The sequence below is a fragment of the Crocodylus siamensis genome, chromosome 2 (assembly GCF_052110815.1).
Source record: "Crocodylus siamensis isolate JL-2025a chromosome 2, ASM5211081v1, whole genome shotgun sequence".
Lineage (NCBI taxonomy): Eukaryota > Metazoa > Chordata > Crocodylia > Crocodylidae > Crocodylus > Crocodylus siamensis.
The window spans coordinates 145,475,137-145,546,729 of NC_143396.1; the positions used below are offsets into that span (position 1 = coordinate 145,475,137).

The following is a 71,593-nucleotide window of genomic DNA, read 5'->3' on the forward strand; positions in this document are numbered from 1 at the left end:
ATTTCCGAAAAAGATGGAAAAAAAATCCCCCAAAACAGATTTCCCAATATTTATTTTATTTTAAATCCAGAACATTATTATATATTTCAGCCTCCTAGCCATTCATCTCAGCCCAAACCTTTAATTAAATGGAACGATACAAACCTCCTGGCACTGGAACAATGTTTTATGTTTATAAACTAAATCTGTGACTAGAAAAGTGTTGAAGTTTGGAGGTTTTCTGGTAAGAGTCCACTTACTGACATCATATAGGGCAAAGCAGTGATTGGTTACCGGAGGGCAAAAATAGAGTTTATATTTCAGTAGAATTACAGTGAGCAAGCAGAAGAACTAGTAAATCTCTGTCCACTGACTTGCAACTAGCCTGCATACTTCAGGACTGCAAACAGGTAGGACCTCTGCTTAGTTTTTTTATATAGTGTCTAAAATGAAATTGATAAGCTTTTCCACCAGTATTTCTAACCTATTGGTCCTCTCCTTTTCAAGGGATTGAAACATGCTCTGTACTCTTTATAAGGCAGTGTGATTTCTGTAATAATACTAGATTGCTGTAATAATGCTTATTGACAAGATCACCAGGTCTGCCATACCTAGCTGTAACTCACCATCAGCTTCTGCACAGGACCCAAAAGAAAATGTGAAAAAATGTATTTCATAACTGAAATGCACTCAAACCTCACTGAATAATTAAGAAAACATGGGGGGGAGGGCTTACTGCTTTTTTCCCAGCCTGACTTTATTACAGCATAAAAAATATCCAAGTGTGAAAGAAATCAGGTTCTCCATAGATCAGCAGAAAAAAAGCAACATATCTTTTTACAAACTCAGTCAAGGAAACTGTCACAAACATGGAGCTTAGATGGATTTAGCAAATGTCATAAATAGGTGCAATGTTCAGGCACATCCCTAGATGGTATAAATCAGTGTAAGTCTCCTAAAGTTCTTAGAGCTACACTGATTGTCTTTAAGCATCTCATCTCTCACCTTCATGAAATCAGTGAATATGTAAGACTTAAGCTATGAGTATTTTACTTCTAGGAGCAAGCTCCCTCTTCCAAAGAGAAATCTATAATTCAGTGAAGAGAAATTATAGTCAGGGACCAAAAGCAGGCAGGTACAAATACAGTGACATTATCAACTACATTACAGTGGCTCTCACTTGTCCCAGGTCCATATCTTACTCCTGGTGTCTAGAACTCCTTGCCATTCACTAGGGAGTTAGGATTTGGGATGTTGGGTAATAGTTCTTTCCAAAACACCTTTCTACTGAAAGGCAGATTTCCCTCCCCCTGCCCTATCTCAGATGTATAGGCCTGAAAGAGAAAGCTGTATGGAACTACAGCTGTGTTTCCTGTTCTTGTTGCTGTAGTGTATAACAAGGAAGTGGAGCTGTCACCTGCCTCCTGGCCATAACTGGTGATTTGGGAAACTGAAGAAAGCAGTAGATGTTAGCCAAATCTCCTATGTGTTCCTCCAAGACCTCAAAGGTCAGTGTGTCCCATGGAGACTACAGAAAACTGTTCAGAGTCTGTCAAGGTCTTGAGATTTTAGGCAGGTTTGGAGAAAAGAACAAAAGACTATTTTTCAATCAGGAGGTCCTGCATTATGTAAATCAGTGAAATATCGAGCTATCTAAACATGAATGTTATCTCAGTCCTCTAGCAACCCACCCTCTGATTCATGATCTTCTGATTGCATTGACCAAGCAAAGTTTGGACCCAGATCTTGGGTGGAAGATCTCTAAGGATAATCCAACTTTTGCTGCCTTGGACATATTGATATTAACATGTCATTCTGTTTATCTAAATATTTCCTTCTGAAGTACCAATATTATATATTAGTGATTTACTGCTTTTTAGTATTTCTTAGTGTTACTGAGCTTTGTTGAAAGTTAACATGACTGTTGGGTGAATAATACAGAATGTGATTCATTCATATTTTTTGAATAAATGTGATAAACTTTTCCTGCTATTATTCATAAGGTGATAGAGGTCTTTTTCATTTACAAGGACAAATGTTTGTTTATTTGTGAAAATGGTTGCAGTTGCCAGAAGCTTTGTGAACTCTCATATGAAAGAGCATTTGTCTGAGAATTCATATTGGATATATATTTGTCACTATAATTGCTCACACTTCATCATTCACTTTCTCCTGCTTTCTAAAATGTTCCAGGTCATCCATCAGGGAAAGGGAAACAATCACATATGGCCTAAAAGAACAGTCAGACCTTGCAAACAGAGACTTAGTCCACAAAATTGATTTACTTTGCTTTTATATACTATTTTGTGAATACCTGCAAAGAACAAATACATTGCAGAACTCGGGATTGATTGATGAATGATTTGTCAATTGAGAGAAAGGAAAAATGTGCCAGACAATGTATCTCAATGGATTTGACTATCTTGAGATGACACATTCAATCCCAGAAATGGTCATATTCTTAGAGAAGCAGCTTTTATATTTGTCTGTGAAATGACATACAGATACAATTATTTGCTATAGATAGCCTGCCTGTTTCACTGGAATATCTCTGGATGAAAAGACTACCTGATTTTTATCTTAATAGCTTTGTTGCTGTTTCAGTATTTTGTAATCATGAAACAAATGTGCTGACAATACTCTGTTTGTTCCTTTCAGAAAATATAACAATGAAGACTGCACTTATTTTTATCTGCCTTTTGGGAATAGCTTGTGCTTTCTCAGTGAGTAACCCTAACAGTTCACTAACTTAGGGTGCATCCAGTCATTCACCCTTCCTGGTCTATGTCATGCAGCTTACTATAAGCCTCATTAATGTAGACCGGGAGTGGGGGGTACTGCCATTCATTGGTACTGAAAACTACATGGGGAACCATGTATAAGTAACTTGGGGTGCAGGAAGAGGCAGGAGGGACTGGGGAGTAGGGCTAGCAGGTCCGTGGGAAAGGCTTGGAAGGTCTGGGAGGGGGGTTGGCAGGATTAGAGAGGGGTTGGTGGGTCTGTAGGGGGGAGGGTCAGATGGCTAAAAATAGCCCTATCAGGGTAAAAAGTGTGGGGCAGGGTAAGAAGAGCACAGCCCCAGGGCTGAGGCAAGCAGCCGAGTTTTCCCAGGCCCAGGGCTGCGCTTCAAATATGTACTGATGTTTGATAGATTGAGTTAACCTGTTCCTGATCTAAATTAGTTCATCTGAAGAGGTAAACTAACTTAGATCAGGCCTGCCATTTTTTTGCCCAATTTAACTCCTCTTAATGCCTGCACAGATAGGCATTTAAATTAAACAAATGTATGTACCCTCACAAATCATTTGAAAAGTTAGAATGCTGCAATCAAATAGTCTTGGTGCCTTTTGTAAATGTGAGGCACATTCAGTAACTCAACCTATTTTCTTACAGATCAAGAGCTTCCGCAGAAGAGCAAAATCAGATGACTCTGAAGAAAATGCGGTATGAGACTGGACTTGCTGAACTATTTTTGTCTTTTGGGGGGGCATAAGAAACAATTGCAAGGTAGGCAAAGGTATGAACTTACAGGAGTATGTTAACAACTCTCTGCTACCTGCCTCTGTTCCTATTCTACAGTAAAATGAGAGGTAGTTTAGCCCTCAATGAAATTGTGATAGCTACCTCTTAATAAGAGCATATGCCTGGGCAGTTAGGGCATTTTGCATGTGGTCCAGGGTGGGGGGAGGGCACTTTAATTAGAGCAGCTCTGAAAGCCAATCTAATTAAAGTGCCACAGCATCTTGTGTACCAGTGCCCCTGCACTTCAGAATAGTGGCAGGGGTGCTTTAACTAAAGCTCGTCAAACAAGCTTTAGTTAAAGAGCCTGCATCACCTTTTTGAAGCACAGGAATGCTGATACAAAAGACATGGAGGCTGGCTGGAGTGTGCTAATTAGTATGCTCTAGCATACATGATTAATCAAGTCTGCTCCAATGTGCTGCAATTACGGTGCATCAAAGCAGCTTCCCAGCATGTCTACAGGCATGTGTGGTGTAGCCAGTACATTGTAATTTCGCACCTTTGTTGGATCTACAGTACTTTGTTCATCCTCTTGGATTTATCCTTACATGTTTTTTAAGCTTCAGTACTTGAAACCAAAATTGATATGGTTTCTTTACTTTTCTACTAGGTTTTCAAGAATAGGCATCGATATTATTTTTACAGATATGCCTATGTGTATCCACCACAGAGAAGAATGCAGGTAAATGCAGCTTTTAAAATCTTATTTTATTTTGATGTAAGCTCCTTAACATTGCCTGTTAGATTATGATACTGTACATACATTTAAGACACTTATTGGACAAAAGTCATTGTAAATGTTAAATGGTTCAAAGTCTGGTGCGGGTCATCCGCTGTGGCATAAGTAGGAATAATTCATTGTTTTTCTTAAAAACAATAGAGGTATGTTCACTTGCAGCAGGACTGAATTGGATCCAGCACATTCAGTGAACTGCACTTAGGGATGGTAATATATTATTAAGCTGGTTAAAGCTAGCATAGTATAAGGTTGTGCAAATCTCTCAAATTCTCTTCTGGGTTTGAGCAATTTTTCTCTATATTTTAATATGGAGCTCGGTGAGCTGCTCAAGTGTATTGTCAAAACAGATTTGAAATCCTGGCTTCAGTGACTTCATTTCCACTAAGCTTTAATTTCACATATTCTTCTGGCCGAAATGAAATTATGCCAAGGAGAGAAACCTCGAGTAGCTAAACTGGGCCCTGGTGGAACAGATTCTCAGCTGGTTTGAATATAATCACGGCTCCAGGGAGCAGTAATGGTGTGGAACATCTTATAATCTAGCCTGACAGGCAGTCTAACTACTGAGACTAATTCTGATGGATTTGCAGTGATGTAAATCAGGATTAATTTAACTGAAGTCAACATTTACACCAGTGTAAAGCTGGCGTGAGAGGAGAATCAGTTTCACTATATCATTTTTTTCCAGCTGCCTGAATTTGTGTCTGGCTGCTTGTGGCTTAAACTGGCAGTCAGACATGGTGCAGAAATCCCCAACTATACCTTTCTCCCTGGAAAAGTTTCCACTGTGATCTCTGAGCTGGGGCTCTTGCATGTGAGGAAACAGAATCAGCAAATTACCTTAGACCAGCTCCCTGTTCTCTGCTGTAAAAGGCACCAGAAAGGAGCTGTCAGACAGTCACAGATAGAGCCCAATGGAGCCAGATTTACCAACCTCCTCTCCTCCCAGTATCTGTGTTCCAAAGATGTTTGGTCTAACGTGATACATCTTGATTTTAAAGACACAAATTCATACAAATAAAACAGTTGGAAGGTTAAATCAATAGACAAATAACACCACAGATCTCCAGAGCTGCAGCCAACACAGCCATGTGTCACTTATCTTGCCAAAATGGCAGGTCATAGTATGGTTCAATTCTACAGGAAAACAGCACATATGATTACATAGGGCATCACACTAGGAAGGAAACTCCATTTTAAAAAGTCATTCTGCTCTATAAGAGTCATGCTTTTACTCATATGAAGAGAAATGGCAGTGTTTAGTATAAATACCGTTTTTTAAATGAAGTGACTCAAAACAGTTTTCACAGACTGTCTTGTTACTGGAATGCATTTGAATGCTGAGGCACCAGGTGTACTTTTGAAAGAGGGCTCGCTCAAAAGCTAAAAGTTTTCAGGCATCTGGGAGTGATGCTTCAGCCACACAGTGATTCGGTATGTCCTATGGGTACATGGATGTTTTTGTGCTGGCCCATCCTTGGCTTGATCTTAAAATGTCAGTGAAGAATCCTACACACACATAGTTTCTAAGTATGCCGATCAGGTCCGTCCTTGGGAAGGGTCTGAAAGTACAAAGGCCACAAACACCTTTGGATTTTGGGGATTTCATTCCACCCTTCCTTTCCACACCTCTAAGAATTAAAATGGTCATACTAAAGCTGTGTGTAGAAAACTGGTGATTTGGCAATATTTCAATGGTAGTAAAAATTTATAAGAAGGGTGCTTAAGATTGTGGTATAGGGAATGTACTTTTAAGGGGCCAGGAGTAGGATGACCCAGTCTCTCCCTTGATGCCCTGTGGGTGTGGTTTGTGGTGGTGGGTAGTTGTAGTTCTCCCTGCAAGCTGTGAACATGTGAGTTGCTGAATCCTGTTCCTAATAAAGATAAAGCTGTTTAGCACCCCACCGGTCTCTGCCAAATGGTGACTGGAGGATAGAAGCTCAAAGGCGTGGAGGTGTGAGTGAGTACCCATCCCTGGAACCCTATGGCATAGAGTAAACCTTATAAAAATGTTTGGTCAAAATGTTATGCACATCTGGGCCAAAGCTTAAAGCCAGAGAAACCACACCCATTTAACAGCATCTCTACCCAACACATTTGCTTACTGCCTCACAGAGGGATGAAACTGGAGTCTGGTACCCTGATGCTCATTAATCTCATTAATTAAACAACTGAGCATTGTACTGAAAATATCAAGTGCCACATAGGCAGTTGTTAGGAGCCCTAGCTTGAAGAAGGCAGCACTGACCAGGCAGAATAAGCTTCCCTATATCTGATTTTCTTTAGTTCTGTTTTTTTCCAGGAAGCTCTGGGCTTACTGGGAGAGTTTCAAAGTATAATATATATAATTCAGGATATATTTGTGAGGAGGAAGGATGTTTGTTGGAAGAGTTTCTGCAAAGAGAAGCATACTTACACAAGAGATGAAATTCTCTGAGCAGCAACGGAGTTGCTTGGTCCACCTGAAAGAAACAGCATAGTAGGCTAAATAGGCTTGAAAGGGTTAGTGTTTCAAAAGGATGAGGACTGAACTCTAGACTGGTTTGGCCTTGCCATCCACCCTCATAAGCTGTGTGTACATGAAATGAGGGACATGTGTGCACAACACTTTAAAGTGGGTTAAATGCTTTTGTACTGCTTTAATGGTGTTGGTGCTTGCACATGTCTGTGGCATATTGCGCAGTAATTCCAGCCACCGTGGCAAATTCGGTGGCATAATGAGCCTTAAATGACTTGGGGCACAGAAAACTAAAACTCCTCCAAGGACTTTTAGCTTGCTGCCCTACAGCTGTGGAGTGAAACACCAGGCTTTGTGCGGCTCATGGGCTCTGCAGGAAGCCTGTGGAAGGCAGGCTCTGCCCAAGAAAAAAAAAAGTGGCGAGTCTGATCTTTTTTTTTTTTCCATTTTTTTCCCTGGAGCCTGTCTGCCTGCCTGAGCTGTGCAAGGGCCCAGTGCTTCCCTCCTCAGCTGTGGTGCCCCCCGGGACCACCCGAGCTGGGTGCTTGTGGGTGGGTGCTACCTGGGGGTGGGCCACCGCTGCTGCAGAGGGAAGCACCAGCCCTGCCCCCCACAGCCCAGGGACTGCTCCACCTCCCAGCAGCTCGCTCTTTCCTCCCTGCTGCCAGAGAGGCAGGTAAGTGCATGGGTGTATGCACAACATGGGGGTTCACTCCGCGCTAAATTGTAGCGGTATTTTTAAAAATCCACCACTTCAATCTAGGGCCCCTGCTTCTTCTACGCTCCCAAAGTTTCATGAAGCCCACTAAGTATACGGCTGAGGCAAGATCTTAAAATCTATTGCCTGTGTGAAGTTTCAAGAAGTTCCTAGACACCTCTCTGATATGTACAATTGTGTCACTTCACAAAGTAATTGTGAGCAGTTGTGTTCTGGCTGGCTTCACCCTGAAAGCCACTTGCATGGCTTGCTGCACTTGCATAATATTGTATGAAATGTTCTGAGATGAAAGGCACTTTCCCTATCTCTACATTGAAAACTTCCCTCTCTCTTCCTTCCCTGGGAAGTTGGTGGAACTATCAGTGTGACTTTAAATATTGCATTCCATACACATCTCATATTTAGATTGATGTTACAAATTCTTACCCACATCACTCTCTATCAATAGTTCCCCTTAATTATTGGATCGACAGAATCTGTTGAACATTTTGGACATCCTTAAAGATGAATAACTGTTGCAGGGGTACGTGCATTATATGCAGCCTCACACAGCTTCCATTAACTTTGACGTAAACAGTACCCCACCAATGTTTGAGTGCTGAGCTGGGTCTCTCCTAGGTGCACACTTTGTGTGTCTACTGCATTATTTGGAAGCACATGAAATAAAATGCTCATATTTCTCCTTTTGTTTAGAGCAGTGACTCATCAGAAGAGGAAGGGGATGGTGATAGCTCAGATGAAGAGGAGGAAGAGGGGGTAAGTAACATGTGCAGACATTGTCAAAACAAACTGAGCAACATGCAAAACAAGCAGAAAATTGGGGACAATTTTTTTATAGCCTGTCATCTTTGAATGAGCATAGTTAGGATTACTTAACTGCCCATAGGTTTCTATTCTGGACTGAACTGTTTTAAAGACCTGTTTCATCTAAAAAAAGAAGTTATGTTTGATAGAGAGTCAGGGCTTTCTGGTTGCAGAGCCTTAGAAACTGAGATATTATAGAACCAGACCTACTGCAGGCTTACCAGGTTGGAATGCTAATCATGCTTTACACTTAAGTAATTCCTTCCTTGGAAGAAGCTCAGATCTTTACACAGACCATATGAGCATAGATCATATAGAATGATGAATCAGACACAACACTGTGAGGCAGGTAAGTCCTTGTTTGCTTTTTACAGATGGGTAAACCAAGGCACAAATGATGGAGAGGGTTGCTGCTATTTAGATCCCACAATAAGGTTGCATTAAAAAACAGGGTAGCATTACGGGGATGAACTCTCTCTTTCTCAGGGAGCCTGTGCACCAGCTGTGCAGTGCGTGTAAATTTGCAAAGCTCTGACAATAATGTCATGCTGGCTGATGATCTGGCCCTTTGTCTGGGTCTGTTCTTTGTGGAGGGGGTTATGTACAGCAGCCTGCAATCTTCTGCACTGTTCTTGGGTTTGATGATTCACCAGTGCTTATTTTATTTACAAAGAAGTAGTTTTCCTTGTTCCCTCACCACAGGACTCTGCAACATGATCCTTTAGGGAACAGAGTAATCCAAAACCCAAATGTGGTCATAGAATTAACTCAAAGCAAACCCATTAATACAATGAACAAACATCCTGACTACAGATGGTGCTTCCCTCACATAACTATGAATATATTTGCAGTCTGTGAAGTTAGGGATCTTCTCCATATTATTTTTTTACCTTCTAGATTGTGTTGGCTCCTCCAAAACTGATATAATCCCTTTGGTAAATATGTATTTGAATGTACAAGCTATTCTGGGAAATGCATATTTTTACCTGGACACCAATAATAGCTTCTTTGGTATCATTGTGGTCTGTTGGGTCAATATGTGCATAGACATTTCTGTATTTATGATGCTGAATTTTGGGCCTTGATTGACCGTTACAAATTACAAAGATGCCATTATATCCTATTGTTTACCTGGTTTTCACATACTCTTAAATAACTCAGTGGTGTTAGCTACTCCAGTACTTCAAGAAGGGAGTGTTTCAATGTTCCCGAATCCACAAACTGGAAATAATTATGCAATTTCCTTGAAAAGGCCCAGGATTAAATTCTTTATGGATGCCTAGTACCCAAAGGCAGCTTAAAGTCTATATGCCAGTCTGATAGGAGGTAATAATTGTCTGGGATCTTCATGCATGGAGAACGTGTGCTCTGTGGTGATCTCTGCAACTCAGCACAAGGCTGAGCTGGGGAAGCATAGCCAAGACAGGGCTCTGGTATTTCCATACAAGATATGGATCCATTGGGGTGAAACCCCACAAGTTGGAAGGTGAACAGTAGGTAATTTTACATGAAGCAAAAACTATTTCATGACTTTGCTTTGCCTATATAATGTAGGCCTTTAGTGTCTACTGGCAGCAATCCTGAATTCTTAAGTTTCATAGATTATAAGGTTGGAAAGGAACTTGGAAGATCATCAGGTCCATCCCCCTGCACCAAGCAGGAAAGATAACTGGGGGCCAGGTGACCCCAACAAGGTGACTGTCTAGTCTCCTCTTGAAGATTTCCAGGGTAGGTGACTGCACCACTTCTGAAGGGAGCTTATTCCAGTCTGGACAACCTGACTGTGAAGAAGTTTTTCCTAATGTTGAGCTTGAATTAATCTTCCAAGAGTTTGTGGCCATTACTCCTGGTTTTCTCATCAGGTGCCCTTTCATGGCAGATAAAATGGAGACTGAACTGACAGAGAATACATTTGTCCTTTCACTTTGAGAAAGAGAGAAGAAAAGGACTTTGACCCAGAATGCCCCCAAACATGCTTTGCTTGTGGATAAATGCAAATAGCTTAAAACATTTCAGCTAAAATTTAGCATGGTGACTGGTGCTTTTTGAGAACCTAAGAAGAGATGCTTCAAATTGCTTGTTTTTTCAGAACATGATGAGCATATGTCCCTTGAGAACAGGCCCAAGATGTCTCAAATTGGGGACTGAGAAATAGGGGCACCCACATCCAGTAGCTTCTGTGGAAAATAAAAATGGACATACTTAGAGACAGTCCTCATTTTGAAATGACACAGGGTTTATATAGGTTCAAATGCAGGTGTGGTTAGGTATTTGATGATGAACATTCGGCTTTGGGCTATTAGCTGGTGATATTATTTGCAAGAATAAAAATTATACTCACAAAAAGAAAGGCCATATTTCTTAAGTTAGATATGATATATATGTAGGGGTGGCTTATGTTGATCAGTAGACAAAATACAGGGAACCCCCACTTTGCGCTCTTAATTGGTTCTGGAAAAACTGAGCGCTAAGTGAAACAGCGTTAAGCAAAGCCCATTTTCCTATAGGGTTTAATGTAAATATAATTGGTTCCGCACTGTGCGGGCTGCGCCAGGGAACGCATTGGCTCCTCCCGGCCTCATTGTTCCATAGCCGCGATTGCCCGTGCCAGCCCACCGCCACTGGTCACCAGCCCCAGCCACTCCACCTGCGAGGCCTGAGTCGGGGACCTGCCCGACCAGGGATTAACAGCAAGAAGGCAGCAGGGCTCCAGCCAGCAGGGGGGAAGCTCAGGATGGTGTCTGAACCCCACACATGGGTGCATGACCAGAGTGGAAGGGGTCATGGGCTGCAGCTTGGAGATGGGAGGGCTCCACAAGCTTGGCCCTGCTGTGGCTTGGGGGAGGGGACCCTGCGCACGTGTCCTTGAGCACTGGCTTGCACTGGCTCAGGCCCCACGCTCTTGCTGGCACTGGCCTCGGGCCCTGCGCTCCTGCTGGCCCTGGCCTTGGGCCCCAGCCTTGGGCACCGGTCCAGGCCCCACATTCCCACGTCCCGCCCTCCCCTTCTTGCTGCCACCAGCACCACTCCTCCCCACCTGCCGGCTGCTGCAGCACCATGTGCCGGAGTGGACCCCAGGCTCCTGATACTTTGCCCTGGGCTCCATCAGCTGCCACTCACCGCTTCACTCAATGACAATGGCACCACCGCTGCTGCTGCAACTACTTCTCCCCACCCTCCATGTTGAATGCTATAACAAAACATGCTGAGTGCTAAGTGAAACCAGGTAGGTATTTTAAATGAGCGTTATAACAAAACCATGGTAAGCAAAACTGTGTTAAGTGGGGGTTGCCTGTACTATATTTGAAAAAAAATAGTAAAAAAGATGTTCTCTATTACTCATCAGCCAAGATTAGAGTCGGGTGTCTATCTTGTCCTTGGAAAGTTTTGCCACGCATAAAACCTGAAAGAGAGCCAGCATATCTGCATCTTGTACACTGCTGTAGGTGTTTTTGAAACAAGTCTGGCAGAAGAAAAACAGTTTCTTGAAACATAAGCCTAGGTTCTCCTAGGTGTTTTAAAAGCCTTTATCTTTCTTTTAAAATGTTTTTACTCATAGTCCTGAGGTTTAATTTAATGGAGTTGAGTTTTCATATAGTCATTTCTGAAGGTGAATTGAAATGGTTTAGTGAAACCCTGACTTGATTCATGATTGCATGCTTAAAAGTTCCCAAGTGAAGATATATATGTAGAAGGTTTTGCTTATAGACAATGGAAAGGAAGATAATTTATAATGAAAGGGATGAATTCAGCAATGACTGTGTAAACAGCTACATTATAGTAGTTATTTTACAGGGGTCATGGTAACCTCTGAGTCCCATTCAAACAGCCAGCTGCACCATGCAATTTGGTGGCTCTTTCAACAGAGAAGAAAATTACTTAGGCTTTCACTGGCATAAATTAACCCTAATTTTAAGTGTTTGAGTTTACCTAAAATATAAGGGTTGCTTCTCTTGATTCCTTTTTAAATAGTGAATAGCATGCTTGGATAAAAGGAGTCAAATGAAACTGTTTTTCCATCCCTAGCATCTTACTACTGTTTAAAGGCTGTCTCTACAATAAAAGGTGCGTAGGATAAGATGCATTCTTTCCAAATTTTAATACAAAAGTCACGTGCAAAAATAGCAAAGGAAAGTTAAGCAAAGTGAGCAAGAGGAACTACTGAAAAACCCAATACCAAAGTAATCATGTAGCTATCTACAGTTCAAGTTTCCCACACTCCCAATCATAGCTTTAGGAACATAAGGAGCTATTCCTCACCAGTCTCAGTGGTTACATTTTCATCCTGCCTTCTATTCATCTTCTAGAAATGTCACCCGAGCATCAAACCTAAAAAGACTGTCTTCTGTATCCACTCTCCAAGAAGGACATGGACTTCACTTTCACAGTAAAGATGAAATCAATCAAAATACCATTTATATATTTCTTCCTAGCCATCATAAATGCTGTATGGTAGTAAAAACTGCTGTCACCATATAGAATGCTACATAACAGTTTTATTGTTATGTATTCAAGATGTAAAAAAAATAAACCTCAAAGATGAATAGGTAGAAGTGAGGTCCTCTAAATATATGGTTTTTATTTTTTCATTACAATTTTTCATTCTATGTGCTCTGTTCCTTTTCTACAGTTTCTCTGTATTTCTTTACTCTTCATACTTCTTTGATCTACTTTGCATACTCTTCCTACACTAAAATATTTTCATTGGCTGTTTCTACAGTCTCCCCAAAGCAGAAGGAAAACCTAATCATGTCTGGTTTCCAACCCAACTTTCTAACCCTCAGTGCTGGATTGTATTTGAAGTTAGGTAAAATGAGCTCAGTCAACCTTACTTGAAAGTTTTGTTTGGGTTTTTCAAATTATATCCACTGTTAAATATGTAACCCAAACAGAAACATTTGGCTTTAGTCACTGAAATTTAATTACAATGGAAAGGTGAGCCTACTTTTGTTTTTTTATTGAAACATCATACAAAATTCTTGGCAAAATACAAAGCCAGAACAATTCCCACTGATCTGAGGAGTGTTGCATATTTCTGGGGTGTGTCTGAATCATGGATGACAGGGCAAATGGGCCATGAGGTGTCCCTGAGATAGAGTCCACACAGTAGAAGACAAGTTTGAAAGCCCTCGTTCTATACAATACAAAACTAAAAGTGGTCCTAATTGTTCAATGTTTATATATAGACACCATGTCTTTTCTGACATTACAACATGTTTCAATAGTTGTAATCACTTGTACCTGAGATGTAAAAACATATGCTTTGTTGGCCTGGAACTACTTGCAAGCACCTGGATCTGACAGTCTTACCTTACTACTTGCACTTTATCTGAATACAGATCCAAAATTGTAGTACTTTGTTTCACAATTTTAGAAAGGACAAGGAATAGCAGGAAAAGGAATTTTGTGTGAAAAAAGCTTATGAAATGTTTACATGTTGGGATTGTTTCTCTAAAACAAAACAGCCTTTGTGATTAATCTCATGTAATATCTCAGCAGGAGCAGTCAAACGAAGGGGAGAATGAGGGTGAAGAGACCACCACAGAGGCTCCCACTGGGAAGGCCCCTGTAGACAAGAAGGGATTTGGCAACAGAGAAACCAAAGCTCCTAAGAAGGTAAAGTTTGCAGACCTCCAGTATAATACAGTGGAGCCTATACAAGAGACTTCCTTGATGAGACGACCCCCTGCCTAAATAGACTGGCCTGAAGAATCATCAAATGCCTTAGCCTTGATTCCGTTTGCCCCCTTTGCTCTGGTGTCAGGCAGTGGACATCAGTGAAGTCACTCCTAATATGAGCTGGGGTAAGCCTTTTACAAGAAGGTTCCCACTGATACACCCCATTAAAAAAACATCTAGGGCATTTATTATTTGTTTCAATAGTTCCTATAGGCTTAGACCTGGTAGAAGAACCTATAGTGGTAGGCACTGTATATATGTATGCAGGAAGTCCCTTTCCCAAAGAGTTTTCAATGTAGGGACAGGTTTCACTGTGCCATAAATCTATCTGCTTCCAACAAGCAAGAGAGATCAACAGTGCTATAAAATTCATTTTTTCAATGTCCATTCTCTGTAGATGGTAAGCCAAGCTATACAGGGGCAAATCTCTGGGGCAATAGCCTGCATGACTGTATCACCCAGTATGTGGCCAGATCCTATACCTGATGCAATATAGCATGCCTCAGGCACATGGATTTTCTGTGCCCTGTGCTGAGCAGAGAAGATGAGGTCGGTGTAATGTGTTACTGTTTTTAAAATGTGTACCTTATTGCTGTTTCTAGCCTGTAAAAGTTTGTATATTGGAAAGATGGGTGGACACCTCCCCTCCCCCCACCATCAGCTGTTGGAACTGGGGAAGCATCCATAGTGTAATTTAGTGTAATTCCTGCCCTGTCCTGCCCTGCCCTGCATGTATAGGCCATGACTGAGAGGCATGCAAGTAGCAGATTTCTTCTCTGCTCCTATTTTTCCCTGTAGTCATGTAAGCGTAAAGCACATTAAGCCTGAAGTAAAGATCCTAGTATATGGCCCTATATTTATTTTTTTTGAAAGGCTGTGTTGCTGCTTTGTATACTTATCCTTTCATAATTCTGAATTCTTTGCTATGTGCAACCCAGGGCCAAGACTGCAAAGGTCCTGAGAAAGAAGAGAAGAGTGAAGTCCTTAAAAAGGGAGGAAAGGGCAAGGCTCCAGAAAAAGGTGGGACAAGCAAAGGCTCTGAAAATGAAGATAGTGATGAAAATGAGGAGGAGGAAAATGAAGAGGAGGAAAATGAAAATGAAGAAAAAGTGGATGAAAATGGAAATGGAATTAATGGCACTAGCACCAACACTACTGATGCAGAGACTGGGAATGGAGGTAATGGCCTAGATGAGAATGGGGAAGGCAATGGCAATGAGGGGGCTGAAGAGGGAAATGAGGAGGAAGAAGAGGAGGAAGAAAATGAAACTGAAGCAACGACTGTCATCACCACCACTGGAGATCAGGGGCTGTATGACACAACCACCACTGAGGATGAGGGGCTATACGACACTACCACCACTGTAGATCAGGAGGGTTATGGATATGAAGAAAGTCCTACTCCTGGCTATGAAAATGGCTATGAAAGCCAAACAGATTATAACTACGGAAGCGAGAATGGGTACCCCCGCGGAGACACCTACAGAACTTATGAGGATGAGTACAGCTATTACAAAGGGCATGGATATGATGTCTATGGCCATGATTACTATTATAGTCAATGAAGAGCAAGACCTTGATTGATCTGGTTAATACTAATACTCTGCATAGCAATTGTTTTCAAAGTTCAACTCAGGAAAGTATGACAAAATGTAACCTGGTGCCTGTATAAAAAAAACAACCCCCTGGTTCCTAATTTTTTAAAAAAAGCTCTCTATGGGGGTAGTCACACATTCACTTAGACAGTGGTTGCAAATCATTGGAGTGCTGTCACCTATTCAGGTTTGCATGTATTAAAGTTAGTATGTTAGATAATATTGCCTGAAAGGGAACAATTTAGCAATTCTACAGTGGTACTTAATATGCACTAAACTGCTTGAACATGCATTTGCTTAACATGTTAATTACACCTAGTAAATGTTATGCTGAATGGGTGACACCACCCTATTAAATACATGCTTTTGACCAGGATTCATACACTTGCTGTGGACATTTATATACCCTACCAGGGGCTGTAGCATTTTAATTTCAATACTGAGGAATACCGTGTATAAGATGGCATTATCATAAAATGAGTTTTGTTGTACACGTTATATTTGCAGTCTATCCATTGTTTATATTAAACTCAAAACTCATTTTAAAGCAATTATTTTGAACATGTTGTGCTTAAGAAATAACTTTTAAAACACCTGCCTCATTTTTGTTGCTAGTCTTCCACTCAATGGACCAGAGACTCAACTGATACAGTGCATGTATTGGGGTCAGTGGGGCACATGGTTGTTTTTTTACACTTGCAATTGGTTTGGTTTTGAAAGCTGGGCCTTGAATCTCTGAGGCTGTCCCATCATCTGTAAAGTTGAGAGAGATCCACAGGACAGTTCCTGGGGAGAGGTACCACCCACTTTGTTGTGAGTATGAATGACAGAATCTAACCCTAAGCAAATATATGGGAAAAGCAAATGCTCTTCTGAATGCCCATATAGAAGTTCAAAGTTGTATCATTTGGTAACAATGCACTTTCAATCGTAGAGAATTATGATAGGTCAGAGACACTCAATAGCAAGGGGAAACAGGAGGCCAAGCACTGGAAAGTCTTACCTCTCTGTGCATGGGCTGCTGCTGCCATGGTGACATGGTACAGGCTCTCTGGGTGCTGCCTTTCTGGTGCTCCATCTAAATCAGCACCTAGGGATCTTTGGATCTGTGCCACAACATAGAGACTAACTGCATTAGCATTTTCTAATGAGATTTGTATTGTTATGTGGTTCCCCAAAAGTATCAAGCCTACCACCTCAACACACGTGCAAGTGTAAGCAAGATGACAGAAGATGACTAGATGGAGTTATTCTAAATAAACATGCTTTTTGTTGAGAAAAGAGACTAACTAAAGGAATCCTACTAGTAATATATGCCTCTTCATCTCATATGTTCTGGGTATAGCAATGGGTTAATTGCAGTTATTGCACTAGCTTTACACTTCTAGAAAAGAAACCTGTGTTCAAATCCTAATATAGGTCTAACCGGAAAATGAGTTTCTATTTTCATTCTGCGCTTCAGTAACACTCTGGATGCATCACAAAACCATTATAATTATACCATGGGCATGGTCTGGCTCACTTCGTCTCACAAGCATTAGAACTATAAACATTCAAAGCTCTGCTGGCTCTTGCCTGTTAGTTGCCATCATTCAAGATGTTTCTGTAGTGGGAGAAACCAACATTTTCCGAAATGTTTACATTATAAAATAGCCTCAGGATCTTCTAATGATTGTTTACAATGTTCACATAGAGCAGGAGGCTTTTCCTCCAATAGTTGTTTCTGGCCCAAATGGAGATAGAAAACCGTGAATCCCAGTTTCTGGGAAAATTCTACCTTCAGGCCTGGCTTCAAATTCAGATGTTGGGTGAAGTTTTTAAAAGCGCTCAAATGGCGGTTTTAGAACCTAGGGGTCTAAGTCCTAGTGACCTTATACATGTCAAATCACTTTTGAAAGTGGCAGTAAGGATCCTAATTCACTTAGACACTTCAGCAAATTTGACCCAAGATCAAAAAATGAAGTAATTCTGAAGGCTTTGTCCTGTTGTCCAGCTCACATCCAAATATATAATGAAACCATTACACAGTTGAAATTGTCAGGCTGTATTCAGGAGATGTATCTAATTCTGTTACATCAGTGGTGCCTTACATCCTTTACAAAAACAAAACAACCCCCAAAAATGTAAATTACAACTGCTGCTTTAAAATAATTTCTAATAATATAGGAAATATTAGATTGCTCTCACAATGGATGTATGCTATTGTGGTAGATTCATTTTGGAAAGAGAGTCAAGTGGTGATATGTAATCTTAGAAAAATTTGGGTATGAGTCCAGATTTTATTTACAGTTTCTTCGTATCTGTTTTATGTGCTAATATTATCAGAAGTCACTTTCTAAAAATGATTTCCAGGACCTCTTGTTGTCAGTTTCCCAGTTCCACAGCTTGTAAGTAATATTAGAAGGAAACACAGCTTTTACACTATTTTGCTATTTCCACCTCCTGCAGCAGTTGGTTTTTTTTCTAAGTACTAAAAAGATTCAAGTTTGTTTTGAGTTTTGGTTATATGTTAAGTAGGGACAAATAGGGCCAGGTCTTATATTATCTACTTGAACTCCTAAAAGCAAGTTGGGTAGTTCCAGCATACCAGCAACAGCAGCCACACTCTTAACCTCATGGCACAGCCCCCCTGCATGGTGGGGGGGCAGCGCAGCTTGGCCAAGCCTCCAGGTATCTATGCAGCCTCTGGCACAGTACGCTGCTGCAGCCCAGCTCAGCGCAGTGTGGGGCCATGTGCTTTCAGGCAGCTCCGGGCTGTCGCTTGGGGTTATACGCTGCTCATGGGGACTGCCAGCTGGACCAGCCCGGGTCTTGTGTGCATGAGCCCTACACCATCCAGCCGGGCCACACAGGACCCGGGCCATATAGCCGATGGTCTCTGCGAGCAGTGCGCAGCCCTGGGTGACAACCTGGAGCTGCCTAAAAGCACATGGCCCCCATGTCACACTGCGCTGATATACATCTCTAGTGGTCTTTTGTTTTAATTGTGGAGGAACACGGATTTGGGGGTATTTTAAAGAGTGAATTTGGGATTTTTTTCAGAGATTTTGCAGGTTTTAAATGGGGAACACTGGAATTCCTGCTAGTGAGGCAAATAGCAGGACCCAGGCAGAGGAGCCCGCTCAGGGCTGGCACCTGGGACCGAACTGAAGGTGACTGACTTCCTGGCCACTTAGGGCCAGGAGGACATGCTTTGACAGTTCAAAGCAGGCCACTACATGGGAAAATCTTCCAGGTGATAGCTGCCCAGATGGCTAAGTAGGGGCACACATGGCAGTAGTGCCACACAAAGGCAGCTGTGCAGCCAGAGCCTACTGGTAGCTTGCCCAGAGGGGCAAATGCCTCTACTGGCTGTGCAGTCTCCATCCAGGTCTGGCAGGAGCACAGCCTTGGGGCCACATGCTGTTGCAGGTGGCAGCATATCACAGCCAGGCAGCAGCCCCCACTGCCAGACTGCTGCAGTGGGTAAAGGGTGCAGGAGACTCTCAGGGCTGCTTCAGCAGTCCAGCTGGCACAAGGGGTCATGTCCCCAGGTACCCATTGGCTGGGGCCCAGAAGCTTCTGTCTGTTTGTATCTTGCAGAGGGCCTTAAGGCCAACCTAGTTAACTAATAGCCCCCACTGTGTGGGGCCAAAGTTTGAAAGATACAACTGATAATGTATTTATTTATTCGGTGGGACAATTAAGGAAGAAAAGAGTAGGAGTTATGTGGGGGCCAAAGGTTCAAAATGTGAAAAGAAGTTCTCTGGAGGGGGACACCGAGCAGAGCCCCCCAGGCTGTACCCACTGGTCTTCAAAAGCATTCAAGGAGCCAGTGAACACCACCCACTGGTGCTCTGCCTGGAAATGTGAACAGACAAATGAGAGGAAAGTGGCCCTGCAGTCTCTGGGCACCTTCCTGGCCAGAGCCTCCTTCCTGGTCAAGTGCAGGGCCCACTTGGCCAGGGCCATAAGGAGGTTGACCAGGAGGTCCCAGGACCTGATGGAGCTGTGGATGGGGTGACCAAAAACAAAAAGGGGGGTGAAATTCATCCAGAACCTCTGGAGGTGGAGGTGCTGCAGCCTGGCACACTCAAGAGTCATGTGTCCCAGGGTCTCTCTTTGCCTGCAGAAGCAGCAGGACACCAGGGTGTCCATGAAGCTTGCCACATACATGCCCATGGCAACGGCTCCATGGAGGAGCCACCAGATGAGGTCCCCAGTGGCTCCCGGGATGAGGGTGAAGTACAGACTCAGCCACTGGGGTGCCCCAGCCATGGCTCTGCCAAGCAGGTCCTGTCACTTGGTGTCTGGGTGGGACGCAAGGGTGGCATGATGGATTGTGCGGCACATGAGCATGTAGAGGTGGCAGTGATGAACAGTGAAAAAGCAGACAGATTTCATGTCCTCCAGCTGGCTCAGGTGGTGGAGTGGGGAGCGCTATGAGGCCAGGTGGGGCACCAGTCCCACAACAAACTCCAATGGGCTGGAGGTCACAGGGGGGTGGGGTCTGCCACCATGCAGGACCTGGTCAACAAAGGCAAGGATGTTGGGAGGTAGGGCAGATTTCACCTCCTGCACCAGAGGGCAGGTCATACGTGTCATGCGTAGACTCATGGGCTGGGCCAGCACAATGGGGTCCACCCACTCCTGCCTACTGTAGTCCAGGAGCTCTCCGATACAGGTGACACCAGCCAGGATCAACCTCTGTCGCAACCAGGGTGCCTCTGTCATTACCCCTCTTCTGGAACCCCCAGCTGGAGGTGTCTTGAGGATGTCCCAGAAGGCCTGGTAGAACTCCACGGTCAGCCCTCCAGTGTCTTGTCTTGGGGGTGCACATCAGCACCCTAGGTGAGTGTTCTGGGGAACCTGGAGGTGGAGACCAGATTCTAGGCCTACAGGAGGTCCTGGTAGAAAATCTGACAGCCCTCACAGGTCCTGCAGGGAGAAGCCTCACAGGCAAAGGAGCTGCCAATCGTATTGGAGCCAATGGAAGTGGCAGAGGAAGGTGCACCGCAGGTGGCCCCATGCCACCTGGCTACTGACACCATATAGCAGTTGCTGCAGGTCCTGAAGGTGAAAAGCCAGGACCTGGCTGTGCAGGCAAACCAGGCCCTGTCCTCCCTCCTGCAAGGGGAAGCTCAGTACCTCTGCAGTGACCCAGTGTCATCCTGGCCAGAAAACTCCAGTGCCTATTTCTGGAGCCCCACCAGAACCTCAGGGGGCACAGGCAGGGTGTGCAAGAAGTTCTAGAGCATGGACGGGATGAGCTGGTTCAACACCAGCACTCTCCTATGTAGGGAGAGATGCCTTAGGAGCCCACACCCTGAGCTGCTCCACCACCCTTGCCTCCAGCTGGTGCTAATTCTCTGGTGGAGATGAATCTGTGGAGGACAGGTAGACCAAGTAGACCAGTGAGCCCACACTCCAGCGGATCTCATGGAGCTTGGGTGGGAGTGAGCCCATCTGCCACCTGTCACCCACCACCAAGCTAAAGCTCCTGACCCAGTTAACCCAGGCAGAGGAGGCCACCAAATACAATGCCTGGCAGGCTTCCACCTGCGCCAGGTCACCTGAGTCCTGGACTGCAAGAAGTACATTGTTAGCATATGCTGACAGGACCAGCAGCACCGCTGGCTCCCAAAGCATCAACCCCGCCACCCACCTCTGCAAGAGAATGAGGAAAGGCTCCAGGGCCAAGGTGTACAGCTGTCCTGACAGCAGGCAGCCTTGACACACCCCTCTCCTGAATGGGATGGGCTCCGTCACAGTCCAGTTGAGCTTGACCAAACACTCTGCAGAGGTGTTCAGTACCTGGAGAGTCTGCACAAAGCAGGGCCTGAAGCTAAAGGCCTGTAGTTGCCCATGAGGTACCTGTGATCCACTCTGTCTGAAGGTGTCTGAAACACCTTCTCCTGGTCCAAGGATAGACAGGCCCTCCTGGTGCACTAGCTCCAGGAGGTCCTGAACCCGGTACAGTTTATCAAAGATAGAACATCTGGGCATCGTGTACATTTGGTCAGGAAGGATCATGTCCATCAGCATGGTATGCAGGCACAGTGAGATGGCCTTTGCTACCACCTTGTAGTCCATGCAGAAGATGGACACAGGACACCAGTTCCTCAGGTCATGGGGATTCCCCTTCTTCAGCAGGAAAGGCAGCATGGCCAGCCGGCATGATGAGGGGGGGTTCCCCACTTCCCTTGGATTCAGCTCAGACTGTGGCAAAGTTCAGGCTGAGGATGTCCCAGAAGGCCTGGTAGAACTCCACGGTCAGCCCTCTGGTGTCTTGTTGCCAAGCATCAGGTGGAGGGCAGCTGAAAACTCAGCCAAAGTGAGAGAAGCTTCCAGGCAGTCCCGGTCACCCATGCTGACCTGGGGGAGTCCCTCCCACAGGGTGTGACAGGCTTCAGCAATTGGTCAGATCCAGGGAGAAGAGCTCTTCATAGAAGGCCTGCTCACGCTGGCACATCTCACCTGGATCCGTAAGGGGGGTGCCATCATCCGCCAGAAGGCAGGTGATGTACTTCTTTGCCCCCCACCTCCTCTCCAGTGCATAGAAGAAGCAGGAGCCACGGTCCATCTCCCAAAGGAGCTGGATGCATGAGTAGATAAATGCATCACAGATGCAGTGGTCATCCAGAGCATGAAGCTTCTTCTGCCTCTCCTGACACTCTCCACAGAGGGACAGATTGGTTGGGTTGGTGGCCAAGTGCCTCTCCAGCTCTAGCACTTCCCGCTTGAGCTGCTTCCAGATCTTCTTCCTCTGTTGGGTGTGCCCCCAATTGTAGCTGCAGCATAAAAGCCAGATGCACACCTTCCCCACATCCCACCATCTTCAAGCTGAAGGGAAAGCTGTTCGTTGCTCCCACCAGGTGAGCCAGAACTCCCAGAAGGCCTCCCTGAAGCCTACATCCTCCAGCAGATGGTATTGAAATGCCAGTAGGCTGACCCTGGATGCCCAGGCCCCAGTGTGGCCTGGACACAGACAAGGTGGTGATCACTAAAAGGGGTTGGCTGGATGCCAGAGAGGTGGGCCCAGGCAAAGTGTAGTAAGGAGATATAAACCCGGTCCAGCTGGGAGTGGCATGCCTGCTCCACCCCCACCCTCACATGGGTGAAGGCAGTGGGGTCAGTAGGGTGACAGGCATGCCAGACATCCACCACGTAGTCCATCAGGAACTCCCCAAGAATGCCCACAGCAACCTGGTTCTGCTTCCTTCCTGACCAGTCTCATGCATCTAGGATGACATTAAAAGCCTGCCAAGGACAAGGCACTCATGAGGGTTAAGGGTGCTAATGTAAGTGGCCTCCTGGCAGAAAAAATCTACCAACTCTAGGTCTCTTGCAGGTGCGTACACATTCAGAAGCTTCAAGACCATCCTCTGCACTTGGACCTAGAGGTGCAGCAGGTGGCCTGGCACCACATCAACGTCTTAGAGAATCTCCAGCTGCAGGCCTGGGGAGAACAGGGTGGCCGCCCCGTAAGAAGTGGCTGAGAATTGACTAAAAAAGACCCTGCCTCCCCACTCTGGCCGCAAGTTAGGCTCGTTGGCCAGCCGTCAGGGTCTCCTGCAAGAATGCCATGGGGTAGCCTCTCCCCTGAAAGAAGGAGAGCACCCGGCCTCTCTGGAGACCCTTCCTGCAGCCATGGACTTTGAGGGTCATGATCTTAAATGCCCTCATGGCTGAGGGGGTGGAGTAGATGGTCCAGCATGGGCCTCGTGCATCTCAATGCCCAGTGTGGACTTCACCAATTCATGCAGCACCATCCTATAAGTATAGAGGGCATCTATGAAACTGTGGGCCCGCCTATAGATCCAGGCACTGCAGCTTTTGGGCCCCTTGCCTTCCCCTGGCAGGGCCTGCACAGTGGCAAGGATGCTGTCAAAAATCTCCCCAATGGTCTAAGGTGAGCTGTACCTTGCTGGGGAACTAGCAGATGTAGTCATAGTCAAGAAATGCAAGTAGCTCACCCCTGAGGACCGAGAGGTCTGCAGGCTCTATGGAGCCTGCTGGTTCTTGGGTGTCCTTCTTCTGGGGTTCAGTGGGCTCTTTAGGTACCGTTTGAAACCCCCGGTCCGCTAAGACCCCAGAATCTGGCTTGGATTGGGAGAGCTCCGCAGCCCCTTGGGATGGGGATGGGGGATGAGGGTGGGGGCAGGGTTCCCTCACAAGATGGCAGGACAGAGCTGGAACCCCAGGGGGTTGCATGGGGTCCCCAACAAGATCGGACTGTTGGTCTGGGGACCCCCACCCAACCCTCTCTGCTGTGGGATCATTGGGTGGGTTAGTAGTGGAGTTTGACTGGGAGGGGGAAGAGGAGACCCGTCAGGCCCCAGGTTGATATTAGTGCCCATCTTTGGGTCCTGGGACTTCCCCCCCTCAGAACTCACCAGGGTGAGCCCCAGGACCCCCCCCCCCCCGGTCCATTTGTGGAGCCCTCCATTGGGTTGGTCTCAACCTCAGCCTTGGCACCCATGGTCTCAGGGGACAGGCCTTGGCCAGTGGACTGAGTGGCCTCCTCCATGGGCTCCTGTTCAAGGTTATTCAGCAGCCCTGAAACCTCCTCCATGGGGATCTCTCATTTGATATTTCCCAGGGGTGGGGTATCAAGCTCAACCAGGGGGGCCCCTGGAAGCTGGGCCGCTCCTTCCCCCTCCCCCCATGTGGTGTTTTTAGAAGTGGGGCAGGAGTCCTTCACATCAGTGGGCTCCAGTTGCGCCTGGGCCTTCCTTTTGGCTTTGCACCCAGAGGGGACCTGCACCCACTCAGCCATGGTGGTGGTCCTCAGGTGGACAGGCTCCAGTAGGAGAAGATGAGGGCTGGAGGGGTAGGGTAGCTACCATAGGGGAATGACAGCCCTGCTCCCTCTTTCTCCTTGGCTGCTGCTGCCCTCCCCAGAACCCTGCCAAACTTGGTTTGGGGGAAAGGTGTCCTGAACTCAGAGGGGGGCTGGATGATGTGGCTGGGATGCCAGAGGGGCCTGAGAGGGGAGAGGTATCAGTGGCAGGGGCACCCCTCTCACCAGTGGGACCTGCAGATGCCTTCTCCTGCTGGCTCATGGGGCACTTGTGATGCAAGTGCTCTGGGGCACAGCACCAGAAGCATCACAGGTCCCCTAGTGTATAGAAAGCCCACACCAGGGCCCCCTGAAAAGGAATCGCAAGGCACCCTTCAGGTGATGGAAAGAACACGCATGGCAGAAGCCAGGTTCTCGGCACCCTATTGAGAGGGCCACCACTGGGGAGATAACTCTCCCCAGGCTTTGGAGCTGGAGGAGCACAGCCCAATTAGGGATATAGGGAGGAAGGTCCACCCTGGTCCCCAGCTCTTCTAGGGGACTGAGGGGGATGTACTCACCCTCCACCACGAGTCCCCTCTCCACCACTTTTTGTGCAGCGGCCTCTGAGGCAAGGAAAAAGAACCTGACCATGAAAGCAGGGAGGCTGCCACAATCTTGGGGGCCCCCACTGCTGGAGCCAGGGCTTGCACCCAGGTCTCAAAGTGCAGGTTCTTTCTCGAGTAGTTGGCACTTCACTCTGTGCAGGGTTCCAGGCCCCCTAGCTTCGGGTTGCCCCACAGCTGCCTGTGCATAGCTGTGGTTCCCCCACCAGGGGACTGTGTTGGTGTGGCTGGGGCTGGGGCTAGGGCCAGGGCCAGGCTGAGTGGGTGTGCTGGCTGGTATAGTGCACCTGGTCCCCTCAGGTGCTGCTGGTCTAGGCTTGGAGGCAGGGCCCTTGCCCTTCCCACCCCCAGCTAAGGAGGAGGCTGAAGAGGAGCCCTTCCCATTGCCCTTGCCCTTGGTCCCTGATGACAAGAGAGGTGATTTGGGAACCACTCCGGGGCTGGCCAGGGGAAACCCCCTGGCCCTGTTGGCTCCCTGCTGGAGTCCCACCTGTTCCTGTAGTGGAGGTTGCAGGCTTCTCTACCCCCAGGAGGAGGTTGGTCCGACTCTATCTCCGGGGTTGGGACTTGAGGGGTATGCATCCCCTTGGGGGCTTCGCTGGGATCTACCCCCCCATAGTGGGGGCTGGAGGAAGTTTTGTGGGGGCATCTGCTCCCTCATAAATTTCCTGCCCTGTCATTGTTTCACATGAGGGTGGGGAAGACAATAAAGAAAGCCAAAGTATCCAGTGGGGCTGGTGAATCTAATAGGGGCAGGGAAGAAGGGGGCTGAAGTTCACTGAGCTACGGCCCCAAAAGAAAAAAAAAACTGGGAGGGCTATACTTGGGCAATGTCAGGGAGGACACACACACACTGGGGAAACCTGAACTGGCTTACTCAGCCACACAACAAACACCAGGGCAGGGGGAGTGGACCACAGGACTTACCACACAAGGTCAAAAACACAAAGGGAAGGCTGCTGAGGCAGCTATAGGAGATAGTTGGAGCAGTGGAGGGGCTTTGTTTGTTGAACATCAGTCCAGAAGGCCCTTAGGCCTCCAGCCGGGCTCTCAACACTAGAGCAATAGGCAGGAAAAACAAAGCAGGATCCGATGCAGTGAGGCAGCTATGGAAAAGGGCAGGAGCATGCAGTCAATTAGGGTATAGTCCAGTGCAGGTGTGGTGTCAGCTGGTGCAAGGTGGTACAGCAGGGAATCTCCCTCTCTCCTGAGTGTGGGAAGCAGCAGAACAACAGCACCAGCAGCAGCAGTAGTGGTAGTAGCTGTCCAGTTCAGCCACTCAGGGTGTACTTCAGGTGAAAGTGGAGGTGAAGGTAAAGGTGGGGGCTGGCCTGCCAAGACAGCCAAGGCAGGCAAGGGACATTTATGTTCCAGCAGTGATGGTGGGGGAGGGGCCTACAGGCAGTGCAGGATCCCTCCCCAGACTGTCCCCAACTGCAGCTTGGTGGCAGGTTGGGCAGCAGGCCAGAACAGGGGTACAGAAGCTAGAGTACAGTGCTGGGGTGCGATGCAGTGCAGCAGAATGGGTTCCTCCTCAAGGGGGACAGCGGCATGCAGCAGAGGAGCCCCTCCCGTGGGGGTGCAGCAACAGCAGCAGCAGCCCAAGGCAGGAAGGGGTGCAGCCAACTTACCCACAAAAGCTCTGAGACTAGGCCAGCAGCTAGCAGTAGCCAGAGGCAGGAAAGGGCCTGGCCATCTTCTCCCCAGAAGTTTCTGAGACCAAGCCTGCAGCAACAGCAACAGCTTGGGACAGGAAGAGGAGTGGCCAACTTCCTTCCAGAGGCTCCTCCCTCAGAAGCTCCTGTGAGCAAGTAGCCCTGAGCTGCTTACCAGGGCAGTTTTTTATACTGCTAGGGCTAGCACAGGTGCTAGCCTTGGGTTCTAGCTCCCCCTGGCTGCAGATCTGGCAGGAGGCAGGCAGGGTTATTTTGCCCCAAGTGGCACAATTTGCTCCACACCAAAGTGCATGTCTGGGCACATGCACTGAGGCAAAAAGCCCCAGCTCAAATTTGCACCACTTCTATTTGAGCTGCTGCAAATGCATGTGCTTGCATGTGTGGGTGCGCCCAAAGAGTTTATAATCTAGTTAAGACAAAATGCAAGTGACTGTAACAGCCAATCAGGAGAGAAGGTTAGGGAAGGAATACTAAGAACATAACTTTAGGAAGATCAGGTGTGAGCACAGCTAAATGTCTTTTCAATTAGTTCATACATAAAATAAATGGAGTGTGTCAGACATCCCTACTGACTATTATCAATTGGAAGTTTCCCTTAGGCATCATGGTGGGGTGGAAGGGTTTGAAGGAGGGCAGAGTTTATGCTTTGCATCCAGTATGGAGAGGCTATTTCACAATTAAGAGGAAACTCAAAATTCATATTTGCTTTCCAAGTCTGAAAAAGTTTAAGACACTAGATAATATCCCCCTGCTGACTTGTTTAGCCTGGCAGCATCTGTGGCAGTCAACCTCTCTCTTACATTAAGCTAGCCAACTGATACATTAGGTAGTGATGTCTTTATAAAGGTTTCTGAGGAAAACCATAACATCTCTAGGCATGATGGAGTGTAAAAGTATAAAGATGCAGATTTCTGTCTTTGGGTATCTTGGTGTGATAAGGGAGTGACAGTTTTTCTAGGCAAGATATGCCCATTTGATTGCTAGTTAGACTTGGTGATGAGGGTTGTAGTTATTAGACAAGGTTCCTTAGGTAAATAGTTTGAAAAATTCTCTTTTGAAAGCTTTCGGGTACAAACACCCTTCTTTAGGCAGAGGAACACTGATCAATTTTCCAACTATTTTTTTGGTCTAATAAAAGATATCAGATTTACCTAAAGAATCTTGTCTGACTGTCCTTAAACCAACATGGCTACAACCACCTCTGAAACATGGTAGTTATTAGTCAACATTTGTACAGGGTAGAGAGCCAAGGTATGAAAAAAAAGAGCCTTTATCAATAACAGCTTCAGCCAGTGGCAAGCCTCCTACATTTCCGGTTATTGTCAATGTCAACTCTATTAAAGACTTGCTGATACCTCAGGAAAGCAATTTTAAAACATCCTGTTTAGAAGCTACTTTGCTCAAGTGTTATATACAGCATTTCCTATTTGGTTGGTTGTTCCCATCACTTCTATTACTAGGGATATTTGTAGATAAACATTATCCTTATTTCTTAAGGGTTCCACTGTTTGCTGTTTGTTCCTTGCCCCTTAGGCATAAATATGTTCACAGTGGCCGATTACTGCATCAGAAATAGTGGGCTGTTCATAGAAGTGTGCCCAAGCTACCATCCCTTGTAGTGTTGAACTTCTGAGAATGGAAAGCATTTTCAAGTGAAACTGCAAAACAACATGTTGAATTTTGCACAGCTTTTTAATCTTTATATATAGTCTTTCATCTCAGAATCTCAATGGGTTGAGAGTTTGATTAATTCAACTTTCAAATAGCGCTGTAAGAAAAGTTAAATATTAGACCCTCTTTACAGATTAGGAAAGGGAAGCCCCAAATGTAAAGTGGTATTATCCAAACCAAACACTGCACATCTGTATCAAAGTTGTGAGCAGAATGGAGACCAGGCTCAGTCAACTGTCTTGACTACTTGACATCACTCCTTTGTCTTTGACTTCATGTAACTGCCATGGTAAACATGCTAAAGTTGTTGCATCCCCCTTGTTAACAACCTAAGTGGAAGCATAAGTCCTAAAATTGATGCTAATTATTGAACAATTTAAGCTGGAGAACGGCTATTTATATATTGGACTTTTTGTTTATTTAACTAGATGGAACATTTGATAACTGCCTTCCACCACAAAAACATTTTTAGATTAAAATTACTCCCCCTAGTTAGCAGTGGGCACTTTCAGCTCTGACAAATTGTTTGCTATTGCTCAGGTAGTAAGAGCTGATTGGCTATTTAGCATTATAACAAACTTTAAATTTCAGGAAAGTGCACAAAGCCTACAAAATCTGCTGATGAGATCTTGCATTCTGAAGATAAAAGGTAATTCCCTTGTCCCACCTCCTTGTTGCCTTTTAACATTTAATATTTTTCCCTAGAGGAATAACTCTTCTCTGTCTCATTCTGTAAACGCACAAATCTATTGATTAGCAGACTTAAGGTGATAAGTAGAAACTGAATTTAAACTAACCTGTATATAGTTTTCTGCTTAATGCATGCCAAACAGAACATAATCTATATAAAACCTTGGAGCAAGAGTTAGAGTGTGAATTCCTTCAGGTGTTTTATATAAATGAAGTAACATAATCAAAATTAAGGGTGAGCCCTTCAGAAGCCTTTACGATCCAGCAATGACCAAGCAAGACAAAGGGACTATCTTAACAATTATTAATAAATATAAATGATTTGTCTTTCTGTTTACACTTTCATATACACTTAATGTTTGGCTGTTATTATTATTGATCTAACAACACTCAGCATAGTATCAATGAAATCTTTTTAAAGTAGATTAATTTAGAGATTTGGAATAATAATGAAGCACATGTGAAATTAATTGTTTCAGTTATGATAATAGTTCTCTCCCTACAAAAATATCACTGTGCTGATTTGTTACGATCATCCCTCAGTACCTCTCTGATAAAAATGAACTTTTGCAAGGAATGTAACAATACCCCAGATAACAGACACAGAACTTACTTTGCTGTATAATATTAAACTGACATATATACTTATTTCACATAAAAATATACCCACATTATATTTTATACTTAAATAATAATTTTTGTTATTATAGGCTCCACTATGAGAGATGGGACTTCCATGGGCTCTGCACCAAGGGTCAGAGCACACAAAGAATGACTAGGTAAATTGTCTGCTATTGAATGGCTCCAAAATTGAACAGCTTTGGGTCACTACTGACCTGGATTAGACCCAGAGAGGAAAGACTTCATGTCCCCATTGCTAGTTCTAAGGCATCCAGTCCTTTCCCAGTAAATGGCCTACTTCTGTGGAAGTAATTATAAATCACCTACAGAAGCTACTTATAGTGCTGATGATTCACTGCGCATTTTGGAAGAATTAAATTGGATGAAGCCAGTTAGGAGAAAAATCAGTGAGTTGACTTCCCTCAGCCCATCCCAGCCCCCAAAACTTACATGGGCAATATTTTGAGGTTTTAATAAGGAACATTTCTACCGTTATGGAATATAGCTATTTATATTTAAGACAAAAACGTGTCTCAATAATGTATTGTACTTTGTCCCTAGGAAGATGAAACGTGTTCTTTTATGCTTGTGTCTCTTCAGCGTGGCCTGCACTAAACCAGTAAGTATTCCTGTTGTTGGCTTTTCGTTGTATATTTATCACTGCAGGAGCTGTAATGCATCATAGCATGGTACGAAGGGATCTGCACCACAGGAAAGTTCTATATTTCTGCATCCTGCTACTAAATTAAATATATATATTTATAGGACCTGAAGGGTTATATCTGTGCTGGGAGCTGCCTTCTAAATTCCATCTCTCCACTTTATAGAGCAAATACCCTACACTTGAATGAGGAAACTTGTCATGTCTTAGGATAGTTCGATACCTTTTTTATAAAAAAAATATCTTACAGCAGGTCTGTGTTCATGCTCAATGTTATAACTTTTTAAAGGCTGCGGAATTTTAATGAATGAGCAAATGAAATATAAATTTATATAAATAATAATTTGTAATTTAGACATCTTCTATCTAGTCACATTAATGTCACTGCTGTAGCCATTAGGCATTGCTATAAAGCCCACTCAGGTCAATAGGAATGTCTTTATGGACTTTCATGGGGTTTGGATCAGGTCCAGATTGCACTTAATATAGGCACTGAGTAGTCTTAGCCAAAATTAACCTGCTGCGGAAGTATGTCTAAATGTAATAGATAGGTATAGCTTCTAAATTTTATTGTGGTTAAATTTATGTTATGACTAGAGAGATGTAGTTAGCTGTGTTAGTCTGAAGTAGAAGGCAAGGTAGATTTGCACTTCCCTACCTTCTAAATTATATTATGGACATAAATGTTTCCTCATCTATCATGCTTATGTATTAGCAGTTTTTTGCTATGAGCTGTCCCTAGAAGTATATCTGGATACAATAGCAACAACCAACATCTGAATTATGTGGGTGGATTCAAATTCTCCCCTTAGTTATATACTTGCAGCTCCCAGTGGGAATGTGCAGAAGAACTTACCCCTTACACTGGAATTTGGATGATAATGTGTATGATTCTAAACAGAATCATTTGGAAATATTGGGACAAGTGTTCTTGGAAATTTCCAATATTCCCAAAATGGACCTATTATGTGTATTTCATTTGAAAGGGCTGGAAGCAGAGTTCCCACAGAGTCCCAAGGACATAGTGAAGGAAAATGATTAGGCACACCATTTTAGCACCTACCTTCTTACAGTAATGTCACAAGATCTGAATGGCTTTCCCATTGTCCTAGGTAATCTATTTTCTACATCTTGTTAAACATCAGCACCTGGGGATTGATATTCAAAGGAATTATTTGGTTGCTAGAGAGGAATAAAGGGCAAGGAATAAGACTTGCAGAACATGGATCATTTTTAGTGCACATGACTGTCTAGAACATGTATGGCCCCATCCCTGACTCCTCCTAAAAGAGCAAATAGGCACCCCAAGACCAGGAGGTTTCTGACAAGATCCCAGCTAAGCTCGGATGCAAAACATGAAGAAGTCATTGGAGTCTTTCCATTGGGTATTGGATCATGTTGTTAATGTAGTTCTGCTCCTGAATTTGTAAGGCCTCTAGAATAGACAACTCTAGAAATGGCTTCATATTGCCTCATGTTTTAGAGTAGTCAAATATTTGGTTTCTGGCATACTTGCATTGTTTGCATGTACTGGGTTTTTTTAATGGTTATATGCAGTATATAACAAGACAAGCAGAGTCTGTGCTTTTAAATAGAGGGGACAGGTTGTTAGAAAAGGCCTTGTGAGTATTGGGGGTGCTGCTGTGCTGGAAGGATAGCAGGGAGCCTGGGGGCTGGGAGGATGTGGCTTGCAGGATACTTCTAACACAGGTTAGAATCCCAGACATAAATAAAGCTCACCTTCCAAAACTACATCTTGTCACTAAGGTGCAATACAATGAGCAAGTGATATCAAACTTGCAGGTGTATAGTCCCCCTACCAAGATGGTAATCAAGGCTGTTGCTGCTGCTGCAGCCACACTCTGCTGATCCATGGTTTGGGAAAGGGTGAGGAAGCACAGTTATAGTGGGGAAGGGATGATCTGGTTCAGTGTACTGTTGCCTGTACAAGGCTAAATTAGTTCAAATTAAGAGAAACTGCTGCTTCCACACAGTGTTACAGTAAATTATCGAAGTATGCATGTTCTGTTCTACTGCATACATTTTATATATATAGCACGTACTATAATATACAGTGGCCTGTGGGCACAGTCTGCAGACCATACATTACATTATGTTTTATGTACCAGCTCCTACTCTTGTACTGCCAAAAATAGAGCTTGCTTGTACAAGTTGTGTTATCTGCACAACTGGTACAGCCTTATGTCCCATTCTGTTCACCACTGGCTGGCTCAGGTGCTGAATTAATTCATTTTAAACAAATTGTCCACTGAACCCTGAAATGACTTTCAAATCTGTACTAAGGAGACTTTCCTGTAGCTATAACCACCCATTATAAATCAAGATCTCTTTGTCCTGCTTATGCCCCATGACATGCTCAGGGCACAAGACTGGTATGGGTAAACTGTGAAATAACCTGAACTGGATCTGGATGTGTGTTTGTAGAACTGGGGTGCCCTCTAGTGCACTGGGTGTGATGCAGAAACACTTCTCACTGGGTAGGCCACTACAGTATTATCTACTCTGTTAAACTCTGGCCACTGTACTATGTTTCCCTACCCTTATATTTGTTAGGGGCATGATTGGCTAAAAATTCAGGCTGTAATGGAAACTGTTAATATCCAGTTAAACCAGCTATTCCCATACACACCCTGTACTAGCTGCCTAGCCTGGCATACAGTTGTATTCCTGCAACCCCTTTAGGCACATGGGTATTTATTTGGCTGTGGAGACAGACTTGCTTAACTGTGGCACTGTAATGAGTTATACTAATTCTTCCTCTTCCCAGAACCCTAGACATGCCCAAGCACAATTTCCAGGTGAGGAAACCATTGGTCCCATATGAAGAAGCTTATGGTAGTGCTGTCCCTTCTGCAACAGCTGTCAGAAGCTTACTGTTCAAGGTTCAGTCATGCAGCAAGGCTCTACCACGATTTCTGCAATGGTACTGAACATGGATTGATTCCGTCTACCAATTAGTTCTGTTGGTTGCTGAACCTCATTGCAACACATGACATGTAACGGGAATATGACAGCAAACAAGAGGGAGCATGTATCAGGGACTATTTATGCATTTTGCAATAAAGAGTTCATGAATAAAATGCATAACTACGGTAGTGTTGGGAGCAGAAAGCAGGACTCCCCCTCCTAAGGGAAGTAGCCTAATCACTGGACTATGGGGTCATGCTCCCCCTTGCTGGCTCTCTGTTTGGTCCCATATCCTTACAGTCCTTTCTACATTGTATCACGCTTCAACAGGAGCCAGGGGGACTGCCCTTTGCTGTGCCTTGTCTCTAGTTCAGTGTAGAGATCACTCTTTGGAGGTGGCAGGTGTGACTTTGAGCTCCAACCCCCTCAGACTGAGGAAGGCCCCTCATGCACCTAGGCCTCACTGTCTTGACACAGCTGAAGCCATACTAGCAATGCTAGTTTGCCATCATTTTCATAATCTGGGTGTGGCAATAAGTAGATTGTATTCCAGAGAGTCACAGTTGCCATAGAAACATTATTGATGTTCCCAATGCAGTGTGCAGGAAGACTATGCCTTCCTGCTCTTTCCCATGCATGGTGGAATACTTTAAGACTCTGGCATCATGGATTTTACCTGGCAGCCCAGTGTTGACATCCATGAAGTAATCTGTGTGATGCAACAGAGTAGTATGACTGTACCTGTAGTTCTAGTCACCTCTGGCCTGATTAGGGGAGTAAAGCATTGGAAAGAGAGTTACATGAAGGAACAGTTTGGGAAGCTCCAAAAATGTTCAAATGCCTGTTACCTTTCCCCTGCCCCCTACCTTTTGTCCTATATCTACAATATGTAGCATACAGAGCCTAAGATAGGGCTTCTAGGAGCTAATGCAAGACAAAGAAATAATTATAAGCAGCAGCCTGGAGGCCTTTCTTTATAGCAGCATGCACTTCCAGTACAATCTGTTCTTTACAAAAGGGCTCAGAAGGAAACTCCTGGCCAGTCTTCACAATGTTGTTGCAGAGTCTTACTCAGAAGGGCAATCACTTCATGCATTTGCATGTTTTCTCTGTCAAGCTTCGTTTAGCAATGAAGTGCTTGTGCCCATTAGCTACTGTCCTGACTCTCTCAGGGTGGACCCTTAAAATAAGGAGAAGCAGGAAGCTTTGGGTTCATGAAAAAAAACACAGCTCTGATGGCACAAAAGTTGCTGCATAGACACAAACCAAATGTTGTTCCTTGTAAATGTAAAAATGATTAATGCGACTAACCAGGAATAAAATCATGGTCCCTTAAAAAAAGAAAACCAAAACAACCCTGCCCACCCCTAAAATACATGCAAAATTCTTTCTAAACAGAGGTAATAGGTTGTCATGTCTCCGGGTCTAATATTACCAGCAAAAATGGGATTTTGGTCCTAACAAAGTTCATAGCTCTCAGTAGACTTATGAAATCCTTCACTAACCACATCATAGTGGTATGATGTGGAAATTAAGACTGGTCACAAAGTGTAGAAGGTATACCAGTTGAATCATGATATTTAATATAATAAAATGTAAGATAAATATGATAAAATATTTCTTTTAGTATGATAAAATACACCAGTCTAAATGCAGCGAGCTACTTTTTCCCTAGTGCATCTGCAGAAAACCTAGTATCTGTATTACAGCATACAAACAAGCATTAACAGGTAGATTAGTTATAACTTTGCTTTTCTGTTCTTTCCCCATCTCAGGTATTTCAGCCGTACCCTGGGAAAGCTAATGAGAACTGTGTGGGACAACACAGGGTAAATTCAATTACTTTTCTAGTGGAAACACAACCTCCCTAAAATTTTATCAACTTAGGTAAAATTAGACAAGAATTAATTTACTAAAATTATATTCCTGTAGAATTTAACATAAGAGAGCTTTAGGAAAGGTTACTGTAGTTTCACATTGGGGTACAGGTAAAGTTTTCCCTGAAGATTTTTCCACAGTCCCATATATAGCCATAGAAACATTTCTTTACCTTTAAAGTGTTTGTTTTGAAAGAGTAATTTTGTTGGCAGTTTTAAAATTATTTATGTTTACACAGTGCAGAGTTCATTGTGGGCACTACTAGAAGCAAAAAATATTAATAAAACAATAGAAAAAATCTTGTTTTCTTGCAAAAGCACAATATTGTTTGGTTTTAAAATCCGCTCTCTTTTCCTATTACTTCAATCATTTTAACAAATTGAATGAGATCATTCATTATTTATTTATTACATTTATATGCTGTTCTTCTTATTAAAGGCTCAGGGCAGTTTACAGAAGCAAAGAAAATAAATTATAAAATAAGAGAACAAAAGAGCAAAACAGAGAAACAACTTGTAAAAGCCAACACAGTATTAAAATACACTATAGAGCAGAATCCCCTACCAGTCACCAAACTTTTATTTTACCCAGTGGAAAAAAAAATCCAAATTCTGAGTGTAAGCAAAGATGAGTTGAAAGTAAAAATCAGATGCCCAACTAAATTTTGTCTCTTTCAGGTGAATAATAATATACAGTCAAAATATGCCCTCATACAAAGTTATTATGAGTTTCACTCAAAATGATAGGAAAAGAATTGTTTGAAATAAATGAAAGATATTGAATTGTAATTAAACAGATTGCATCTTCAGTAATAATTAAGATGCTAATGTTATGTTTTTTGCCTTAGATACTGGTGAAGACCTGTAATATCAATAATGGGTTTTATTTATTTAAGTATGTGTATACATCCTCAGCACAAAAAAAACAAACACAGATAACGGTAAGAAAAATCTTTATGTTCATATTTCTTTCTTGTGAGTGATAGGATAAGCAAATTGTCCCTGAAGGAATAATCATTTTTATTTTGTCCTTAGAGTCTAGGGGTTAAAGTGTTGCTAGCAGAAACAACCTTAAAAATGCAAAATTATTTCTAAACAGGGAATAGAGTATGTCATGTCTCCTGATCAAATATTACCAACAAAAATGGGATCTTAGTCCAGATACAGAGTCTGTAGCCCTTAGAAGAGTTATGGATTTCTTTAGTTATCCTATCACAAAGGAAATTAAGACTGGTCACAAAGAATGGAAAGTGTACCAGACCCGCTTATTTTAAATGGACCAGTTTAGTGCCAGAAAGCAAGAACTATCATATGACATTGCTCCTTTTATTCTTTTATTCCAGGGGTTGTCAACCAGGGGTATGCATACCTCTGGGGGTACTTTCATAGATTTCATAGATTTCGTAGACATTAGGGCTGGAAGGGACCTCGGGAGATCATCGAGTCCAGCCCCCTGCCCAAAGGGCAGGAAGTCAGCTGGGGTCATAGGATCCCAGCAAGATAAGCATCCAATTTACTCTTGAAGGTGTTCAATGTAGGTGCTTGAACCACCTCCACTGGCAGACTGTTCCAGACCTTGGGGGCTTGGACAGTAAAGAAATTCTTCCTTATGTCCAGCCTGAAACGGTCTTGCAGGAGTTTGTGACCGTTCGACCTCGTCATCCCTTAGGGCGCTCTGGTGAACAGACGTTCCCCCAGATCCTGGTGGTCACCCCTGATAAACTTATAGGTGGCCATCAGATCACCCCTGAGCCTGCGCTTTTCCAGGCTAAAGAGTCCCATGGCTCTCAGCCTGTCATCGTAAGATCTGTTTTCCTGACCTCTGATCATGCGCGTGGCTCTCCTCTGGACTCTCTCAAGTTTCTCCACATTCTTTTTGAATTGTGGAGCTAGTCCTAGGGGGTACATGTGGGCAGGTGGGAACTGAGTGCTGCCACCTCCCAGGAGCAGGGCTGGGGACTGGTGGGTGCAGCGGAGCCCCTGTCCGGGGCAGGAAAGTTTGCATGTGGCAGCGGTGCCCACCACATACCAACCCAGTGAGCTTCCCCACCCTGCAGAGGGACACTGCTACCCTCACCCCAGCCTGGTGAGCTTCTATGCCCCACTCCACCCTGGCCCAGTCCTGCTCCTGGGAGGCGGCAGCACTCCATCCCCTCCTGCCCATGCGCTGTCTCTGCCTCCTTGCTCCTCAGTGTCCAGCCGTGCATTACTGTCCCCCCCCCCACACTTGGCATCCAGCCATACACTACCTCTACCCCCCAGCCACAAGTTACCCTCTTCCCCAAGCTCAGCTTTCAGCCATGCGCTAACCCCCTTTCCCCCTCCCCCCCACTTGGTATCCAGCCTCCATGGGTACTTAAACTAAAATTGGTTGGAAACCCCTGTTTTATTTTAAGACTGTACATGTAACTTGTAACATATAAGTTGATCTAATGGGCTTAGAGAAACCTTATAAATGCCCTTCTCAAGGAAAGACTATAGTAATTAGTAAGGAGCAATGAATTATGAGATTAATTTGTACTGAAACTTGCATAGGATTGTCCATATCCTCAGATCAAATGATGCATTTCACTTTTACATTACATTTCAGAAAGGTGAGGAATATGATAAAAGCCAAGTTTCTAATCACCAGTTTAAAAAGGAAGATGAATCAAAGAAGCCTTCAGAAGACTTCCAAGTTCAAGAGGGAGGTGAAGACCATAAATACCTTCTTGAGAATGGAACTATCAGGAAGTCTGAGAACAAAAGCATTTCTGACGGGCAGAAATTCGTTGGAATTAATGGAAACACCAGTGACTGGGATGCCCATCAAATTCACTTAGAAGTCAGTGTGTACAAAGATGACAGTGAGAAAGTTACTGGAAATACCACTGTGGGCATAGAGGGCAGTGGTGACCTTGATTTCTTAGACCAAATTGAAGGTGGTGTTACTGTCATTTCTGGTACTGGCCACGATGCCAGAGGTAGTGGCCATCAGGATGCGAAGAGCACTGGTTACACAGAAAGATATGGACAAGATAGAGAGAAAGATCAGTCTGGCTTAACAGGTATTAATGAATCAGAGGGTACTGATTATAATGCCACCAGAGAAAAAGATAAAGATGTCTTTGAAACCAAGGGTAGTAATGGCTATAGGGACATCCCCAAAAAAGATAAAGCCGTTCATCAGGACCCAGTGAGCAATAGTTATTTAGGGGTTCCTATGACAGACAAGGATGGCACCAGAGATAAAGAGTTTGACAATGAGGGAAGTGGCTACACAAATTTTATAGATAAGGATGAAGACAATTTTGCCACTGGCAATGGGGGTGCCCATCTTGATATAGGAGTCACTGACTCTATAGATATTCCAGAAAGAATGGAGCATATTAAAGTGGGTAAAGAAGGCATGGATAATCAGTCATATTTTTCAGAAACAGGAGAAGCTAAGATCATTAAGGGCAATCATGTGGAAGGACCTGACCTCACAAAAGGTGATAGGAAAAAAGATGAAGTTAGTGGGAGGGCTAATAGTCATGTAAAAGAGCCAGATGTCATTAAACCACAGAAGAATGATGAGGGTGATGGTAACATCCTTACTGAGAGGGCTGGTATCCATATAGAGGGACCAGGTCCCACCAAAGGAGATAATGAAGACAAAGGTAAAGGCAAGGGAGGAACTAGTAGTCACATGGAAGGCCCAGATATCATTAGACCACAAAAGAATGACAAAGGTGAAGAAAACATCATTAATGGAAGGACTCATAGTCATGTAGAAGAACCATATGTCAGCAGACCACACAAGATAGATAAAAGTGAAGTTAATATCTTTAGTGGAAGCACTAGCAATCACATTGAGACACCGGATATCATCAAAGCACATAAGACAGATGAAGGTGAAGGTAACATTGTTAGTGGGAAGGCTGGCAGTCATGTAGATTCTAGTTTCACAAAACAGCTTAAAAAAGATAAAAGTGAACTCATTCTCCCTGGTGGAAGGGTTGGTACTTACATGCAAGAACCAGATAAAGGTAGGAAGATACACAAGAAAGATAAAAGTAAAGTCACTATCCTGAGTGAAAGGGTTGGCTCTCATGTACCAAAAACAGATGTCATCAAGACACACAAAAAAGATAAAGGTGAAGTCACTGTCTCTAGCGGAAGGGTTAGTACTCATGTACAGAAACCAGATGTCACCAAAGTACACAAGAAAGATGACAGTGAAGATAACATCAATAGTGGGAGGTCTAGTATTCAGACAGAGAGACCCGATTTCACTAAACCACATAAAAAAAATGTTGATATGAGTCATGGAAATGCTTCCAAAGGCAAGCTGGGGATCACTTACACAAATGTTCCAAAAAAGAAAGGAAATATTATTGATGTTAGACTTACAGCAGGGAAAAAAGATATAACAAAAGGAGGGACTGCTTATAGTAAGGTTCCTGGAAGCAGTGCAAATGCCAAGACCAGTGCTGGACATTCCAGAGGGAAGACAAAAGATACTGGTCACAGATATACAGAGACAAAAGATGGCACTCAGTTCTTCACAGGTCATGAACATCTCAAATATACTAATACTGGTAATGTCCATAAGACTGATAATATTAACATAAAGAAACATTCTTTTCATACTCGTGGTAGTGATGAAAGTGTTAAAAAAACAAGTCCCAAGAGTGAGAAAAGTGATGCTGAAACTGATGAACGATATACAGGCAGGGTTTATCTAGGGCATGACAGAGTCCTAAGGAGAAAGGGCACCTGGCGTGGTAAAAAGGGCTGGTCAGCTAAGTATGTCCATGGCAACAAAGATGACAGCAGCCAATCATCTGATAGTGAGAGGGCAAGCAGAAGTGATAGTCGCCAGGCCTATGACTTTTACCAGAATGATCAGCCGGACAATTACTGGTCAGCTCAAAGTATTCAGGGTGATCGAGATCTGTCAGCTGAGAAAAACTAGAGGGACAGCTACAGCCAGATTGCAGAGCAAGCAAAAGATTATTCTCAAGAGATTTGTTAAGAGCAGAGTAGCAAGCAGGAAGGCAGTTTTATTGGCTGAAGTTCCATCATAGAAAATCTTTTTCCATAAGGCACCAATTCTCCAACTGAAATGTCAAAATGATACATGATCTGCAGTCAGGCTGGCATGAGAATTGCTTGATAATATGAGAATAAAGAGGCACTGTAACTACTCTGATTCAAATGACCTATGTGTTACACCAAGTATTTTTGAGTTTTTCCAATGGCAAGGTAAATTTTAAAGCCTATTATATGGTAGTTGACTTAATTTCATATTATGATAAGAGTTTATTAGGAGGCTACAAGCAAAAATATGTTTGGACTCAATGGAGCAAAATCCTATATAGACTATATACTTGCATAATATGACACAATGAAATAAAGAATAAGAAAAGTCACCTGTCTTAGTTATTTCATTTTAAAATGAAGTATTATGTGAAGTATTTTGAGAAAAAAATTATACATATGTAATAGAGAAATAGGCTGAGCTGAACTGACACTTGACTTTAAAATATGCTTTTTACTGCATAAATGAAACTGCATTGCATTTAATCTGGCCACAGAAAGAATTTTTGGGGAAAATTTACACAAGAAGCTGCTCTTTAACTATCAATATGTGTTTGAAAAAGAATGCCTGTAAATATGTCTTGGGAGTCTAATGATACTCTGATTTTCTGACAAGAATATTGAGAGTAAAGGGTGCCTGTAGACATTTGGGGAATCTGCTCCAATGCACTATAATTACAATGGGTCAGAGCAGACTTGATTAATCAAGTCTGCTGGAGCATGCTAATTAGCACACCACCAGCCTCCACGTCTCATCTATCAGCATCTCTGCACTTCAGAACGGTGGCAGGGTGCTTTAACTAACGCTTGTTCAACCTGTCAGGGTTCTGCATCGTGATGCGGGGGAGGATGTGAGGGGGTCCCCACATCTCGCCATGATCCCTCACACCCACACCCTGGCCACCCAAGCTCCATGCTCCCGCTGCCCCCTGGCCACACTGCCACCAGCCCCAGCCCCACTTTTCCTGCTGCCACCTTGCTGCAGCTCCCCCTCTCCCCCACTGCTTCCCTATCTGCTGCCCGGAGCAAGCAGGATGCCGGGGCAGCAGAGCAGGTCCCCCAGTGGCGGCAGCAGCAGCCCCACCGGGAAGTTGTGGGCTGGCCTGCCAGGCCCTTCAGCCCACAAGAGGGGAAGGAAGGCACAATATGAATACATGGGCATCTTGCTCCCACCCTCATGGGTACAAGGCCTGGGAAATTGCCTGACAGGCCAAATCTAGCTTGCAGGCCATATTTTGCCTGCTCCTGATCTAGGTTGAGAAGATACTTTACACTGCTAGAAAATTAAAGTCCCATTCCTGCAGTCCCCTACTCCAGCGTAATTCCTGCTGGCTTTAATGGTAGTTTAGCTGGAGTAGCAATTGTGTATCTGGTGTTCAGGTCTGTCATGGGGGGGAAGAAGGTAAATATACCATTTTGTGTGTTTTACTACTCACAAACAAAATACATCTATATGTGGAAGGGGAGAAAACACACAGCATTAGCACTTGTTTGCCAGTTGTATGGAATTTGCTTCAGATATCAAAGTTCATGAAAGCTAACATGTAAACAGTTTGCTGAAAAACACATGAACTCTCTGGGCAAGGGAAAACAGTAACTTTGACCAAGACTAAGTCCCTTTATGCTGCAACCTGGAATCCATTTTAGTCCTTTTCACAAGCAGAGCAAGTTATGTTTTCCTCACATGCACAGAGGAAGCATGGAGTGAGAATATCCAAACCATTCTAGAGCCAGGTCTCTATTTTGCAGGCCTAGCCATTTTCACAACTGGCTGTGGCCGGTGCCTTTTCAAAGAAAGCCCGTGAATCTGAAGTGTTCTTTTGATTGCTTTAGCGCTGGGATTCAGCCTAGCCAAGGATGCTTCAGCACTGTTTTCTCTCATTGCCTATGTAACAGCTGCCAGGCTGTGGAGACAGGAGGCTGGGCAGGGAAAGCAATGCTACAGCCTTTGCTGAAAGGGTGGGAAGGGGCTTGCATGCAGGACCTCTGAAAAGGTGCAAGCCTAAAAATATGCATGCAGCTGACTGGATTGCCAGTGCAATGGAGAGGTCTGGTTGGCTGCATCTGGGATATAAACACAGCGGATGGCGGGAAAGAGGGAGAGGAGTCATTTTCCAACTTGAGGGAGAGGATTGGGATAGTCTCTCCACCTAGGAAGGAGACTGAAAACCTGCTCCAGGGAGCCAACACACCAGGAAAGATGATCAGCCTGTGGTGCTCACTGATGAGCAGAGTCCCCTATCTCGAAGAGGAGCTGTACAAACTCAGGACTCAGGTGCCCTGGGAAATGAGAAGAGGGAGTCTGTGCTTGCGGCTGGGTTGGAGCCATGGGAGAGTTTAGGCTGCTCTATTAAGCAGCTCTAGTTTCACAAGGAAAGGGAACGTGGGGAGGCATTTAACTCTGCAGTGCTTGTAAAAAGTTTGTTTACAGAGAAGGAATCATCCCACTGCCCTCGGGACAGAGGTTTCTGTCTGAAAGAAACATTGGGACTGCACAACCTACTCTTCAAATGCCTGTAGGAGCCACACACTGCCATCTGGTGACCACTCATAGCAACAGCAGTGTTGCCATCTATTTTTACTAGAGTGAACTGAATTCCTAGTGGAACTGAGGCTTAGAGTCTGTAATCTGTGAATGGACGTATATTGATAGGGCTGTTATATGTGGGATCACTTGTTGGGGGGACTATTCACTAATGTTGGGTTTATACATAATATTTTGGTTATTGGTTGTAATGTGTGTTATTGCATCTATATACATATACTATAGACATATATGTATATATGTGTATTATATTTGTTATTAATCTTTTTCTTTTCTGTAAATAGTTATAGCTGAAAAATAACGAACCCTGTCTGCTACTTAGGCTGGAGTGGATTCTTGGGATGTTGCAAGTGAGGAACACACTTTTTTTGATGGGACACCTCAGCCAGCCAGGCTGCCTGAGGCAGAGCCCAAAACTACTGACAGCCTGAGGATCTTGAATCTGGTATAACGCTTGGCTCTGGTGCTAGGGGAGGGTTACACCTACATTCACAGTCAGCTGTCAGGCCGTATGTTATTCACCTGCCCTCCTGACTTGAAAGAAACTGGGAAAACAAAAGAAAATCTTCACTGAAAATAGTGTTTCATGCCTGTTCCTTGTACAGGTAGATTTGGTACTGTAAACCCATTCTTAGGGATGAAGGGACTATGCAGCTGGATCCATTTCTGCAGCAGGGTCTACGTCTACACAAGATGTTGACTGAGCAATAGCCTGTTACTACTGTGCAGTAGTGTTGTGTGGCACAAAGCGTGATGTAATGTAGTAATGAGCTACTGCGCAGTCAGCATCACCAAGAAGCTGTGTGGGGATGCTACTGTGAAGTAACATTGGTTACTGCACAGTCATTTAGTGCTTGTGTATGCAAGTGCTAAATGACTGTGCAGTAACAACTGCACAGTCAGCATCTCATGTAGATGCAGCTCCATCTGGGAAATGTAAAGCTCCAGGAACCTCTGTGAGTTAAGTGAGGTGGCTAAGATGAGTCTACCTTGGAGCACTGTCTCCCTTCTCATAGTCCTTTGCCTACCCATGCTCATAACAGTGCAATAAAGAAGTCAGTTACAGTATAGGATGAACAGTAAACAAAAGGATGGTGCAAAATGCCCTCAATCTGTCAGTCTCCTGGGCTCTGAAGCAAAGGAGGCTACTCTTGAAGAGCTGCCTAGTTACATAACCAGCCTAAGCCTATTTTTTCTTCAGTATTGTTCAGTCCAAGAGCTTGAAGGACAGGAGCCATTATTGCAACCCCACCCCTGACTATTGTAAGACACTTTTGAAAATAATGATCTTGAACTTTTCAGTCAACTGATTTTCCCTTTTCCCCTGCCCATCTCTAATGTTTGTGACACATACACTGATGTCAGTGCTCCCAAAGGTATGATACAAGGTGACTCTGTATCCTGAGATCTCCTTGATACCCTAACAGGAAGGAGCTTCCAGCCTCTACCCAGACTCCAAAACCTTATTTAATTTTGGGGCTTCCACCAGTCCTACTTCTACCTGTTGTGTCCCAGTGGATTTCTGCTCCTCCTGCAGCTCCAAGGGCTCTTCCACTAAGGGCTGAGGAAACAGCTATAGCAGAGTCTTTTTTCTCCCTCTCCAGTCCTAAGGGTTCTTTACCCTGGGGATTGGGATGGGGAAAGAAGAGAGTACACAATTCTCATAGAAGTGTGTGTGGGGAAGAAACTACCTTAACCTACTGTTTTTTTCAATGCTCCCTTTTACCAGCCACTCTCTTTTCCCCATAAAGCCCTCCTAAGAGGAGGATGGGAAAACCCTGTCTGCTTCCTGCAGCACCCCCACTTGGCTTCTCTCCCCCAGGAGGCTGCCAAGCAAAAAGCACTTGGTCAAAGGAGTATTTCCTACACTATGCTGGAATTCTTTTGAGGGCTTCTCATAGCCACCTGGGACTGACTCTGGCAGTGATATTAATTGTGTGACTTTCAAGAGCCAACAACACTGATTTCCAGGGGGCAAAGGCTGCTATTGCTGCTACTGCCATTAATGGTAGGGAGATATGTAGCTTCTAGGCAGTGAAGGGGAAGAGGATTCTTTGCTAGTTGGTTGGCATGAATCTGTTATGAAAAGTATGTGGAAGAGGCTGGGTACCAGAAACAACTTTCCCTGATGAACTGTTCTGAAATAGACAGTAGCCATTGAGACAACTTATGATTTCATGTTAACAGGAGGAATTCTTTGTGTGTGTCTGTGTCAGATGGCAAACTCCATTTTGAATATGGGGTTTGATTGCCCTTTCTCTTCTCTTTGCTTCTCTACATCAGACTGAAATTCCAAAAGATAGTTACAATGATGTAACTAGAGAGGGTCATCATCCTTGGATAATCCTCTCTGCACACAGAAGTCTCCTTGGAATAAGAGCTGGGAGCCACTGGAAAGGATGATATGACTCAGGTGTGCTAGTAAGTAAATGGCAGATCACCTGGTGGAAAGCTTTGACCACCTGGTAAAGTCAGTCACCTGACCAAGGGGAGCAGAAAGTATAAGGAAAAGGCTTTCTAGCTTTCTGTTCTGAACTGAGAAAGAAGAAATTACAGAGTTTCTATTCTCTAGTAAAAAAATCTATGTTCAGGAGGGAAGAGAAGAGAAGAGAAAGCATATTGGACTTTCTGGAGGATATTACCCAAGTCCTGAAGAATGTTCTAAAATGGAAGGCAGGCATGTAGGTAGTTTTTTGGTTTTGTCTAGATCTGCAGATCTCTTGTTCTATGTAAATAAAGGGTAATTGAGTTAGACTCTTGTGCGAGGCCTGTGTTCTATGCTTCACCTCGTATATCTCCATGGACAAGTAAACCATAAACCAAAGTCCTCACCAGGTTGGCATTCTAGGAGGGCTGTATTGAAGCTAATGGGATGCCTTCTGGGGGCAGGAGTTAGTGCTGGCTCCAAAGACTTAAAGTATTTCAACCACAGGGTCTCAACTCTCAGAAGACAGTGCTGGATAGAGGAATCTGAATCTTAAGAGTTCTCTAGAAACCCAAATCTGCTTATTCACTGGAAGGTTAAAAGCTGTGGGACCTAGTTTCTGGACGTAAACTTTGCAGTTTTGCTAGTATCCAGCAAGGGGAGCTTCACTGAGGTAGTAATAGAAGTGATGGGGCTTCTCTAAAAAGTGAAAACCCTTCACTGGGTAGGGTGCCAGACTGGAACTTCAGAGAACAGCTCTGATAGGCCGTACAACAAACAGGATCACTCTTTTGAAAGTGTAAACCAGAAAAAGCCTCTGCTTCCCCCTCCCCCTGGCTCTAAAGGCACCTATGCTACCTACAGTGTCTCACTCTGGAAAAAAAAGTCATGCTCTAATTAAAGCTCCTGACTGTCATGAGTATCAGCACCCCCACACTGAAAAATGGTGGCGGGAGTGTTTGAACTAAAGCTTGTCAAATGAGCTTTAGTTAGTGTCCCCGCTGCTGTTTTTTCAGCACAGGGATGCTGATACACATGATGCTGGGGTCTGTTGGAATGCAGTAATCACCACACTCCAGCAGACTTGATTAATTAAGTCTGCTCCAACGCACTGTAATTACAGCACATTGGAGCAGCCTCAATGCATGTGTATAGGTGCCTGCCCTTCCCTGCACTGCCCTGCCCTGTCATGCCCTCCTCTTGGTCCTTAGAGGGAGACTGGTAGGAGCTGCCAAGAACCAGACTGACTGATTGTACATAACACCCTTCTTAATCTTCACTTTAAGAAGTAGAGCATTTGATTTCTCACCAGAATAAATGGGTTTCAGACTGAAAGGTGACACCAGACCCGTGTTTCTCCTGTATAGGTTAGCTGTGGTCTGATATTGTATGATGCGTACAATGAAAATATCTTGCCTCTCGCTCTCAGTAGCCCACCTTTGGGAACTGAAAATTAGATGTGGCCAAATTGTGCCTTGGACTCATGAATAATGAGTGGTCCCATTGGTCTCAGCTCATTAGGGCTGTAAAGTACTGGGCTCTGTCTTTGTATGGGACCTAGTACTAGAAAGGCAACCACAGAAATGTGCTCCAGTATTAATGGGTTTAACTCTTGCTCCAGTTTAGTCAACTGCATTAGGTCACTGGGGGCCAACCTTTTTGCAGGCATACTACAAATTAGCCCCACACCTTCCCCAAGTACTACTCCCATCCACTTCCACTGCCCAATATGCTGCTTGGCTTTCTGTTCCCTGCCCCATGCTGTGCCTTCCCTGATTTTCTGTGTGTCACATAAAGGCTTCCTATGTATTTTGGGCACCTGCCTATGCTGCAAGTTTGACTACAGCTGCTCTAGGTGAGTCCTGGTTATAGAGGATAAGAGCCTAAGTGTGTATGAGTTTCACAGTTCTTACCTACCTTCTAGTGGATGATGATTGCCAAATTAAATATATCATTCTTCCTTACAAATAAGTGGGGTTGCCAGCCTTAAAATCAAAGGCCGTCTGCTTCCTGCTGCAGAGAAAGAAATATAGAATCATAGGGCTGGAAGGGATCCTGAAGGCTCCTTGGGTCCAGCCCCCTGCATGAGCAGGAAAGACATCTGGGGTCAGCCGATCCCAGCCAGGTGACTGTCCAGTCTTCTCTTGAAGACCTCTAGGGTAGATGATTGCACCACCTCTGGGGGGGAGCTTGTTTCATAGTCTGGACACCCTAGTTGTAAAGAAGTTTTTCCTGATGTTCAGCCTGAAACTCTTCCAGGAGTCTGTGGCCATTGTTTCTAGTTTTCCCCCAGGGCGCCCTGGTGAACAGTTGTTCACCAAGCCCCTGATGCACACCTCTGATATAGCAATAAGCCACAATCAGGTCCCCTCTCAGCCTTCTTTTCTTTAGGCTGAAGAGTCTGAGAACCCTCAGCCTCTCCTCATATGGCTTGCCGTGCAAGTCTCTGATCATGTGGGTGGCCCTCCTCTAGACTCTCTTGAGCTTTAGCACATCCTTGTTGAAGTGCGACGCCAAGAACTGGACAAAATACGCCAGCTGCAGCCGCACCAATGTTGAGTAAAGTGGGAGAATCATTATGGATTTACTGGAGATGCACTGATTGATGCATGCCAGAGTTTTATTGGCCCTAGCGGCTACTGCATTGCATTGCTGGCTCACATTCATGCCTGAGTCTATTGTTGCCCCCAGATCCCTTTTATTTGTAGTGCTGGTCAGGTTAGCGATGCCCAGCCTGTAAGTGTACTGGGGGTTCTTCCTTCTCAGATGCAGCACTTTGCATTTCTCTACGTTGAATCTCATCTGGTTCCATTCTGCCCAACATGCCAGCCTGTCTAGGTCTGCTTCTATCTGCGCCTATCTGCAAGTGTGTCCACACAATCCCATATCTTGGTGTCGTCTGTGAACTTGGCTTTTCACCCCCTCATCCAGGTCGTTGATGAAGATATTGAACAGAACTGGGCCAAGTACTGACCCCTGGGGTATGCCACTGCCCACATCTCACCAAGATGACACTGATCCATTCATTTGGACTCTCTGTGTCCTACCCTGCAACCAGTTTTGTACCCACTTGATGGTTCCACAGCTGAGCTCAATATCTTCCAGTTTTCTGATCAGTACCTCATGGGATACCAGGTCAAAGGCTTTCTGGAAGTCGAGGTATATGATGACAAGCACTTTTCTCTTGTCCAGGTGATGAGTCACCTGATCATAGAAAGAAATGAGGTTGGTCAGACAATATGTATTGCTGTGTATTCTGTTGTCAGAGTGAACTTTTGTCAGCCTAAGGTTCTTTTACAAACCTGTTAAAACTAGGCATTTTCTGTAAAAAGGGATATGAAATACCTTATTGCCATCTAGTGGGGAAACAGGGAAACTGTCAAGGCAAACGTATTTTAAAAGATCTGTTTACAGAATTACGTTTTGTACTAAGCAAGATTTTAAATGGTGCTACAACACATGGAGGCTGGAACAATAGTAAGCAATGTCTAACATAGCACAGACTCGGTTGAACTGTAGTTAAATCTCCCGCCTACTTAGGGTTTATTATGTAGGAATTAAGGTCTGATACTTTCATTTCATGTTAACTAAGTTATCTCAAATTCTGCATGGACAGAAGTGTTTCCTGGTAAAAATGTCAGGATGTCCCCTTAGGATACTTCTGCAATATTGAAGGGTACTAATTCCCCAGAACTTCTTCCAAAATCTAACTGCCAAATCTAGCCACTAGAAGCCAGATGAATAATCATAATTGCAATTTCCACTAGGACTAGGTGTCCATAAGAAGTTTATCTCAAGATGAAAAACTGGATTTTATTTTCCTTTTCTGGAAAATTCACTTTAAATTTTTTTTTTCCTGGTTCAGAACAAAATCAAAATGTTTATAACACCCCAAGAAAGAAGAAATATGATGATTGAAATCTTTAATTTAAATTTCAAGTGCTTCAGGTTAATTTTAGTTTAAAATATAATAGAAGAGTTGCAATGAAAATAATATCACAAGAACCACAATATACTGGTAAGCACTACTGGCCCAATAGAATATGGCACTATTCTCATAAAATGTTGTGAAAATTTTTAAAAATTGGATTTTTGGGTAAACTAAGCTACTTTTTTAGTTCATAACACTTCCCATGGAACTGAAAATGAGCCTTATGTAGTTCGACGGCTATTCAATTTACCTCTTCATTACTGTTTTCTCTGACTTCTTTGGATGTGAAAGCTCACAAAGCCTGTCCCCAAGAGAACCCAAGTTTGAAAAGCAAGGAGTATCTGATAAGCATCCAAAGTGCTGATGATTATCATAGCTCAATACAAACTCCTATCCTTTTTGAGGCTTTCTCATTTGTCCAGAGTGCCCAAATATTTGCATTCTTTATTTGGCAGGTTTTATTCCTAGAACTGTAACTACACACACACGCATACACACATACGCATCCACACGCACACACACATGACTAAATAAGGATTTCCTCTCTGGTTTATTGCAGAGTGGAATTAAACAAGGTTTAAAAACTCTTGGCTGCCTCTGGTGGAGGACTGCAGGCCATCTTTGGCTCTTGCCACTTTGTTTGCTGTCCAACTGTTGGCAAGGCAGAGGGTTCAGTCTGTAATGTGCTGCTCCAAATATAAATCACATCACCACTGCAACAAGTTCAAATAAGCAAACATCCCAAGAGTCATGCCTGGTCAGTGCCACCCAAACAAGACCAGTCTACTTTATAGTGGCTTCACACACTTCCTTATGCACTTTCACATGTTTTTCCCTCCCTCTATTTTGCTGTTCTCACTTCCTCTGCTGCTGGCAGCTAGTTGTACCTAAGTCTTGGCATACAGAACACCTATTCAAACACTGGCTCATGTAAGCTCTAACTTGTATTTCCTGAACCTTGTATTTTGCTGCATATACTTTACTTACAGCAAACTCTGTGGGGAGGGCTAACACTATCTTTTTGTGAAATTCCACTGTAGGGCTCTGATCCTCACTGAAGCCTTTGTGACCTACTATAATACTATAACAATCTGTCCCTTAACATCTCACAGCAGTGATTCTCAAGCAGGGTGCTATGGCACCCTGGGGTGCCATGGAATTTTTGTGAAATCCCTGTGTAATATTAGCACTGCTGAGTGTGCAAACACGTACATGTGACTTGCAAGATAAGTCCAGAGTTTTCAAATTGGAATCCATGGTGTCATGGATGGATCTAGGATTTTGAAAAGGGAGACCTCAACTTCCAGACTCATCCACTCCTGATCCCCAGGCTCTTAACTCTATTCTGGACCTGGTCTGCTCTGCATCCCCTGTACTCCTCAAGGGTTAGGCTCTGATTGCCAACATCCTGGCTGATTGACCCCTGACAATGTGATAGTAACTAGACAGTGAGCTAAAAAAAGTACAGAGGGACATCTGCAGGATAATTCCAGCATTGCATTTTCATATTTTAAAGATTGACCATATTAAGCTAAGGTGGGTGTCAGGATATAAAGAACAATGGGTCTAGTCTCAGGATAATGAGAAGGCCTGAATTATAAAGACTTTGGGTTAGGTTACAGATTTCAACATTACTATTAGATGCATGTAAACTCAGTGTGTTTGTCTCAGGCCAGTTCCCAACAAAGAGATCAACATCACAGAAAGTCACAAACACCTGACTGGTGCTGAACAATCCTCTTGTTGACAGCCCCAAACAATAATGGGGATCATCCTTCCCTGGTATTCTTTATTTCATCTCTAGCCTGTTTCCATGACAGAGGTCTGCAATCATGTAGTCCAAGAGGAAAGCTAATAGACCCAGCCATTAACATTCTAGCTCAGTCTGATCTTGTACTGTTTCCATAAAGGACCTTGATGCTTGTGCTGTGATCTTCATCAAGCAAATGACATTTTAATTCATGTGCAGTACATACTCCTTCTTATTGCCAGTAAAACTACTTTATTTCATTCAGGTAACATTCCTCCCACCCTCCCCACCCTGGCTGCTTATGAGTTTCAAACTCATTCTAGTGAAGTTATATTTGTTTTTGCTTTAATCTTAAACTGCACAGTCCCTAGCATATTTGTAAAACTTCTGGGGTTTTTTTACTGGCAAAAATATGTGTTGTTTTATATGTCACTCTGCAGTTCACCATCTGAAGCCCCGCCCCCATGTCAAAAGCCTAGATTAACCCATGGCTGTACCCTTCTATTTTGTCAGATTCCCGTTAGATCAAACATGACTAAGTGAAAATAATAAAACATCAAGATATGTAGAACTCTCTTTATCCATCTCACATGTGCATATGGATTTCTGACCCTGCTTTCCAGATAAGGAAACTTTTGATAACTGAGTGATATGCAAATTCTAAATCTGAAGTTTTAAACTTATTGTAGTACCTTTTATCCCTAAAAATCCTAATGTGACTTACAAAAAAAAGGGCTTTTTCTTAAAGGGAATTCCCTTTTTTAAGGGAATTTTGAGGGGGGGTTGTTTTTGTCTTTTAAAACAGGAATACAAAATTACAACAGGTAAGCAAAGATCTCTGGCTATTTAGCTGTTTTCAGAAAAAATCCTTGCCTAAAAGTGAACTGTAAATCCATGATAATTCACTGAGCCCCCTGAATTGCAAGATGCTGAGCGCCTACTGCAAGGCTGAATATCCTTAATGCCTATCCTGGTTTAGGATCTCTGGCATTTTGTAAGTGCTGGTCAGCATCTGAATCCAAGGCCTGGCAATGTTCAGATCCATAGCTTTAGGTTAGACCCATCTCAGGTGCCTACTAACATTGTTATAAAAAATTCAGACTTTGAAATCTTTGGGGAAAACCTATAAAATAAGCTTTTTAATGGACCATCATCAGAACTGGACATAGGTGTTGTGAGCATTGTTTTTCATGATGACCCCAAAGTAGCAATTGTACACAAATTGGGTATGGATCACAGCTGTGCAAAACAGTTTCCCTGAACTGTGCATGATGAGAGGTTTTCCAGTAATGCTAGAAATAACCTTTGCTGACAAGGTCAGGATAGCATCACTTAAACATCACAATTGGAGAAAACCTGTTTACAACAGCACTTTTATTTTTATCCTGTTGTGCAAGTATTTTCAGATTTCTGAATATTGTCCTGAGTGGTCTTCAGTGCTACAGGTTACTAAATATTACCCATCCCATTTATACCTAGCATTGTACTTGAGATGCACTGGGATGATACTGGGGGTAGGAAGCAAAGAGCAGAGACATTCCTCCTCTCAATCTACCAGCCCAGCAACAAAGTTATTCTTGTATGAAAGAGTGGTTCTGGCTAATTCAGGGGCTGATGCTTCACAGGCCTAACTATATATTGTCTGCTGGACTGATCTAACCAAGTCCCTTCTGCACAAACTCTGTTGTGTACACTGGGCACTTTAGCAGGGTGAAATACAATATACCACACATACCACTCTGAATTTGCTGAGCCATTCTGCCCCATATCATCAGGATGGCTCAGGAACCCATCATGCATTTATTTTGCTTTATCCATCCCCTAAATCCTCTTGTAATAATGCAAGAATTTTATCTGGAGGAATTCAATCCAGAACCGTAAGAATTGTATCTGCCAGCCATCGCCTTTCTTTCCCTTAAATATATATTTCACTTTATTTTTAAAAATAGCTATTTTAACAATCTGTTACCAATTTTAAACCCTTGTGGCTGCATTAGGGCTTATTTTACTGAGTAAGCCAGTATGCTACGTGTTCAGTTATTAACCTGAAGCAGGAACTTGTGCAACTGTGGTCTAATGGAATTTTCCCAGACCTGTTCAACTACCCTGAGTTGGCACCTTGGTATTTGTTCAGTGACTCATCACCACCTAAATGCCATCTTTTTTAATTACCGTGCAGCACATACTACTTCTGGCCCTTGCTGCCAGTAAAACTGCTTTGTTCACCTCTGACACTGTTGTTCTAATGACATCAGAGCTAGTGATGCTGGAAGCATTAGACTGGAAAGGTACTATTCTGAAAAAGCAGCTCAAAAGATACATGGATGAGCAAAACTGAAATGGGCAAAGATAATATTTTGAAAAAAAATGTATAACTACTTTAGCTTTCTTATACTCCTGCCTCTAAATAGAACAGTTTACAAACTCTTAGTTTTTTCATTTATTACAACTTTAAGCTTTTCTAGCATAACCAGAATGCCAGTTCCATAATCTCTTCCCTCCCCTTGTGGGGTAGGGAAATGACTTATCTTCAAACAGATCCTTCACTACCCAAAAGAAATGTAGAACAGCCAGAAACTTGAAATCTGCTGGGAACTTTATTATTACTAAACTAGTTACATGGAAAGTGCCCAGATACTACAGTGAAGCTGCATGGAAACTAAGATGGATTCCTGTATCTTGAACAAACAAAACTCAGTTATAAAGTTAAGCTCCAGATTCTGACATGAAATTCCCTAGCGTTTTAGTATGTTTGGATCCAGGACATATTAGGTGCTGTCCCAATCACAAAGTTCAGTTTATGATTTGAATCAGGATCAGGGCTTCAAAGATATAAAATCACAGAATCATAGAAAATTAGGTTTGGAAGGGTCCTCAGGAGGTTATCTAGTCCACCCCCCTGCTCAAAGCAGCAGCATCCCCAACTGTCTTATTCCCACCAAGGCTTTGTCTAGCCATGTCTTAAAAACCTTAAAGCATGCTGCAGGTTTTTCTTCCCAAGGTGGAGAACCTTGCATTTTTCGGTGTTAGACACCATCAGGTTCTCCTCAGCCCCTTGTCCAGGTGATATGTCACCTGGTCATAAAAGGAAATGAGGTTGATCAAGCAAGACCTAACCACAAAAAATCCAAGCTGGGTATCCCTTAGGATATTGCCATCAGCCAGTTTGTTAAAGATGGCCTCTTTGATAATCTTGTCCATGTTCTTTCTGTAGCGGGGGCCCCAACACTGTATGTAATGGTTGGCAGGTACAATTTTTAGGATGGTGTCTAGGAAGTTCTCCAGATAAAATTGTTCCATTTTTACAAGATGATTTGGGGAATGGGCAAAAATGTGTGCTTTTGGGGGGGGTTGTCACTACTCTTAAACAATTCAATTGATAAAGGTAGATGTCAGTTAACAGCTACCAAAACCCAATTCATAGGGTGTGGACAGAAGTTACAATTTGTTAGTTGATCAGCCCCCTGAAAGTGCTCTACATCCATGTTGTGATGCATGTGCATGGCTGCATAGTGCTTTAAAACTGGCCGATTGTGTGACAAATTAAACCATATCAGATGAGGGATCAGATGAAGATGCTCCACTTTGAAGCACCTTAGATTAAGTTTAGGTAACACAAGTTCCCTGTTGACAATCAGGGCTGGGCTGATGGAACCTAGCCCAGCCCCCGGGGTTGTCTGCTGCAAGGTAGGGGGAACAGGGGAGGGAGAGTAATCTGTGGCCTGGGGTTTGCCCAGCCTGAGCTGGGGCAGGGTGGGGGGGTGAGGAGAGTGGATTGAAGCTCTCCCCCACTCCCACAGCCAAGCTTGATTTCCCCCTCCCTCGCAACCCAACAGGCAAATGTCTGGTGGGGGGCAGGGTTATGTAATTCATGGTGCTTTATGCAAAGCACCAAGAGTTAGAGCAGGGACCTGTCAGCACTCATAAGTTTCCTCTTAAGTTTTTGCCTTAAAACCAGTTGTGACCCTCACTCCACTCAGTTACTATGGAGAGGGCTTTATTGAGGGTTGGGCCTAGGTTTTGTTGTTTTTCCAAAATCTTGGCAAAGTGAAGGGATTGTTCTGACAAATTTATAGCTGTATTATATTTCATTTCAGCTAGATCTTCTGTGGTGAGTATTTAGAACTGACTTTCAATTCCACAGTATGCTAGAACTACAACCAAGAAAATGTTAAAGTCCTAATTTTGTAAGGAGCAGAGTGCTTTCTTCAATGTTCTCAGTTACTTTAACTTCCTCTGAAAGATCTGTGAGAGTTAAGGGTACTTAGTACCTCACAGAATATGTCCCTCCAGATGTATTTTGGAGACTGCCTAGTTACATGAGCACAACATTGACTGAGTATTAACTAACAAAAATGTCTAAATTTTGTGATAAAAAGGTCACAAAGGCAACTTAATAGGACTCACGCCTAACTTGTACATAGGTTGTTACTGATTCATAGATGTTTGGGTTGGAAGGAACCTCAGTAGATCATGGAGTCCAACCCCCTGGCATGGGCTGGAAAGAGCGCTGAGGTTACATGACCCCAACCAAGTGCATGTCTAGCTTCCTCTTAAAGACCCCCAAGATAAGAGAGAGCACCACTTCCCATGGAAGCCCATTCCAGATTTTGGCAACCCATACCATAAATAAGTTCTTTTTGATGTCCAACCTAAATCTGTTCTCTGTCAGTTTGTGGCCATTGTTCCTAGTTACTCCAAAGGATGACCTGGTAAACAAAGCATCTCCTATTCCTTGCTGCCCTCCTCCCCCTGCAATGAATTTGTAGGCAGCCCCAAGATCACCTCTTCCTCAGCTTTCTCTTGAGGAAGCTGAAGAGATCCAGAGATCCAGGTTCCTCAATCGTTCCTCATAGAGCTTTGCCTGCAGGCCCCTAACCATATCAATAGCCATCCTCTGAACCCTCTCAAGATTGTCTACATCCCTCTTCAAGTATGGTGCCGAAAACTAGATGCAGTATTCCAACTGTGGCCTGACCAATGCTGCATAAAGGGGAATTATCACCCCCCGGGACCTGTTCATCATGCACCTGCTAATGCATGATACACTGCGGTTAGCTTTACTGATCACTTTGTCACATTAGTGACTCATATTCATCTTTGTCAGGTCACCAAATCATGAGACGCAGGGGTTGCTGTGGATGTAGTCTTTCTGGACTTCCGGAAGGCTTTCGACACTGTCTCTCACCCTGTCCTCATCAAAAAGCTGGGAGACTGTGGTGTCGATGCCCACACGGTCAAATGGGTCGCCAACTGGTTAGAGGGCCGCACCCAGAGGGTGGTAGTGGATGGGTTCTTCTCGACCTGGAAGGACGTGGGCAGTGGGGTTCCGCAGGGCTCGGTCCTCGAGCCCGCACTGTTCAACATCTTCATCAGTGACTTGGATGAGGGGGTAGAAAGCACCCTGTTCAAGTTTGCTGATGACACTAAGATGTGGGGGGATGTGGGTGCACTAGAAGGGTGCAATAGGCTACAAGCTGACCTTGACAGGTTGCAACGGTGGGCGGATGAGAATAGGATGGGGTTTAACACTGATAAGTGCAAGGTGTTGCACATGGGGAGGAAGAACCGGCACCACACTTACAGGTTGGGGAACTCCCCTTTTGCCAGCACGGAGACGGAAAAGGATCTTGGAGTCGTCATTGACTCCACGATGAACATGGGCCGGCAGTGTGGGGAGGCAGTCAAGAAGGCCAACCGTACCCTGTCATGCATCCACAGATGCATCTCGAGCAGGTCCAGGGAGGTGATCCTCCCCCTCTATGCGGCACTGGTCAGGCCGCAGCTGGAGTACTGCGTCCAGTTCTGGGCGCCACACTTCAAGAGGGACGTGGACGATATGGAAAGAGTCCAGAGGAGGGCCACTCGTATGATCAGGGGTCAGCAGGGCAGGTCTTATGAGGAGAGGCTACGGGACCTGAACCTGTTTAGCCTCCACAAGAGAAGGTTAAGGGGGGACCTTGTGGCCTGCTACAAACTGGTCAGGGGGGATCAGCGGCTATTGGGGGAGTCCCTGTTCCCCCGTGCGCTGCCAGGAGTGACCAGGAATAACGGTCACAAGCTGGCGGAGGGTAAGTTTAGATTAGATATTAGGAGGCGCTACTTCACAGTCAGGGCGGCTAGGGCCTGGAACTGGCTTCCAGGGGAAGTGGTGCAGGCTCCTAGCCTGGGGATTTTTAAAAGGAAGTTAGATGAGCACCTTGCCGGGGTCATCTGATCCCGGTGCTCTTTCCTGCCAAGGCAGGGGGTCGGACTAGATGATCTACCTAGGTCCCTTCCGACTCTAGCTACTATGATACTATGATACTATGACCCTGAGATCCCTTTCTGCTGCTGTGATGCTGAGAAGGTCTTCCCCAAACCTGTAAGTGTGTTGGTGATTCCTTCTCCCTAGGTGCAGCACTTTGCACTTGTCTTTGTTGAACTGCATCCTATTCTGTTCTGTCTATTTTCCCAAACTGTCCAGATCCCTCTGGATCCATTTCCTACCCTCTGGTGTGTTAACTTTACCTGATAATCATCTGTAGTATCATGTGTGAATGCGGAAAAAGTGCTCTCCATGCCCTCATCCAAGTCACTGATGAAGACATTGAACAGCACAGATCCAAGTACCGAGCCTTGTGGGACTCCACGGCCCACATATTTCCAGGTCAATATTGACCCATCCAAGGAACTGGGAACTCAGCTAACTTCTTCCAAAAGGTGACTGCCAACTACTTATCATTTGAGTTCCCAGCAATAACACCCTACAAATGATCTTCATCTGCAGATATAGAACCACAGACTGCATCTCAGGCTTCCCCTGTAGCAAGGTAGTTCATGCTGCTGCAGCATTTGTTCTTTCTCTATCTAGTTACTGCACAGTATGATTTGCCATTCTTTACTGGAACTAAAATGACTACATAAAATGGACATGACATCTGTCATACTTCTATAGCTCCTTTTATATTCATATGGACTACAATATTACAGTGGGCCTTTCCATAAGTAGGTCATATAAGTCTAATGCAAGCTACACATTCTACTTATAACCCTGTCATCTATATTAACTCTATTTTTGGTTTGGATAAGGGATGGATTTTTTTGATGTATGTAGTAGTAAGGGAAATTAAAAATTGACCTATAGAAGCAGAATGGATGTCTTATAATCCCTAGCATGGGTCAGATTGAAAAAGTAAAGATATTGGAATCCATGGATGTTCTCTGGGCATTTCAACAGTATCTGGCTTCTTAAAATGTTCATCAGTCTCCATCTTGTTCATGTTCATTGGACCTGAATCAATATTGGGCCAAGACATTAATTTCAAACAGTAATAAATGAGTCTCTTATATGAATAAAAATAAAACCACAAACAAGCATATAATTTTTGAAGTTCTCTCTCTTTAGAAAAATCTCTCCTGGATCTGTTTAAAAAGAAAATGTTTCTAAGGGATTTCTTTGCTATCCTTATGAACAAATACATTTAAAATCCCCATATAAATTCAGAATATATCACTGAGATTTGTCTTCCATTTGGGTTATTTCCCAGACCTCTGCATTCCTTCTAATATGTTGTTACATTTTCTGGATTGCAAATCTGTAGGTTTGTTTCTATACCAACAACTCAAGCAGTCTAGTTGCTGTCTAAGATTCTGTACATTCAGTGTTTAGGCAAGATGGAAAAAAAGAGAGCCAGACTGTAGGAAAACATGGGTTACAGACTTGCTCACCAGCCAGATGTAAGCTGTAATTTACTGGAAGGGAAGGTCCTCTTTAAATTTACAGAAAGGGGCATATATAGACTTCTAACAAAAACATGTAATGATTGTTTGGCAAAGAGAAATGCTGTTGTGTGACAGATTCCACATTGTCACTGTCCACATTTAACATAGTTTCTTTTGGTCCGATCCTGATTACCACCTCCTTGTTTAGGGGCTTTCTCCTTGTATTGCTATTGTCTGTCTCATTCCTCTTCCACATGGGTCTGAGAACATTGGAGAAAAAACAAACTCTCCATTTTGTTTATGTATATTCTTTTTCCTGTTAAAAAATAATTGATGACCCCACCACAGATCAGTCATTAGCTTCACCCTTCTCTGGCATACCTTTCAAAGCTGACCCACTAATACAGTCCCTGCAAACAATGGATGAGGGCAGTGCAACAGGAAACTTCTGCCCCACTGGGGCAAAGCCCCCTTTCCTTCCAGGCCAGTGACCATCTAGCTAAGGCACACACCTTCTTGCTTGCTCCCTTGCTCCTGGCCCCAGATATTTCCCACAGACCTCCCTCATGTGGCTGTCCAGGAGGCCATCATCAACCGAGCAACAGAGATGGCTTTGGCTACTGATTCATCTAGAGCCGAGCTCCTCAACCTTTTCCTCAGCATGATCCCATTTAAACACTGGAAATTTTTTGTGACCCCAAAATGATGCAGACAAAATCAACAAGTCATTAAAATGGCATTACAATGTTTATAATCTTTATATTTTTCATTTGAAATATTTTATCTTAATTTAAAATCATTTTAACTTCTTTTTAGATTTAAAAAACAACATGGAATACAAAGTTTAAAGAAACTTTGGAGAAAAACATCTGCGTTAGATTTCTCAGTCATGTAAAATGTTTTTCAGACAGCCAGTATCAAGATCAGTTTACATCAGTTTCCTGTAACGCACAAGTGCCTTGTCAGAGCTGCAACTGCCATGCCTGGACAAATCACTGCCATGCACCCAACCCCTCCCACTGCAGCCCGGGGGGGCGGGGAGGGAACAATCTCAGCCAATCAGAAAGCACAAAGATGAACCAATCAGAATGCAGCAATGGGGTGCACATGACTAGCACTGACTCCTCCATATTGCCATGGGGACAGGCAGGGCTTCCCCCACAGCAACCCCAGGGCTTAGCCCTGCCTGCCCCATCCCACCCCTGCTCCTTCTGTCTGTCTGTCCTGCACCTTGTCCCACCCCTGCAGCAGCTGTCCCAGAGCTCTTCTTCCTCGCTTGTGAAGGGCACACAGAGCTGCAGGGACCCAGGTGCCATCATGCAGCACAGAGGCACCAAGCATGAGGCCGACCAGCCATGTGACCCTATGGGCTGTCACCCCACCCATCACCTGCAAAGCCAGTCAATAACAGAGAGGTGATGGCAGACATCAGCCAATCACCGTTTGCTGTTGGTGCACATGACTGGCAAGTACTCCCTCCCCTGTCCATCCAATGCACAGGGACATTGCCTGGAAAGGCTCTGCCCCACCATGTCAATTTAGCCAATCACAGCTTGGAATGGTCCTGCTCCTGCCCCTAGGGTGGGATCCAGCCTGGAGTGGGTGGGGCCAGCCACGGTCATGCCACCCCCTAGAATATGGTGTAAACATCCTCTTGGATAAATCTGGTATCTGAGAGCTGAGTTTCTGGTGATGCAGTAATATTGATACTAAGTCTAACCAATTCATAATTTAGTAGTGCTCTTTTCTGTAAATTAGAGTCTGAATCAAATCTAGGGGTCAGGGTCCAACATGCAAGTCTCTTTATTTCATCTTGTCAAGGATAGATTGGGTTGGGGAATGGCTGTTTTGGCCCACCTTTTCTAGGGCCTTCCTCAAGAGAGGCAAGCAGGCCACACCTGAATGGAGGTTGCAACATTGTGTTATTTTATAGGAGCTACCCCACCATGAGTAGCCCCATCACTTTTGCTACCAGGCCTTCCAGTCAGATGCAGTTGATCATCATTTACTACTCACCATCCAGGCCAGATTAGAACTACTGTGCTATTAGTGCCACCCCTTCCAGGGAGCTGAGAGGGGCTGGAATGTGCCTCATGGTCAGGAAATCATTCATTTGTTGCTGATACTTTTGTCCCAACTTGTACCAGGTCATTGAGTTGTGAAATGACATTTGAAAATTTTGGGACAAATGTATGGTCCCTTCTCTGTCTGTCTTCTTGTTCCTATGGCAGCAGGAGTTTCTTTGGTTCCTGTACAATGTGGTGCTCTTCCTTCAATCTAAATATAATTTTCTACTTTACACTTTGCACCTCTGGCTTTAATGAAGAGAAAAATATACAAGTTGGAGAAATATACGCCATACAAATACCAGAAGGCAGAGAGTCACTGCAATAGCTGCAAGCAAGGGGCACTTATAAACGTATGCATGTGCCACTTGTGGCACCCATGCTGCAGGTTGGCCAACCCTGTTCTAATGTATCGCCATGGCCACATCCCTGTGCTTCTCCCTCTCCATCACTTCATATCCCTGCTACTGTTTCTCTGTTGCCTTGTCCTGCTAGTCATCCCCACCACTGCCTCATACCTTTGCTCTTCCACATGCATTGGCTCCTCACCTTCCTCTTCCATGTCCATTGGCTCCTTGCCTTGTTCTTTCACGTCCATTGGCTCATACATGATTATTTTGATACAAGCAAATAGAAAACTCCAGCCATATCCCACTTTGTATGCTGGGTCACTCCATTCATGCACTCATAATTCTGGGAACTAATCAGGAGATGCATTAAGACAGCACAGGCTTTTCCCTAGGTGACCCTGACTTCTAGGGATTTGTAGGTTAGGAGGTCAGAAGGGGCCTGAGGATGAAAGGTAAAGTTTAAGCCAATGCATTTAGCAACAAGGTGCAAGTTTTAATATTGAGGGTGATTGACCATTGGAAGCAGCAAACGAGGGCAGTGATAGATTCTTCATCACTTAGTATCCCTACCGAAACTGATACTTTTCTGGAAGAATGGTGTATTGCAAGCACCAGGTAACTGAACCCATGGCAAGAGCAATAGGTGGAACAGTAATCCCCATGGGAGGTCAGACTGGATGATCTCACAGCCCCCACAGGCCATAAACTCGGTAAGTCTGTTTTCCAAGTCCTGTGATTTCTAGGTGCTCCTTTGTCAAAGAAGATTCCTTCCAGATCATGTGCCTGGTCCTTGCTTCTCACTAACTGACTTACTCTCTCATTCACTTATGATATAAAAATTGCGGTTCGTTTCTTTGGAGGCTCGTGAATAATAATTTTTCAGGCACACATTCTTAGGAACACAAAAGATATATTTGCAAATAGGGTCAGAGCGAAGACAAAAGACCACACTCTGCCCCCGAGGGAAACTTCTCAGCGGGCTTTATCCCCTCTCTCCTGGGCACGTGTGCAAAAGCAGGAACTCTTACAACTCATTTCCGGTTCATACAAACATATATGAAATGACGTCACGTCATCCATCGCATGTGTATTATAATTAACTACTTAAGTATGCGGGGCGGATAGGCTTATATGCATTAGCTAATCACGCATGCTTAGAAAGTTCTTTAGGTCGCCAAAAGTTCAAATCCTCTCTGTTCCAAGGACAGGATCATTAAAAATTGCAATTACTCTTATCTGCATGAGAAAATGAAGAAAGCATGAAAGGGAGTGTGATTTAGTGTAACAAAGAGATAGTAAATTTGCAAAACAAAGAGAGTGATACCTTAATACAAAGAGCCCTTGGTAGTTTCTCCTCCACCCCCTCCTCCCACCAGGGAGAGCTGCCAGCTGTGCTGTTCTAACAACACTACTCATAATGCATTTTTAATAATATTTCTAACACTTACTTCACTGAGTCCATCCCCAAGTCACAGGGAAGTGTCTAAAAGCCCCCAACTCATCCTGCCTTAATCATGCAAAGTCAGAGAAAAACAGGGGACCATCTTTCCTAGAGGAACATGCCATGGCACTTTGGCTCTCCAGTCATGCACAGTAGAAATGGGGACTGATAAGGACTGCAGTTGGGCCTTGGTGCCTCATGCCTTAGCAACAGTCAGGGCCTGGCACTTTCAGGCCTCAGAGATGGCCCAGATCTGGCACTTCAAACAGCAGCAACAGACTGGGCCTGGCACCTCAGGCCTTTGCAGTGGTCTGAGCATGGTGCCTTGGTCCTTAGCAACTGTTGGGGCCTGACAGCTTCAGGGCTTAGTAAAAGTTGGGGCCTGGGGCCCTTGGCCCTTTGCAGTGGTTGGTGCCTCATACCTCAGATCCGCAGTAATCTGGGCCTGGCCACTTCTTCTTTAGCAATAGTTTGAGGCTGGAGCCTTAGCAATGGTATGGCCTGGTACCTCGGGCTTTGGCAGTGGTCAGGGCCTGAAGGGCTCTCCCTTAAACTATGGTTGGGACCCATCACCTTAGACCTTAACAATGATTTTGTCCTGACCCCTCAGTTCTTAGTGATGGTCTGGGCCTGGCATCTGAGACCCAGTACCAGTCTGTGCCTGGCACTCTTGGCCCTTTGCAGTGGCTTAGGGCTGGCATTTGATCCTTGGTACAGCCTGGATCTAGCACCTCAGGCCTTAGCATTGGTCTAGGCCTGATGCTTCAGCCATTAATGACAGTCTGAGCCTTGCACCTTGGGCCTTAGTGATGATCTGGGCTTAGTGCCTCAGGTCTTAGCAACTGTCTGGGCCTTGACAATGGTCTTTTAGGCTTTGACAATGGTTTGGGCTTGGTCCCTTAGTCCTCAGTGATAGTTTTGGCCTGGCATCATGGCTGTTAGTGATAGTCAGGGCCTAAAATGCTCAGTTGAGGCCTGGGACCATCAGACCTTTGCAAGAGATGGGGCCTGGCACCTCAGGCCTTAGCAACTGTCTAGGCCTGGTGCCTTGGGCCTCAGGAATTTTCTAATCTTGGTGTCTGGGCCTTAGTGACAGTCTTGGCCTGGTGCCTCAGGCCTTAGCCAGGGTCTGGGGCCCATCTCTCAGGCCTTAATGAGTGTCTCAGCCTCCCACTTTAGCCCTTAGTAGTAGTTTGTGCCTGGCATTCTCAGACCTTAGTGATGGTCTGGACCTGGCACTTCAAGCTACAGCTGCAGTTGGGGCCTTGCAGCTCAGGCCTTTGCAATTTTCTGGGGCTGTAGTTCTTAGCTCTTACCAGCAGTTTGGGCCTGGCACCTCAGGCATCAGCAATTGTTAGCGCCCAGGCCCACAAGCCTTGGCAACAACAGGGGCCTGGTGTACTCAGCCTTTAATACCTATCGAGGTCTAGCCCCTTGGGCCTTAGTGATGATCTGGGCCTCGCACATTAGACCTTTTCTGTGGCTTGCACCTGGAGCCATAAGCCCTTAGTAACCATGGGGGGCTGGTATTTCAGGCCATAGCAGCCCGAAATCTGTGGTGGGGTTTATGGAGTTAGGGTATAACAGAGCCATTTCTGGGATGGGACTCAGGGTATACAGGGCCCCTTGCCTAGCTAGGTATACAGGGCCCCTTGCCTAGCTAGGTTCTGCTAAGGGCCTGGGTGGGGGCTCCTTGGGTCTTGGGGAGTTGGGGGGAATTACCTTCTTCCCCCAAGCTCCAGTTGCACAGGAAGTGGATCCATGGGAAAAGTGGGGAAGAGAAGGTCCTGGGCTACTAGAGGTAAAGAACCCCTGGGAGAGTGGGTGGGGAAGGGGGTCAGTGGAGATGTTTGGGCATCCAGTCCAGCTGTTCTAAATCAGCTCCACTCTGTGCTTCCCTGCCTCAGGTCCAGCCCTTGCCCCTACCCAGGTTACAATTTGGACCTGGCTCACACAGCTGAACTTTGGGCATCAACACCTTTAGTTTGGAAGTGACTGGTACAGACGCCTCCTCACCAAGTAGCAGGAATGCCAGGCAGGGTGCCTGGATTCCCTGCTTCCCTGGGTGGGGGTGGAGATTGCACAATTAACATACTTTGAATGCGGGAGAAGGGACATCAATTATGGGACTGCCTGCAAATGGACTGTAGCTATACTTATACCTACATCTGAGGGGCAGGGTAAGAGAATCCACATGTAAGGGGATATGCAATCCTGTTCCAAGTCACAAAGGCCCGCATTGTGGGGCTTAGACCCTGGCTTGAGCCAAACACTCATGCATGAGCAACTACTAAATCCGGCAAATGTCCTGCTGGGAGAATACACGTATATTATATGCATTGAGCCCAGAGAAGCCAGACAGACCACAACCCCACTGAGCCAGCACTAGGGGAATATTCCTGTTGTCAGATCTGGAGTTTTTGGGCCTTGACCCAGGTCTTACCTGAAGCAGTGGTGGGTCCAATGGGAGGCCCTCTCCAGCTGGCCCTCTCTAGCTAGTAGAAAATATGGAGGAAAAAGGCTTGGGGTCCAGTGCAATCCAGAACCCCCTTCAGAAGGGGCAGAGAGTCTGGGATCCTCTGAAGTTTTCTGGGAGAGGGGGCTGGATCAGGTAAGGGAAAGCCAGGATTTCATTAAAGATCAATGAGAGAACCTGGTATGTGGCCACTTGTATGGATTGTGTTAGACAAATGTGGTCTTCATAGATGCACATTTGGCCACTCAGGACTCCTACTTTGTGCTTCAGGGTGACCAGGGACAAAACCACAGCAATCTGACAGTCACAACTACTAATCCCAAAATGGTACTGGAGGCGGGTTTTTCAAGCTCATGCATAATGTTGCCAGGGAATATGGGGGAGTCATCTGGGGATAGAAAAGACACAAAAGAGGGTGTTGGCAAGGTTTTTCTGGCCTGGGGTATACTAGGAGATCAAAGAATATTCTGCTTCCTGCCCTAACTGCCAACTGATTGCCCCCCAGCTCGTGTCCAAAGCCCCACTGGTGCCTGTACTGCTGGTGGGGAAGACTTTGAGTGGGTCAGAATTGACTTGGTGAGACATCTAGAGAATCCATGTTCATATTGGTCTTTGTGTACTATGCCACCTGATACTCTGAGGCAGTAGTGATTCACTCAGCATCAGCACAGATGGTGGCATCCCAGCTACTGCAGATATTTTTATAGGTGGGTATTCTAAGAGAGGGTTTAACTGACAAAGATACAGCCTTGGTGTCCTAGATTTTACGTGAAAGCTGTGTTCTCTGAAAGTATGTTCAATAAGGACTTCTGTGTACCAACCTCAAAGAGGTGGCCTGGCTGAAAAATTTAAAAAGACTCTAAAAGAAATGGTGCAGAAATTTGTCACAGAGGAGCCATGAAACTGGGAGCAGGTGTTGTCTACCTATTTTTCACAATTCAAGAAGTTCTGCAGTCCTCCACACTTCAAACTTCTATATGATCTTCAACCCCAGGTTGTGCTGGACCTCCTACAAGAATCTTGGCAGGCCCGAGAAATCATGATCCAGAACATGGTCCAGTTATGTCCTAAGTTTATAAGAAAGTTTAGATGTGGTGATGGTCTTGGTCAAGGAAAATCTCGAGGCTGTCCAACAGCTAAAGGCTTTCCAATGGGTGAAGGAGCAACAATATAACAAGAATGCCAGATTCCAGGTTTATCAACCAGGAGATTGAGACTTATTATTACTCCCTTCCTCTGAGAGCAAGTTGCTGGCCAAATAGCAAGGCCCTATTGAGGTCTTTCTCAGGGTAGGCCAGGTAGTAGGCGTGTGTGACTAGGGAAGTATTCAATTCGGATTCAGATTTGGCCAATTCAAAGAACAGTGATTTGATTCAGAGCTTCAGATCACTGTCCCAAATCAATTCAGCTGAATCAGCTTTGGAAGATTTGGTGCTGATTTGGACAGATTTGGCAATTCAGATCGGCCGGGGAGAAGCAGGCACAGCTGGGTGGCTTCAGGATCTCCCATGGCTTCCCTGGCTGTGCCTACCTCTCCCCAGGTGGAGGGAGCTGCAGGAGAAGCCCCCATGGCTGCCCTGCCTGGGCCTATCCCCCCCACCCAGCCCCAACCTAGTCCCAGCACTTTATTTTTTAATAAAAATTAAAATAAAGCCCCGCGCTCACCAGCAGTAGCAGCGATCAGGGCCTCTGTGAGCTTGTGGCAGAGCCCCCCTGCACAGCACAGGGCAGCAGGGAGCAGCAGAGATCATCCTCCCAGCTGGCACCCATGCAGCAGCTGCCCCATGGTGCAGGTGCAGCGTGGCTCATCAGGGTGCTGCGTGCTGTCTGGGAACTGGGGCCGCTGGGGCTGAGTGGTGCTGGGCTCTGGCTGACAGGTAGAGCCACCCTAGCTCCCAGACAGCGTGTAGTGCCGTGCAGAACTGTGCTGCACCCATGCTATGGGGCAGCTGCCGTGCAGATGCTAGTCAGGGGGTGATCCCTGCTGTCCCCCACTGCCCCATGGTGCATGGGGAGGACTCTGCCATGAGCCGTCAGAGGCCCCAATCACCAGAGCCATTGAGTGTAGGTTTTGGGGGGGGGGGGTTTAAGTGCCAGGAAGCTGGGACTGGGCAGGGGATGGGGCCAAGCAGGGCAGTCATGGGGGCTTCTCCAGCTGTGCCTGCCTCTGCCCCAGCAGGGGGAGCTGCCTGCAGGGACTAGTCCCTGCTGCCGCTTGCCCAGCCGGCACGGGGGGGAGCGCAATGTAGGCACGGCTTGCTCTGGGTGGCAACAGGGCATAGCCCCCGCTCCCAGCCCTGTCACACCTGGGGACTTTACCACTTTCAGACTTTACCTTTTGGGCTACACAGAGTGCCAGCCACTTTTCAACAATTAATGGACCAAATACTCTGCCCAATCTGGGCATATGCAGTTGCTTACCTAGATGATACTGTAGTATTTGCAAACACGCAGGTGGACCTCCAGTGCCTGAGGGAGGTGTTTCAGTCTACATGGGCTCACAGCCAATCCAAGTAAATGTTGCCTGAGGTGCACAGAACTGAAATACTTTGAATACATACTGGGCAGTGGTGAAATCAGACCTCTGGTTGAAAAGTTGAGGGCCTTGGCTGAGTCACCAGTGCTAACAATGAAAAAGCAACTAAAGTCCTTCCTAGGCCTGGCAAGTTACAATCAGTGGTTCATTCTGCCGTTTTCAGATATTGTGGCCCCACTAGTGGATGTGTTGTGAAAAAAGGTGCTGCAAAGTGTGCAGTGGTTGCCCAAATGTGAGACGGCATTTGGAAATGTGAAAAGGCTACTAGGGAGTGAACCAGTCGTGTGCAGCCTGGACTTAACAAAATAATTTATTGTACGTACAGATGCTTTGGAGTGAGGCCTGGGAGCAGTCCTCTCCCAAAAGTTTGAGGATGGGGAACATCCAATCCTATATTTAAGTAGGAAGCTGCTTCCCTGGGAGCAGAAGTATGCTATAATAGAGAAAGAATGTCTGGCAATCGTATGGGCAGCACAGATCCTTCACTTCTACCTCTAGAACTTGTTTTGAGGTGGTCACCAACCACTCCCTATTAACACAGCTCAATACTATGAGAGAAGCTAACTCTTGGCTGGTGCCTGTCCCTGCAGCCTTTTGACTTCTCAATATGCCATCACCCAGGTTCAACACATGTAAATAGGAACTTCTTCTCCTGAGAAAGACGGTAGCTAAAGATATGGAAGAGTGTTCCATTCTTGGGGGCGGGGGAGAAAGGATGTGTAGCAGCCTGCATGTTTCAAGGGTTGCAGCCCAGCTGCAGGCAGTGAGGTGATTGCAGGCCTGCCTAGGAGGACTGGGCCAACTGATGGGAGTAATGGGCTTGCCCAGAGGAAGTTAAAAGTTCCTAAGGGAGTGGGGGAAGAGAGAAAAGGCTGTGAGGCTAGAGATAGTAGCATCTAGCCAAGGTACTCTTACAGGGTCTGGGAAAAAGACCACAGGGTGTGAGTTAACCCTTTATTAGTTTATAGTGTTTGTTTGCTTATTGATGGTTTATGTTGTGTCCTGTGGTGCAATTTCACCCACAGAAATAAGGACTATGTTATACAAATTGACAACCCCCTACAATTCCTATGCAGCAAAGCACGAGGACCTTTTCCACCACAGCAGCACCCTGCAGGGGAGCAGTCAGAGTTTGTGTATCCTGAGTCTAGGCCAGTCTGCAGGCAGAGTTCCAGTCAAGCAGAAGCCCAGGCTCTCAGGGCCTTGTTATACTTTACACTGTGAGTTACATAAATGTTGTCCAGCTTAATGTTATATTGGACAGTTAAAAAACCCTTCTCTGATGGTCCCCAACATGCACAGCTGTGACTTGCCACTAAAGGCTTGGTGAGCAGTGGTAGGACTAGGAGCTAGGGGAGAAAAAAAGGTTCAGGCCCCTCAGAGCTCAAGTAGTGAGCTGGCTTCCTGTTTCTGCTGGGTAGAGTAAGCACCACAGTCCCAGGGGCCTGGTGGGCACAGTACCTCCCACCACCACCTGAACCAGCTTGCCACCTGAGCTCCAGAGGGCTGTCACAAGATGGGGTCCTCAATGATAGGCCCCCTCAACCATGCCAATTCAGCCCGCTGGGCACCCTCTATCCTTGTTCGCCACATCTTGATGTAATTGTACTGAGTAGGGAGGCTGCCTTTAAGTCTACTTGGGCACAGTCCTGATGGACTTCCCTGAACTCTGTGGGTCCCATTGCAAAATAGATGTCCTGGGACACCCCAGCTTTATGGGCTATATACGTGGCGCCAGCCGCCCCTTTACCATGCCTCACAGATGACACCAACGTTGCCCTGTCTAGGCCTTGCTGTGATTTGGCCCCCTTGTCCTTTCTCTGGGTTCTCCACAGCCCCTCAGGCCGTGCCCCCGCTGGCGCCAGGGTCTCTGCACCCCCAAATGCCACGCCCTCTCTGACACCAGGGTCCCCACGCTGCAGTGGGCCCCTGATGAGGCCTCCTCCTTCCCCAAATAGCCTCACCCAAACCACCAGTGTTATAAACAGTAAACAAAACATAGGCCTCTGGGCTATAACACAGTACAAAAGACCAGGGTGTGCTCTGCCCCTTTAAAAGCATCAAACTTCATCCCCAGCACTAAATGTCTAATAGACAAGGGTACCTGCGGAGCTCATGGAGCCCCATTAGCCCTAGGTGCTGCATATCAGGCAGTTGCAGCATCACTAGGCATTTCCTCCCTGGAGGCTCCTTCCCCTTTGGCTGCTAGCAGGGATCTGCCTTCCTAGCCTCAGCCCTGAAGGTTATATATGAGCCAGGCCCTGCCCCTTCTGGTCAGCTGACCTCTGGCAGGTGTGGACCAACTATCTCCTTCTGGGTGCCCTGGAAACCAGCAGCTGGGGCTCCCAACTGACTGGTAGGGCTCTCTCCCTAGCAGTTTCAGCCCTTAAAGTAGCAGGGCACCTGAGTGCTCTGCGACAAGGGCCCAATCCTTTTTTTTTTCTGGAGCTTGCCCCCCTGCACCACTGTTGGCTGGGCTGCCAGCCAACCAGGCACTGCATGAGCTTCAAGTGGCCTGATATCATCTTTCTCTGGAGCTTGCCCTCCCTCTCCCCACCTCCCACCACTGCCAGTGGGAGCAGTGAGCTGGTCTGGATGGCAGTGGAAGGCACTGTGACCATTGCATGCTTCAGGGATATAGCACTTGCTCTGCCAGACGTTCTCAGGTGGCGAAGTGCCATGCCCAACCCTGCTATGCCCCAGCATCCCACTCTCCCTGACTCAAGAGGGGCCACTGAATTCCGAGATGCTGGAAGACTTCAATTTGGGCAGAATAGCTGTTGGGTGTGGCCACGCCTTAATGGAACAGGAGCAAAATTAGGCAGATTAGAAAAAATCCAGCCCTGGGGTGGTGTAACTTTAAATTGAATAATGAGTCCTTTAAACCACTTACAAGTGTTAATATGCAGCCAATTCAGGGATTAAGAGCTCTAGAACCTGTCTAAATTCCCTGTGTAACAAGACCCTGGCAGACTTGGTTGTAAAGTTTTTGATTAAACATGTTAGAATGGCTTGCCAAAGTTGTTCCAGAGAGAGGGTCAGTTCTGAAGTACTTCCTGTTTCAAAAAAAAAGCAGCAAAACCTTTTAACTTCCTTTGCTTGATGTTTTCAAAACAAATTTGTTTTCTATTCAAAATGATGTTTAATTATAAAAACATAATTAATTAACCTGATCCAGTTTTTCCCTGCTTTTTCACTTCAATTTCCACCCCCACCCCTACTTCCCCAAATCTAAGTTGTCCCACCAGGTCTAATTATTGCACTTTCCCTTTTGTTTAATATTTAATATCATGGCAAGAGCCTTGAGGCTCTTGTCATGATATTAATGCCAGACAGTCTGTCAGACAGTCTGTCATGCTAAGCCTTCCACAAACACATTGTATATGTTTCCAGTGCTGTCCAAAGATGTGCCTTTGGCTTGGTAGCTTGGGTGATGCTCATATAGCTGACTAGAGCTCAGCATATGTTGCCTGCCTGTGTATCTAACCATGCAAGATCCTGGTAGGTTTTGCAGTGAACCCTGACCTGGAGATGAAAAGCTAGATGACTAGTTTCTTACAACTACATAGTGGGGTTGTGTTCTGCATATATTAATGACGCAAAAACAAAACAAAATGAAAAAGTTTTCCCCATGATTTCTCTTATGCCAAAATTACTACTTTTTAATATATTTTGGTTAAATTTTTTTAAGTTCTTTCTTTCTTTCTTTCTTCCCTCCACTTTGGACGCACCGGACCAGGTTCGCTTGGAGCTGCGTGGGGCGATCCCGAGTGTAAGACTCCCCGGCTTCCTCTCTCTTTTCTTTTCTCACTCCCACCTGTCTAAAGGTCTCTAGCCTCTGTTTATCTCACTTTCTCTTTCTTTCTTTGCTGTTTTGTAGCTTTTTTCCCCCCTTTTCTCTCCTCTTGTCCCATCCCCCTGTACTTCCAGTCTCTTTGTCTTCGCAGCCTTCTTTTTTACTGTCTCTTTCTCGCTCTTTCTCTCTTTTCTTTCTTTTCTGCTTGCTTGTAGGGGGGGGTTATCATCCATTAGCTTGCCTTCCACGGGGTGCTCTAAATTACCCCTTTCCCCCCGCTTTTGTTTTTCTCTCTTTTTTTTTGATTTTTCAAACCCCAGCCACTCTTTTTTCTCCACCCCCCTTCCCCCCTCCCATTTAGAGTTTTGTGGCCACTTTCCCAGACACTTATCTTTTTTAGTTACTATAAACTTTTTTTGTTGTTGCTTTGCTTAGTTAGAGTTGGGAATTAACCCTGTCCTACCAGGAATGGCTGTTCCTACACCCAGCAGCTGGCATGAGGAT

The 71,593-nt window shown here is 44.9% G+C and overlaps 2 protein-coding genes across 3 annotated transcripts; both read left to right on the top strand.

Annotated features, from left to right (window-relative positions):
* Positions 1 to 335: 335 nt before the first annotated feature.
* On the top strand, positions 336 to 16,273 carry IBSP (integrin binding sialoprotein). Of its 2 annotated transcripts, none has more exons than XM_090034771.1 (7): positions 336 to 389; positions 2,638 to 2,702; positions 3,373 to 3,423; positions 4,112 to 4,183; positions 8,110 to 8,172; positions 13,717 to 13,836; positions 14,838 to 16,272. In XM_090034771.1, exons 2-7 carry the CDS (start codon positions 2,649 to 2,651, stop codon positions 15,462 to 15,464), a joined length of 987 nt encoding a protein of 328 aa, XP_089890897.1. In that variant the 5' UTR covers positions 336 to 389; positions 2,638 to 2,648; the 3' UTR covers positions 15,465 to 16,272. The 2 variants fall into 2 exon arrangements, with proteins under 2 accessions (XP_089890897.1, XP_089890898.1); XM_090034772.1 differs by lacking the exon at positions 336 to 389 and adding an exon at positions 1,386 to 1,487 and having other exon boundaries at positions 14,838 to 16,273.
* A 13,831-nt stretch (positions 16,274 to 30,104) lies between these two features.
* Positions 30,105 to 40,129, top strand: MEPE (matrix extracellular phosphoglycoprotein). The gene is made up of 4 exons (XM_090034773.1): positions 30,105 to 30,158; positions 34,904 to 34,957; positions 35,854 to 35,946; positions 37,596 to 40,129. The coding sequence occupies exons 1-4, from the start codon at positions 30,105 to 30,107 to the stop codon at positions 39,942 to 39,944; spliced, it is 2,550 nt and encodes an 849-aa protein (XP_089890899.1). The 3' UTR covers positions 39,945 to 40,129.
* The last annotated feature ends 31,464 nt before the right edge of the window (positions 40,130 to 71,593 follow it).

Excerpts from the sequence above, each read along its gene's own strand:
- IBSP (XM_090034771.1), top strand. The coding sequence starts at position 2,649 with ATGAAGACTGCACTTATTTTTATCTGCCTTTTGGGAATAGCTTGTGCT. Across the intron at positions 2,703-3,372 it reads GAATAGCTTGTGCTTTCTCA|ATCAAGAGCTTCCGCAGAAG; the intron begins GTGAGTAACCCT and ends ATTTTCTTACAG. Across the intron at positions 8,173-13,716 it reads ATGAAGAGGAGGAAGAGGGG|CAGGAGCAGTCAAACGAAGG; the intron begins GTAAGTAACATG and ends GTAATATCTCAG.
- MEPE (XM_090034773.1), top strand. The coding sequence starts at position 30,105 with ATGAAACGTGTTCTTTTATGCTTGTGTCTCTTCAGCGTGGCCTGCACT. Across the intron at positions 30,159-34,903 it reads GCGTGGCCTGCACTAAACCA|GTATTTCAGCCGTACCCTGG; the intron begins GTAAGTATTCCT and ends TCCCCATCTCAG. Across the intron at positions 35,947-37,595 it reads AAAAACAAACACAGATAACG|AAAGGTGAGGAATATGATAA; the intron begins GTAAGAAAAATC and ends ATTACATTTCAG.